This window comes from Bos indicus x Bos taurus, chromosome 7 (genome assembly GCF_003369695.1).
Source record: "Bos indicus x Bos taurus breed Angus x Brahman F1 hybrid chromosome 7, Bos_hybrid_MaternalHap_v2.0, whole genome shotgun sequence".
In the NCBI taxonomy this organism is placed as follows: Eukaryota; Metazoa; Chordata; class Mammalia; order Artiodactyla; family Bovidae; genus Bos; species Bos indicus x Bos taurus.
The window spans coordinates 100,350,818-100,422,906 of record NC_040082.1 but is presented as its reverse complement, the minus strand read 5'-3'; the positions used below and the strand labels follow the sequence as shown (position 1 = coordinate 100,422,906).

Here is a 72,089-nt window from a genome sequence, read left to right as displayed (position 1 = left end):
GCAACTGAATACATACACACAGGTTCCTTATAGGAAAAGAAATTATTTTCTTACAGTTCTGGAGACCAAAAACCCCAAATCAAGATATCAGCAGGGACAGAGGAGCCTGATGGGCTATGGTCCATAGGGTTGCAAAGAGGGTTGGATGTGACTGAATCAACTTAGCATGCATGCACCCCAACCTTTTTGGAACAATTGTGGAAGACAATTTTCCCTACACCTGGGATTTCAGGATGTTTCAAACACATTATTTTTGTTGAGTTTGTTGAGCAGGAGGTGGAACTCAGGTGGCAATGCAAGCAGTTGGGAGCAGCTATAAATACAGATGAAGCTTCACTTGCTGGCCTGCTACTCACCTCCTGCTGGGTGGCTCAGTTCCTAACAGGCCATGGGCTGGTACTGGTGCATGTCCTGGGCTTGCAGACCCCTCCTGTAGAAGAGAATCCATTCTTGCCTCTAACAGCTTCTGGTGGTTCCAAGAGCTCCTTGTCTTATGGCCACGTCACTCTAATTTCTGCCCTTATGTCTGGGACTTTCTCTTGTTTGTTTCATCTCCTCTCCTATATCTTTTTTTTTTTTTTGATAAAACTTTTTTTAATTTTATTTTTAATATAAATTTATTTATTTTAATTGTAGGTTGATTTCAATATTGTATTGGTTTTGCTATACATCAACATGAATTTGCCATGGGTGTACACGTGTTCCCCATCCTGAACCCCCCTCCCACCTCTCTCCCTGTACCATCCCTCTGGGTCATCCCAGTGCATGGATAAAACATTTTTAAAGTTTATTTTTATGTATTTAGCTGTGTCAGGTTTTAGTTGTGGCTTGTGGGGTCTTCCTTGTGGCACGGGGTCTCTCTAGCTGTGGCACACAGACTCAGTAGTTGTGGCTCAGGCCTTCATTGCTCCAAGGTTTGTGGAATCTTAGTTCTCCAGCCAGGGATCAAACCAAGTCCCCTGCATTGCAAGGTGGATTTTTAACTACTGGACCAGCATGAAGTCCCTCTCTTGTGTCTTTTAAGGACAACTGTCATTGGATTTAGGGCACACCCAAGCAATCCATAATTATCTCCTTTTAAAACCCTTAATTAAATTGGCAAAGATGCTTTTCCAACAAAGGTCACAGTACAAGTTCCAGGTAGGCATATCTTTTGTGGTGTTGCCAATCAAGTTACTATATGGTTCAGGAAATGTAACTCAGTCTAGTTAAGACAAAGATTTTACTGGTCCCAGGAAATAGAACCATGAGTCAGGCAAGAGGAAAAAACCATGAAAGGTGTGTTTATCAAGCTGATTACCACCATTATCAACTGGGACTTCTGCTGGGGAAATATGGGGACCAGTAAAATATGTGTGTTTCAGACTTATTTCACTCAATGGGCAAGTGATTTATACACCAGTTCCTGTTGGTCTTTGGTTAAGGAGTGATTCCTGGGACATTAATTCTCTAAACATGGGCAGAGCAGACTAGAGAAATTTCTTAGGTAATGGATGCAGATATGAAAGTTTGAAGCCAGACAGAATACACTAAAGTGGTCAGTGATGAAGGGCTATCTTCTATATTATACTTCTCCATTCCACCTTCCTGGGACACAGTTGCAATTGCTGGAAGGGCAGAAGCCATTTTGTGACCATGAGGGTAGAAGCCCACTGGTCAAACTAGAGATAGAGCAGAAAAGCAGAAGGATCCTGAGTACTTGATGGCTAGCTTTGAACTGTTCAGCTCCAGAATTCACGTATCAGGAATGAAATAAATATCATTAAGTTTGATGTGACTGAAAGTTATTCAGAAAAAAGACACTTCTTCCAGTTCACTTAATTCACACAACCTCAGAAAACATCTCTGTAAATGAATTTGCAGGGCAACATTTCCATAATAGGTATACATCCCATCACTTTGAGGATATATATTAAAAACATGACATTCAGTTTTTTTTTTAAGAAATTTAAATCATCTCTAAGTGTAACAGAAAAGATCAGGTTCAATTCATATGAAGTTAAAATTCATATGGTTACAAATTGAAAAAGGAACCAAAGATATAGTATGAAGGAAAATAGAGAGGGCTGTGAAGACCCAAGGAAGGTTTTTCTTTAAAAATTGAGTATTAGGAAAGATAAAAAAACATTAAATGAAGGAAGCCAGGATGTCTGGTCCTCAATATTATGTGCCCAGTTACTTATGAGAGTCCTCTGAAGGCCCTGTGAATGAGAGATGGTGCCCTGCTAATGAGCCGCACAAGGACCCCCTTCATGTCTCTGTTCCTCAGACTGTAGATGAAGGGGTTCAGCATGGGGGTGACCATGGTGTACATCATTGAGGCCACCAGACTTGTCCTAGAGGATGAAGTGACTGCAGAACTGAGGTAGACCCCTAGGCCTGAGCCATAGAACAAGGAAACCACTGAGAAGTGAGACCCACAGGTGGAAAAAGCTTTGCAGTTGCTCCTGACTGATGAACTTCTCAGGATGGTGGAGAAAATATGATAGTAAGAAAAGAGGATCCCAGAGAGAGGAAAAACACCTAGGATAATAGTCACAAAATACACCACTGTGTTATTGATGAGGGTGTCAGAACAAGTGAGCTTCAGGACTTCAGGAAGATCACAAAAAGAATGCGGGATCCTCATGCTTCTGCAGAAAGACAGCCTTAAGATAGTCAAGGTCTCAGGCAGGGAGCCTGTGACACTGAGGCTCCAGGACCCCAGAGCCAGCAGCCCACAGAGCTGGGGGTTCATGATGACCATGTAGTGCAGGGGGTGACAGATGGCCACGAAGCAGTCATAGGCCATCACGGCCAGGAGTAAATTGTCCAGGCATCCAAACACAACAACAACAAAAAATTCCTGGCTTAGGCGGCCTGCATAGGTGATAACTTGACTCTGTTACTGGATGTTCCACAGCATCTTTGAGATGGTGGTGGAGGTGAAACCGATGTCAGCAAAGGACAGGTTGGAGAGGAAGAAGTACATGGGGGTGTGGAGGTGGGAGTCTGAGATGACGGCTAGGATGATGGCCAGGTTCCCAGTGAATGTGACCAGGTACATGGACAGAAACAGCCTGAAGAGGAGAGGCTGCAGGTCTGGGTCCTCTGTGAATCCTAGGAGGAGAAAGTTTCTGACTCCTGTTTGGTTTCCTCTTTCCATGAGTATGCTGGGCTAGCCAACAAGGAAGAAAAAAGGAACACAAAATTTACCCCAAATAAATACTCCCCAGAGAGACAGAAATGTCCTTACTCCAAACCCAGGGAGATCATGAAGTCATTCATTTTGGCTAAGGATTGACTTCATTTGATGACAAATTGTGGTTACTGTTGATACCTACAAAAATTGTCTTTGAATTCAGCAGTTCTCAAATTGTGATTATCTCTGACCATCTCATCCCATATTATCAACTTTATTTACTATGTTATATCCCTGGAGAAGGAAATGGCAATCCACTACAGCATTCCTGCCTGGAAAACTCCATGGACAGAAGAACCTGGCAGGCTACAGTCCATGGAGTTGCAAGAGTTGGACACGACTTAGCAACTAAACCACCACCACCACCACCATGTTATATGCCAGATATCCAGAGTTCATTCATTTTGCATAATGAAAAATTTATACACTAAGAATTCCCTGTTTCCCTTGCCTTCTAGCCACTGACAATCAGCATTCTATTCCGTGCTTCTATGAGTCTGATGATTCTAGATGCCTCATGTGAGTGGAATCATATATCATTCAGTATTTGTTCTTTTCTGTATGGCTTATTTCATTTGTTATAATGTCCTCTAGATTCATCCAAAGTTTTCGAGCAGCAGGGTTTCTACATGGTATTTTAATGTGTTTTAGTTTTAATGTTATTAATAATGACATTTAGTCCTTGCCATTATATCTCTGACATTGCCTTTATATTAGGAAAGCTTTAGATTTTGTTTTTTGTATTTATAAGCTGTTATGGGCATTTTCTACATTTCCATATTAATTTCAAGATTTTCTTATTATTTATATACTTTCCCCAATAATATTATTGTACAACATCTGTTTGTCTTTAGGTCTAATTGCTATGAAACTCGACAACACTGTTCAAATTTATGTTGAGTTGGAATTCTTACTATTCTTCTTTTCTTTCAGGGAAATAATTCTAGAGTTCTTATTTAATATATTTATCATAATTTAGGATCACTGACTCAACGGATGTGAGTCTGAGTGAACTCCGGGAGTTGGTGATGGACAGGGAGGCCTGGCGTGCTGCGATTCATGGGGTCGCAAAGAGTCGGACATGACTGAGTGACTGAACTGAACTGAACTGATATGTATTTTTATTATCTGAACTTTCATTTTTATTCTAGATATCTTAGATGGCCTTTTAGAGTTATAAATAACTATTTCACAATTGATTAATAATTTAGAAAAAATAATGTTAAATTTTATCTCCATATTTCCTAGTGAATTTCAAATGTTAAGTGTGGAGCAAGGGACCATATAGACTATCAGAAGAAAATAAATAAAATACATAGATAATATAATTTATATACGAATATATGTAATTTTTAAAAGTAGATGTTCTCTCTGAATAAAAAGTCTTTGATAGAAATAAGTGGAGAAAAGATCAATAATTGGACCATAAATTGAAATATTATTAATGAGAAATGTGCCATGCAGAAAGTTGGAATGCAAAAGATAATGCATTTGACTAATAAAAATTAGTATCTTTAATCTATAAAGCCTTAATTATAAATCATAGAAACATTAATGTATTAGCTGGGAAAAAGGCATAAGATATTAAATATTTATAAAAAGTGTAAAAAGGGTAATAAAGGTTTGAGAATTTTTTTTACAGTATTAATCCATGAGTGTGAAAGTAAAATAAGATACACTTTTCATTGAGGTAATTAGGAAGCCATTGGGAAAAATAAAGATTCAGAATGCAAAATTTCGTCAACTGGAAAGAGAAATCGCACTTCATATACTTCTCTGAGATGATAATTGATCTGTTTTTCTGGACTGGAAAACTTAAAAATCTACATACAGCTCTTTTATGTGTCCTTGCACTTATCCAAGGAAAATGACCTACAAGAAATATCAAAATGTGGACAAGAATCACCTTGGAGTGATAAAATGAGTCTTGATTTTTACATTCATTTTCTTCTATTACATATTTCAAAAAACTACAAATGACCATACATGTAATCTATCCTCAAGAAATAAACACGTGAAGATTTGGAAGATGTTGTTAATGAAAGTTACACATGACAAACCTAAGTAGAGAATAAAATTAAGATAGAAGCAGAGTTAATGAATTAAAAAGCAACTTTGCAAGAACATATTAATTAAAACTTCATGCTAAAAATCTAAGAAATTAATTTATTTCTGGGAAGATATACGTGTCCAAATTTGATTCAGGATGCAGGATAATAGATCAATAATTAAGGAAGGAATTAAGCAAACAACAAGACTTACTTCCAAAAATGCCTTTGTGGTACCTAAAGGCAGGAACAATAGAAGAATTCCCTTTAAATATTAAAGAAGAAAGAAAGTTTACCATCACTATTATCAATTCCCAGGAAGTTCTAGCCAATGCAATGCAACGAGAAAAAGATACAAAAGATGTTAAGTATCAAAAAAGCAATTATTGTTTGAAGATGATAGATTGGCTGAAGATAAAAAAATTGCAATGGAAAACTTCTTTTCAAATGTATTTTTTATTGGAGGAGGACACCTCTTTGGACTGAAAATGATTTTAGTAAGGCAACTGATACCAAAAAAAGAAAGTAAAAACCAATAGTCACCTTAAACTAACATTCAGTGGCATTCAAATGTTTTGCAACTATTGCTTCTATCTAGTTTAAAAACGTTTTCACCACTATGGGAGCTATCTTTGTAACTTTGTAACTTTTCTTTAAAATTTCTCTAAAAGTATTCAAAAATAAAAATTAACATAAAAAATGGGTGCAAGAGGAAAACAAAGCCCAGAAGTTTTCATGTGTGCAGTTAAATCTCTCAGAAAATAGATCACAATCATTTCACATATTAACAAAAATGTAAGCCTCTTGGAACAGGGGCTAGAAACTTGCAAATACACAATAAATGAATACATTTACTAAATAAGTCAAATTACTTGAGGACCTCCACGTGTCAAGTATTTGTGCTAAGTTTTATATGCTTTAGTTCATTTTATCATGATCATTGCTGTTTTGATTTAACAAATGAATATATGTGAACAGTAATACAATAATAATGATTAACATGTATAGATGCTCACAGAGTGATGGGGTAATTAAAAACTTCTTGTGCATTATCTCCTTTAGTTTAATTTTCATATTAACCTTACAAAGTGGATACTATTATAATCCTCATTTCACAGATGGGGAAACTGAGACAGAGAAACAGTCAGTAAGCTTTTTGAATCACAAAGCTGTTTGAATGGGCTTGTAAGGTACAGTGGTAAACAGTCTGCCTGCCAATGCAGCAGATGCAAGAGACCTGAGTTCAATCCCTGGCAGTTGGGAAGTTCTCCTGGAGTAAGAAATGGCAACCTGCTCCAGTATTCTTGCCTGGAAAATTCCATGGACAGAGGAGCCTGGTGATTTACAGTCCATGCGGTCGCAAAGAGTTGGACCCAACTAAGCATGCATGAACGTAGGTACGTGCTAACTAGGAAGAACCCCAGAGAACACCTGTTGTTTGAGTGAGAGAATAAATCAGTAAGATATGATAGATAAAAGGAAACAGGAGAATCTGATGGAGAATAGAGGCACTTGACTCCTAAAAAACAACTAAGATGGTTGCATAAGAAACCTGGAGAGATGTTGGGGGCTGAAACAAGGTCAGTTTCTATCAGGAAGGTGAGAGATTCTCAAAAATGGGTCTCAGAGAGAAAGGAAGGAATCTGAGTGAAAGAGAGATTTTGAGAGATCTGAACTGTGCATAGTGTTTTAAGTAAATGGACTCTTACCAACTGTGTTATCCTCATTATGCCATCCAAGTTAATACTCTGAGAGTTCTGCCTGCCTCCATCCCTGTTTCCCAAAGCACACACTCTAATGTCCTCAGTGAGCTTCTAGTTCCCTGGATCCTTTCATTCCTGGGTTATGGATCCTCAATTCAGCTCCAGTGAAGTGCAAGGAGGTGGCATCAAGCATCCATTCTCTGAAAGGGCACCGCTGAACTTCCTCCTTTCTGGGACAGTTGGACTGTAGTGAGAGGAGTAAGGGGCATTTTTACTGTTTCTGTGGCTTCTGAGGTTGAATTCTCACAAGTGCTCATTAAATTAATTGTTCCACTGTTACTCTGTTCTCTGAGCAATTTGGTTCCCACTAGTGAGGAAGCCAAACTAGAAAGGAGCTTCTGCTAGTTTTGTTCCCTTGGGAACATCTTGGATGTAAGAGATGCTTACCTCTCCCCATGCACCTTAGTCACAATGCTCTTCTCTCCAGGATCTGATCTCCATTATCTTTTCCCACAAGCACTTCTTCAACAATTGAGATGGAATTTCCTTGTCTATCCAGGGCATGATAGCACATTTTTTCAAGACCATGTGAATGTCAAACATCTTAACTTTGAATTATAGTCAAGGATATGGGTCGCACCTGACTACCAACAAAACCAGGCCAATGACTTTGCCACAACTTCTGCTCTTATTGTTGAAGGTGCACTCTGGAGAAGGTTCCAGGAATACAACAAGAGAAATAGTGTGAGAATGGGGATTGGCTGGCTGTTCAGGCAGACTCCATGGGAATATGTGGCTTTTCAGGGTCAAGTTCATTGGATGGTCCTCAACACTTTAATCCAGAGAGAATGGGCTATCTTAAATAATTCACAAGAGAGTGACTTTGTTTTCTATATATCTCTCTTTTTTAAATTATTTTTAAATTGAAGGATAATTGCTTTACAGAATTTTGTTGTTTTCTCTCAAACATCGTCATGAATCAGCCATAGGTGTACATGTGTTTTATAAATGAAATCTAAAAAGTAAAACAAACTAATAATATAATCAAAAAGAAACAGACTCACAGACATAGAATTTTTTTTTTCTTTTTTTGACTGCATTGCTCAGCACGTAGAACTTCCCTGACCACGGATTGAACCCATGCCCTTTCCACTGAAAGTGAGGAGTCTTAACCACTGGATCACCAGGGAAATCTGGACTCAAAGACATAGGGAACAAACCAGTGGTCGATAGTGGGAAGAGGGAAGGGAGAGGGGCAAGACAGGGGCAAGGGATTAAGAGGTACAAACTACCATGCATAAGATAAGCCACAAAGATATACTCTAGAGCACAAGGGATATAGCCAATATTCTATGCTAACAGTAAATGAACTATAACCTTTAAAAATTGTGACTCACTATGTGACTACACCTGAAACTTAATATTTTTTTTGCAAAGTTTAAACTTTTTTATTTTGTTTTGGGATATAGTCAATTAACAATGTTGTGGTTGTTTCAGGTGAACAGCAAAGGAACTCAGCCTTTTACATATAAATATATCCATTCTTCCAAACCCCCATCCCATCCAGGCTGGCACATAACATTGAGCAGAGTTTCATGTGCTACACACTAAGTCTTTATTAGTTATCCATTTGGAATATGGCAGTGTGTACATGACTTTCCCAAACTCCCTTATTATCCCTTCCCCCTGACAACCATAAGTTCATTTTCTAAGTCTGTGAATCTCTTTCTGTTTTTTAAGAAAGTTCATTTGTATCAATTCTTTTTAGATTCCAAGACACAATATAATATTTCTCCTTCTCTGTCCAACTTACTTCACTCAGTATGACACTCTCTAGGTTCATCCATGTTGCTGCAAGCAGCACTATTTCACTCTTTTTAATGACTGAGTAATATTTCATTGTATGTATGTACCACTTCTTTATCCATTCCTCTGTTGATGGACATTTAGGTTGCTTCCATGTCTTAGCTATTATAAACAGTGCTGCAATGAACATTGGAGTGCATATATCCTTTCATATTGTTTTTCTCTGGATACATGCCCAGGAGTGGGATTGCAGGGTCATATGGTAGCACCATTTTTAGTTTTTTTTAAGGAAACTCCATACTGTTCTCCATAGTGACTGTACCAATTTATATTCCCACTGACAGAGTAAGAGGGTTCCCTTCTTTCCATATTCTCTCCAGTGTTTGTTGTATGTGGATTCTTTTTTTTAGTTTATTTATTTTTTAATTGAAGAATAATTGCTTTACATAATTTTGCTGTTTGCTGTCAAACCTCAACATGAATCAGCCATAGGTATACATATATTCCCTCCCATTTGAACCTCCCTCCTTCCCATCTCCCTCCCCATTCCACCACAATAGGTTGATACAGAGCCCCTATTTGAGATTCCTGAGACATACAGCAAACTCTTATTGGCTATCTATTTTACATATGGTAATGTAAGTGTCCATGTTACTCTCTTCTTACATGTCACCCTCTCCTCCCCATTCCCCATGTCCATAATTCTGTTCTCTATGTCTGTTTCTCCATTGCTGCCCTGTAAATAAATTCTTCAGTACCATTTTTCTAGATTCCATATATGTGCATTAGTATACAATATTTATCTTTCTCTTTATGACTTACTTCACTCTGTTTAATAGGCCCTAGGTTCATGCATCTCATTAGAACTAACTCAAATGTGTTCCTTTTTATGGCTGAGTAACATTCCACTGTGTATTTGTACCACAACTTCTTTATCCATTCATCTATCGATGGACATCTAGCTTGCCTCCATGTTCTAGCTATTGTAAATTGTGCTGCAATGAACGATGGGATACATGTGTCATTTTCAGTTTTTATTTACTCACGGCATATGCCTAGGAATGGTATTCCTGGGTCTTATGGTGATTTTATTCTTAGTCTTTTCAGGAATCTCAGTATCATCTTCCATAGTGGCTGTATCAGTTTACATTCCCACCAACAGTGCTAGAGTGCTCCCACACCCTCTCCAGCATTTATTGTTTGTAGACATTTTGATAATGGCCATTCTAACTGTAGTTTTGATTTGCATTTCTCTAATAATGAGCAATGTTGAGCATCTTTTCATGTGTTTGTCAGCCATCTATATGTCTTTTTTGAAGAAATGTCTGTTTAGGTATTTTCCCCACTTTTTGATTGGGTTGTTTGTTTTTCTGGCATTGAGTTATATGAGCTGCTTGCATATTTTGAAGATTAATACTTCATCAGTTGTTTCATTTGCTATTATTTTCTCTCATTCCAAGGGTTGGCTTTCCCCTTGCTTATAGTTTCCTTTGCTGTGCAAAAGCTTTTATGTTTGATTAGGTCCCAAGTGTTTACTTTTGTTTCTATTTCCATTGCTGTAGGAGGTGGGTCATAGAGGATCTTGCTTTGATATGTCATCAAGTGTTCTGCCTCTGTTTTCCTCTAAGAGTTTTATATTTTCTGGTCTTACATTTAGGTATTTAATCCATTTTGAGTTTATCTTTGTGTATGGTGTTAGGAAATATGGACTTAGGTCATCCCCCTTTAGGATGACTGTAGCCACAGCTACTGAGCCTGCACTCCCTAGAGCCCATGCTTCATAACAAGAGATGCCACTGCAATGAGAAGCCTGAACAATGCAATGAAGAACAGCGTCCACTTGCCACAACTATAGAACGTCCGAGTGTAATAGGGACGTTCAGTGCAGCCAAAGATAATAAATAAATTTTTAAAGAGTCTTAAAAATGATGTGACCAAGTGTCTTCTTTGTCCATGTATCATTCGAGTAATAGATTTTAGCTTTTCAACGTCATCAATCTTGTAATTGATCCAGTCTCACTTCTTTCTTATGGTGCAAAATAGAGTCAAATCTGGGATTCTGCTATTCCATTTGTACAGGGATTTATGGTCCATTATTATCATGTGTAAAAAATGTTTTGATAAAGAAGGAAAGGGCAACACATTCCAGTATTCTTGCCTGGAGAATTCCATGGACAGAGGATCCTGGTGAGCTATCATCCACAGCGTCACAAAGTCAGACAGGACTGAGCACACATGCATGCATAAGGTGGCAGGGGGAGAGGGGATGGTTTCGGGATGATTCAAGCACATGGCATTTATTGCGCACTTTATTTCTATTATTATTACCTCAGATCATCAGGTAATAGATCCTGGAGCTTGGGGACCCCTGCTTTAACTCATTCCCTTGGGGATTTTGCACATGGAAAATTTTCATATGATCTCTTTCTTTTTGGAAGACACATTGCCATGGTTCTCAAGTGTGGGTAATTTGGCCCCTTTTGGAGTATATGAAGACATTTTTAGTCCTTGTAACTTGGCTGATGATGCTACTGGCATCCATATCCAGGGATATGGCTAAACATCCTACAATGTACAAGACAGCCCCTATAGCAAGGAATGACCCAAACCAAACATCAATGGTGCCAAGGTTGAGAAATTCTGCTCCACATTATACATCCTCTTTCTTCCTGGGGGATACTGAGCTTTATGACGTAGACCTCACAGAGGACAGTGCATATGGACAGAAATTGGCTTAATAATGTGGGAATAAAAAGCTGGAGCATTACAAAAATTACTCTTGTATGTAACAACAGCTGACATTTATTTAGGACTTGTCACCTGCATTCCTTATGCAGAAGCTTTGCCATTTTATTCCATTTAATCCTCTTGTCACCCTTCTGAGGCCGACCTTGATATAGGTTCATCTCACAGACAGAGAAACTGAAGCCCGTGGGGGTTGAGTATTCTTTGGATAAAGAAGTTGTGGTACATATACACAGTAGAATAGTACTCAGCCATAAAAAGGAACACATTTGACTCAGGTCTAATAAGGTGGATAAACCTAGAGCCTATTATACAGAGTAAAAGAAGTCATAAAGGGAAAGACAAACATCATATATTAACGCATATGTGTGGAATCTGGAAAGATGGTACTGAGGAACCTATTTGCAGGGCAGCAATGGAGACACAGACATAGAGAAGAGACTTGTGGACTCATCAGGGGATGGAGAGGGTGAGACAACTAGAGTCAGTAGCATTAACATATACATTACCCAATGTAAAATTAGAATAGCCAGTGGAAATTTACTGTATGTTGCAGGGAGCTAAAATCTGGTGCTTTGTGACAACCTAGAGGTGTGGGATGCGGTGGGAGGTGGAAGGGAGGTGCAAGAGAGAGAGGAGATACCTATACTCTATAGCTGATTCATGTTGTATATAGCAGAAGCTAACACAATATTGTAAAGCAAGTGTCTTCCAATTAAAAAATAAATTAATTTTTAAAGGATAAAAATAAAATCTAAGAAAGACAAAAATAATGCAATGAAATATATTTATTTTATCACTGAGAAGAAAAATCACCAATGCTTTTGCTTAATGGTCCCTTCTCTCTTGTCTCTCAGTTTGGGGTCTCCTAATGCCATAATCTTCTCCTGTGTTGCAACCACTAGCCAGAAATGCTTCACATGAACACTAATTTTGCACCCAAAGAAGATATCATTTGTTTAACTACCTTGACCCCTGTCACCCAGGCTTAGTTTTCTCAGATGCCTTTGAATTACTTTGTACTTTATTGTTAAATGCCTTGATAGTAAAGTAATTATTTATTTAAATTATGACTCATTTTATTTAAATTATATTGATTTATAATCAATTGATACCATTGTTTATTTTATTTAAATTATTGTCTTAATATACTAATTAAAAATGCATGACCCTGTGCATAATATCCATAAGATATGTTAATGACACGGTATTTTCTACTCACTTGATTAGAATGTATAATGGACAATCATGAAATAAGATATTGAGTCATCAGCCAACTTTACCTCCCAGAAAAGATTTCAAAATTGCTAATTTTGAAATCTCACAAAACCTGTTTGAAATGTATAAAAATTATCTGAAGGCACATGAAAATAAGTGTTCCAGTGAATTTTCTAAAACTATTTTAATCATGATACCAAAAGCCAACAGCCTTCTACAATAGCAGCAGCATAAGAAAAACCAAAGACTTATCTCTAATTTTCATATTATTTTAAAAACTCCAAGAAAATAGCAATAAAATATATTCAGCAATTTATCATGCAAACCAAATACTATGACCAGGTAACATTTAACACTAGCAAGAAACCAACATTTCATGTTGGTAATGTATCTATTATAGTAGAGCAAATAAGTAGAAAAAGATCATCCAAGAAATAAGATGATCTTATTGAATGCTAAAGCTAGTTCATGAAGAGTTCTGAGGAAACTAAAACAGTTTCCTTGGTCATCACCTTATATCAACCTGCACATGAAAATATTTGAGAACTGGATTTCAAACCCGTTCCAGTATTCTCATCAATACACTCCACAAGGACCTGAGACTGAGCCTAATAGGTAAATAGGGTAAGACCTAAAACCAAGGAGAGAAAACGGTGGTTTTTAAATTCAAACCACTGGGAATGTTCCCTCAGCCAAGCTTTACAAACAATAAAACCTTAGTCATCTGAGCAAGCAAATTTAATATCCTCCAACTGTTTGTAAGCTAGTAAGTTTATATTGTAAACTTACAATATAAGTTTTCAGTCAAATTAGAACCTAAGTCCAAGTACGTTTGTCTTTAACTGAAGTAGAGTTAAAGGGTATTAGCTGTGGACAGATGTACAGTGATGCAGCATGTTTTTCTAGCAGAAGCATATTTAACTATGATGAATAAGATCCATACCTAGAATGCCGGCCAACATTTCCCCTGCAACAGTCCTTGATGAAGCATACATTTCAGTGTCTCCACCCTCTTAATATTCAAATAAAAAAAGATTATTATATCAAAATTGTATGCCAAAGAGCTTACCCTGCAATTATTTCATTTCCTATAATATTAAATATATGTGTAGAATCATTCAGTTCAGTTCAGTTGCTCAATTGTGTCTGACTCTTTGTGACCACATGGACCACATGTGACCACATGCAGCAGCCATGCTTTCCTATCCATCTCCAGCTCCCAGAGCTTGCTCAGACGCATGTCCATCAAGTCGATGATGCCATCCAACCATCTCATCCTCTGTCATTCCCTTCTCCTGCCTTCAATCTTTCCTAGCATAGGGTTCTTTTCAAGTGATTCAGCTCTTCACATCAGGTGGCCAAAGTAGTGGAGCTCCAGCTTCATCACCAGTCTTTCCAATGAATATTGACAACTGATTTCCTTTGGATTGACTGGTTTGATCTGGTAGAATCATTAGCACATTACTGCCTCCTTTTAAAACTGACCAGTCAAGTTCTTTGCTTTCATATAGGAAATTCAGCATGTTTTGGCTCTTGTTTTTCTTTTAAATTATAAGGCTATGGTTTTTCCTGTGGTCATGTATGGATGTGAGAGTTGGACTGTGAAGAAGGCTGAGCGCTGAAGAATTGATGCTTTTGAACTGTGGTGTTGGAGAAGACTCTTGAGAGTCCCTTGGACTGCAAGGAGATCCAACCAGTCCATTCTGAAGGAGATCAGCCCTGGGATTTCTTTGGAAGGAATGATGCTAAAGCTGAAACTCCAGTACTTTGGCCACCTCATGCGAAGAGTGACTCATTGGAAAAGACTCTGATGCTGGGAGGGATTGTGGGCAGGAGGGGAAGGGGACGACAGAGAATGAGATGGCTGGATGGCATCACTGACTCGATGGACATGAGTCTGAGTGAACTCCGGGAGTTGGTAATGGACAGGGAGGCCTGGCGTGCTGCGATTCATGGGGTCGCAGAGTCGGACACGACTGAGCGACTGATCTGATCTGATGTTTTCAGATTAAGATTTGGATTTTTACGATCAAGATTGCCATTTGCTCTTAAATATGTCATTATGTATACAATTATTTGTGCAGAATTTCTGAGAATTTAAAATTTTGTGTGGTAAAATCTGTGTCAGTCATCTTATGCTCTCTCCAACATTTTTTTAACTGAAGGAATTGAGCCATCACTCAAATATTCCTCACTTGCAAATCCTTGCCTTAAACAAAAATGAAAAGGAATGTTCTTCATACGTGGTTTGAAATAAATCATGCTTTCGCATATTTTGAACTACTTTCCACATCTCTTATTCCTCATGGTCCTTTCATTATAAATATATTCTAAAAGTTGCACACGATAGCAGGGTTAAAGCCTCAGGGCCTCATATTATGATTCTTTGATCATATTGTGAAATGGCACTTGCTCCTTCTGCTGATTGCCTGCTATTTCCATTTCTTTGATTTAAACTTCTCTATACAATTTCAGCAACTTGCTTCATTACCTTTTTAATTTTTTATTTTATTATCATTATTATTATTTTTTTTACTTTACAATATTGTATTGGTTTTGCCATACATCAACATGCATCTGCCATGGGTGTATACATGTTCCCCATCCTGAACCCCTTTCCCACCTTCCCCCCCATACCATCCCTCTGGGTCATCCCAGTGCACGAGCCCCAAGCTTCCTGTATCCTGCATCGAACCTGGACTGGCGATTCGTTATTATATGATATTATACGTGTTTTAAGGCCATTCTCCCTAATTATCCCCCTTTCCCTCTGCCACAGAGTCCAAAAGACTGTTCTATACACCTGTGTCTCTTTTGCTGTCTGGCATACAGGGTTGTTGTTACCATCTTTCTAAATTCCATATATATGTGTTAATATACTGTATTGGTGTTTTTCTTTCTGTCTTACTTCACTCTGTATAATAGGCTCCAGTTTCATCCACCTCATTGGAACTGATTCAAATGTGTGTGTGTGTGTGTGTGTGTGTGTGTGTTTTGCTGAGTAATACTCCATTGTGTATATGTACCACAGCTTTCTTATCCATTCATCTGCTGATGGACATCTAGGTTGCTTCCATATCCTGGCTATTGTAAACAGTGCTGCGATGAACATTGGGGTACACGTGTCTCTTCAATTCTGGTTTCCTCAGTGTGTATGCCCAGCAGTGGGATTGCTGGGTCATATGGCAGTTCTATTTCTAGTTTCTTAAGGAATCTCCACACTGTTCTCCATAGTGGCTGTACTAGTTTAGTAGGATACCACTAAAGGATGTCAGTGTAAGAGGATTCCCTTTTCTCCACACCCTCTCCAGCATTTATTGTTTGTAGACTTCTGGATCACAGCCATTCTGACTGGTGTGAAATGGTACCTCATTGTGGTTTTGATTTGCATTTCCCTGATAATGAGTGATGTTGAGAATCTTTTCATGTGTTTGTTAGCCATCTCTATGTCTTCTTTGGAGAAATGTCTATTTAGTTCTTTGGCCCATTTTTTGATTGGGTCATTTATTTTTCTGAAATTGAGCTGCAGGAGTTGCTTGCATATTTTTCAGGTTAGTTTCTTGTCAGTTGCTTCATTTGCTATTATTTTCTCCTATTATGAAGGCTGTCTTTTCACCTTGCTTATAGTTTCTTTTGTTGTACAGAAGCTTTTAATTTTAATCAGATCCCATTTGTTTATTTTTTCTTTTATTTCCAATATTGTGGGAGGTGGGTCATAGAGGATCCTGCTGTGATGTATGTCAGAGAGTGTTTTACCTATGATCTCCTCTAAGAGTTTTATAGTTTCTGGTCTTATGTTTAGATCTTTAATCCATTTTGAGTTTATTTTTGTGTATGGTGTTAGAAAGTGTTCTAATTTCATTCTTTTACAAGTCGTTGACCAGTTTTCCCAGCACCATTTGTTAAAGAGATTGTCTTTAATCCATTGTATATCCTTGCCTCTTTTGTCAAAGATAAGGTGTCCATAGGTGTGTGGGTTTATCTGTGGGTTTTCTAATATGTTTTATTGATCTATATTTCTGTCTTTGTGTCAGTACCATACTGTCTTGATGACTGTGGCTTTGTAGTAGAGCCTGAAGTCAGGCAGCATTGATTCCATCAGCTCCATTCCTGTTTCTCAAGATAGCTTTGACTATTCAAGGTTTTTTTAATTTCCATACACATTGTGAAATTATTTGTTCTGCTCTGTGAAAAATACTGTTGGTAGCTTGATAGGGATTGCATTGAATCTATATATTGCTTTGGGTCATAACCACTAAAGGATATTGAATGAGCAATATAAATATCATGTGTGTGTGTATGTATATCTCCAATGTCCAGCTCACTAAGGAGCTTAAATTCCTTCTGATCCTGTGATTCAGAGTCATAGATTTTTGAACAGGCATATCCTTTTAACCTGGCATGGTACCTACATGAAAACCTCAATGGAATCACTTTTTAATACAGTTATATGAAATAGACTTCAATAACTGAGTAACTATAAATGCCATTCAAATATCAGAACAAATGCCTAGAATGAGAAGCCCTATGTTATTATAATTTCACTTAGCTGTTCACTTGGATTATTTTATCAGTTTATTGCTGCATAACAAGTTGTTCTAAAAGTAAATGGTTTACCATAATGTCTTTACTCTCAAACAGGAATGCACTATGAGGATTTGATCTGAGTTCTGATGGTCTCTTCTTCATGTGTCTGCTGTCAGCTGCTTGGCTCTATTTTGTGTTTTAATGTTCCCTCCATGAGGTGTGTGCAGTTGTAGTGCTCTTCTGTTTTGAGCCACTTTATGTCAATTTCTTCTTTTTGTATACGTAGGTTAGTCTTTAGTTTACAAGAAAAACACTGAAATGATATTTCAGTGTCAAATGGTATCAAATGGTAATTTCTTCATATTAGTATCACTATTCTTATATCCATATATAACACTTTTCTTTCTTCCTCGTTTAAAGAGATATCTCCCAATTTTCTGTTCGACTTAGCTACATGGACTTTCCTTGTTGCCCTGAAACATGCAAACCAGAAGTTTTAAATTATAATTCCTTGAAGAGTAATTACATACAGTAAACCGCCATTTTTTAAAGTATACTATTTGCTGAATTTCAAAAATTAGCAGTACATACCACCTGGTTCATTTTTTTAATAGTTCAAAAATGCACAACATGTTTTAATTTCTTTGAATGGTTATTGTTAATAATGTAATTGCCCTGAATCTCAGGTTTACTTACTTCAGAAGAAAACTTGAGATAAAAACTTCAAACTTCACATGGATGCTTCAATGAATGAAATGTATAGAAACACTTTGCTGAGTCCTTCCTTTTTGAAAAGTCGTTTCTGTTAGAAAAGTCATTGCTTTTCCAACCTAAGTTCAAGGTTAGATGTATATGTATGTATATATGTGCCTGCATCTGTATGCACCTTTTTCTGAAATAAATACACTCACACGTGTATGCACATGCCTACAGTCTCATTTGTAATCCATCCCAAGTTGAAAGAAAAGTTGAGAGGAAGTTAGAGGGATGAAAGTGAACAGATGATTGAAATAACAGAAAATAGAATTTAGAAATTTTGACAGAGAGCTCTTAAGCAGAATGTGTGCCAGTAATATTAATAATGATTTACACTTCTCATTTTAAATCCTCAAAGACCTCACAGTTAGAACCGTATTTATGTTTAGGCAATGAGAAATTCTCTCTAGCAGCTAATGAGTCAGAATACCTCAAAAAGGACAAAATCGTCTCTTTCTGTTTAAGGTAGGATTTCACCACAAAATACCTTTAGATAAGGGAAGCTCACTGATTGAATTGAAAAGTTTAAATTCAGCTCCAAGAACAACATATGTATTAGATTACTATTGCTCCCACAAGAGACACAGGTTCCATCCCTGGTTTGGGAAGATCCCCTGGAGGAGGACATGGCAACTCACTGCAGTATTCTTGCCTCAAGAATCACCATGGACAGAGGAGCCTGGAGGGCTACAGCCAATGGGGTCGCAAAGAGTCAGACACCACTGAAGTGACTTAGCATGCATGCATGCTCTTGTAACAAATTACCATGCTAGTGGCTTAAAACATATATGTATCTTAAAATTCTTCAGAAGTCTGAAGTCTCACTGAGCTAAAATTATGATGTTAGCAGGACCGTGATCCTCCTGAATGCTCCAGAGGACAATGCATTCGCTTTGATATTTTACTTCTAGTGGCCACTGGCATTCCTTGATACATGGTCTTTCCTCCATCTTCAAACCCAGGTGCAGAACATTTAAAAATATCTATTTGACTCTAATTTTTCTTCCTTTCTTGTCTGCATTTAGAAGATCATTGTGATTACATTATTCCAAGCTGAATATTCATTCTAATCTGATATCAAGATCAATGATTATCCACTTTATCCCATTTGCTAATATAATCTGGGGCTTCTCTGGTAGCTCAGCTGGTAAAGAATCTGCCTCCAATGCAGGAGACCCCAGTTCAATCCCTGGGTTGGGAAGATCCCCTGGAGAAGGGATGGGCTACCCACTCGAGTATCTCCCTTGCTACCTAGATAGGATATTCAAAAGGTCTTGAGAATGGGGTGTGGTTATCTTTTGAGTATATTATTCTGCCTATTAAAGTTTTATTTTTTCCTCAGATATTTACCATAATGTCACTAAAAAGTTCTTTTTAAAAAACTATTTTAATTGGAGGTTAATTACCATACAATATTTTTGATGGTTTTTGCCATATATCAACATGAATCGGTCATAGGTATACATGTGTCCTCCCCATCCTGAACCCCCCTCTCACCTCCCTCCCTGCTCTATCCCACTGGGTTTTCCCAGAGCCCTGGCTTTGGGTGCCCTGCTTCATGAATCGATCTTGCAGTGGTCATCTGGTTTACATCTGGTAATGTACATATTTCAATGCTAGTCTCTCAAATCGTCCCACCCTTGACTTCTTCCACTAAAAAAATCAAACAGAATTTACCACTGCTTGCAAAAGTGAGTGAAATGTGTCATTCAAAATTACATACATGGAAGATTCTTGATGAAGACCTATAACAGTTTATGCCTGAATCTTACAGAATCATTTTCTTGCTACCCAGATAAAGACCTTCAGCATCAAGAACATGTAGGACATTGTCAAAAATTCAGAGTCCCTGGTACCTTGAATTAGTTCTGCTGAATTATAATTTGCATTTGAACTATAGTCCTTGGTAATTTAAGAATAGTCAATTAGGAGAGTGCTATACTAGAATAAGTTTTATTCCTTTTCATTGATGGTATTTGAAACAGTATAATTATTATATTGGATACGGTCCTATGAATTACATTTGTAGGATCCCTTTAGACACTGAAAAACATGACCAGCTGCAGTCATCTATGATTGAGAATCACTTCCACAGAACTTGTGAACTAAAAGTGTTTTGATAATCAAGACTCCCAATCAAGACTTTCTTTTTTTTTTTTCTTTTTTTTTAATTAATTTTATTTTATTTTTAAACTTTACATAATTGTATTAGTTTTGCCAAATATCAAAATGAGTCCACCACAGGTATACATGTGTTCCCCATCCTGAACCCTTCTCCCTCCTCCCTCCCCATACCATCCCTCTGGGTCGTCCCAGTGCACCAGCCCCAAGCATCCAGTGTCGTGCATTGAACCTGGACTGGCATCTCGTTTCATACATGATATTTTACATGTTTCAATGCCAAGACTTTCTTAGTTTATACTTTTGAACAGAACATTAAACCCCTCTGTGGCTCATGTTTATAATGGAGAATGAAGAGCATAAGAAGACTACATCACAGAATGAACTTGCATAAAAATTAAAGTGGACAATCCCTATAATGTGCTAAGCTGGGTTCTAGTGTATGTGCTGTGCTGTGCTTAATTGCTCAGTCATGTTTGACTCTTTGTGACCCCATGTATTGTAGTCTGTCAGGCTCCTCTGTCCACGGTGATTCTGCAGGCACGAATACTGGAGTGTGTTGTCATGCCCTCCTCCAGAGGATCTTCCCAACCCAGGGATCAAACCCAGGTCTCACACATTCAGGTAAATTCTTTACTGTCTGAGCCGTCAGGTGTATAAAAATATCTAAATTTGCAGAATTTAGTAACAGAATAATGTTCTTGCTACCCAGACAAGGACATGCAGCATTAAGAACAAGTAGGATCTTGTTCAGGTCAGTTCAGTTGCTCAGTCGCTTCTGACCCTCTGTGACCCCATGAATAGCAGCACGCCAGGCCTCGCTGTCCATCACCAACTCATGGATTTCAATCAAACTCATGTCCATGGAGTCGGTGATGCAGTTCAGCCATCTCATCCTCTGTCATCCTCTTCTCCTCCTGCTCCCAAGCCCTCCCAGCATCAGCGTCTTTTCCAACGAGTCAACTCTTCGCATGAGGTGGCCAAAGTACTGGAGTTTCAGCTTTAGCATCGTTCCTTCCAAAGAACACCCAGGACTGATCTCCTTTAGAATGGACTTGTTGGATCTCCTTGCAGTCCAAGGGACTCTCAGGAGTCTTCTCCAACACCACAGTTCAAAAGTGTCAATTCTTCAGTGCTCAGCTTTCTTCACAGTCGAACTCTCACATCCATACATGACCACTGGAAAAACCATAGCCTTGACTAGAAGGACCTTTGTTGGCAAAGTAATGTCTCTGCTTTTGAATATACTATCTAGGATCTTGTTAGAAAAGCAGAATCTTTGGTACCTTGAATCAGACCTGCTGAATCACAGTTTTCATTTGATCTATAGTTCTTGGTAATTTTTAAGAACAGTCAATTTAGAAAAATGCTGGACTAGAATAAATTTTATACCTTTTCACTGATGGTATTTGAGGCAGTACAATTATAAGTATTGGATAATGTCCTATGCAATACATGTGTGCTGCTGCTAAGTCACTTCAGTCGTGTCCGATTCTGTGCGATCCCATAGACGGCAGCCCATCAGGATACCCCGTCCCTGGGATTCTCCAGGCAAGAACACTGGAGTGGGTTTCCATTTCCTTCTCCAATGCATAAATGTGAAAAGTGAAAGGGAAGTCGCTCAGTCGTGTCCGACTCTTAGCAACCCCATGAACTGCAGCCCACCAGGCTCCTCCGTCCATGGGATTTGCCAGGCAAGAGTACTGGAATGGGTTGCCATTGCCTTCTCTGGCAATACCTGTGTAGAATCCTTTTATTTTTTTAAATATAAATTTATTTATTTTAATTGGAGGTTGATTACTTTACAATATTGTATTGGTTTTGCCATACATCAACGTGAATCTGACACAGATGTATAAAACAGTCTTTTGGACTCTGTGGGAGAGGGAGAGGGTGGGTTGATTTGGGAGAATCGCATTGAAACTTGTATAATATCATATATGAAACAAATCGCCAGTCCAGGTTCGATGCATAATTCTAGAACCCTTTTAGATCCTGAAAAATATAACCAGCTGCAAAGTCATCTCTGATTGCAAATCACTGCTACAGAATTTATGAACTAGAAGCATTCTGACAATCAAAACACCTAATCAAGACTCCATACCTTTCTTGGTCATACCTTTGAGCAGAACATTAAACCCCTCTGTCTTATTTCTATAATAGAGAATGAAGTCATAATATATAAGAAGACTATATCACAGCATGAATTTCTATAAAAATTAAAGCAGACAGTCCCCATAATGTGCTAAGTTAGGTTATAGTGTATAAAAATGTCTAAATTTGTCTCAGATTTAAAAACATTCATAATGAAGTACTTAAGGACAGCTCTTAACTTCTGATATAAGCATACAAATCCTGATTGAGTTGGCAAAAATGTCGGGGAGCCAAGGAGTGTAGTGCATAAGGTTTTCTATGAAAGGACAAAGTTGTCACAATCCTAAAGTATTTTTTAGAAATATCAGGAGTTATGTTTTCACCACTAGTGAAAACTTGAAAGATCTGAGGGACTAAATTAAGTGAGAATTCTTAACCTTAGACTTTGAGGAAACTTTAGCTCAGACTGGGATAAGATGCTGGTTTGGTTTAGACCTCTGGACACAGGACAATTAACAAGAAGGATTAATAAAAACATAATTCACCTACCTTGTAAACTGGTCTCTTAGGAACAAAGAATGAACTGGAAAATTTTCCTTTCTATCCAGACCCCTGTCCCCCAGGGAAATCAGGTACAGACTATGGATGTGACAGCAGAAAGATGCCTAATGAGAGGCCAGGTGAGCTGTAAAATCTCTCTGCTGTGGTGCCCTCAGCCTGAGAAACCTTGGATGCTACAGGACATGTTTCCTTTGAAAACCTGAGTTTGGCTGGGAAATCAGTCCTTTACTCCCTCCAGCTGTCTTGTGGGAACAGAGGTTTAGGCTGTATTATCAACCCTCCAGGAGGCATTTGAACTTCCACCCAAAGACCTTTCTTTCAATTCCCATCTAGGTAAGTCTGAGAGCCCAGAGACACTGTGGGAGAGAAATACAATGCAAACCTTGAACATTTATCTGAGGTCACCTGTGATTGAGTCCAGCCTAGCTCAGATACCAGAGATTAGTGTGATAGTTTGCTATCCTGATTATTGTGTGTGCATGCTCGTTCACTCAGTCATTTTCGACTCTTACCCCATGGACTGTAGCCTGCTAGGCTCCTCTGTCCATGGAATTTTTCAGGCAAGATACTGGAGTGGGTTGCCATTTCCTCCTTTAGGGGATCTTCCCAACCCAAAGATTGAACCTGAGTCTCTTGCATCTCCTGCACTGGCAGTGGATTCTTTATCACTAGCACCACTCAGGAAACTCTAATTCATAAATAAATGTATTTACTTAGGACTAAAAGAATAGCATGGGCTTTGCAGATGGCACTAGTGGTAAAGAACCTGCTTGGCAATGCAGGGTCTTCCCTGGTGGCTCAGAAAATAAAGCGTCTGCCTGCAATGCAGGAGACCCGGGTTCGATCCCTGGATTGGGAAGATCCCATGGAGAAGGAAATGGCAACCCACTCCAGTCTTATTGCCTGAAAAAATCCCATGGATAGAGGAGCCTGGCGGGCTACAGTCCATGGGGTCGCAAAGAGTCGGACATGACTGAGCGACTTCACACTCATACTGGCAATGCAGGAGACATAAGACACACGGATTCAATCCCTTGGTTAGGAATATCCCCTGGAGGAGGGTATGACAACCCACTTCAGGATTCTTGCCTGGAGAATTCCATGGACAGAGGAGCCTGGTGGGCTACCGTCCACAGGCTCTCAAAGAGATGGACACCACTGAGCGACTGAGCAGGCACGCAAAAGAGAAGTAAACACTGACCTCAGTAAGGTAAGGCTCAGTGTTGCCAATTAAATGATAAAAATGTATGTTCGAGTTGAAGAGAGAATGGGAGGCAAAAAGTGTTTCCAGTAAAATTTGAACATAAGCCTAATGACAATATGAAGTAACAAGAGTAGAGAAATGAGTTATTAGATGTGGACAGATGTACAGTGAAGTAAGGATTTTTTTTTTAAGATGGGTCATATTTGACTGTTTCCATATTAATGAGTAAGATCTGAACCAAGGGCTTCATGAAAATATATCCCTGCAAACATGTATGTGATGGCTGATTCATGTTGACGTAGGGCAGAACCCAATACAATATTGTAATCATCCTCCAATTAAAAATAAATAAATTAAAAAAGATTCTTGACAGCTGGTACCTTCTCTTTGTTGTAATGTTCAGTCATTCAGTCTTGTCTGACTCTTTTAACCTCATGGACTGTAGCCTGCCATCTCCTCTGTCCATGGGATTCTCCAGGCAAGAATAATGGAATGGGTTCCCATTTCCTCCTCCAGGGAATCATTCCCATCCAGGTATCAAATCCACATTTCCTGTGTCTCCTGCATTGCAGGCAGATTCTTTATCCACTGGGCAATCGGGAAAGACTTTTGCTAAAAAGTTTTATATGCATTCTCATACAGAAAGAGTTGGAAATGACTGAACACACACAAACACACACATACACATATATATTTATCTCTGTGTTACACATTTACTCTGTTGATCAAAAGTTGTCTGTGAGAACCATTTGTATGCTGCAGTTGGAGTGTTTTAATTACTGTCTTTGCTCACATTATTCAAAAAAATTGGAAGCTTTATTTTCTTTCCACAAAATGCTTGCTATTTAGTTATTTTATGTATATATAGATGTATTTGTGAGAATGTTTGGTAATCTATAAAATGTATGTGGTCAGTCAGTCATATGGTGTTCTCTTCATTGCTTTTTACATTTTTTATTGAAAGAATTGAGCTGTCACTGTAATATTCTTCACTTATCAATACTTGCTTTAAAAACACACCAGTGATTGTTTTCCTGCATATTTTTTAGTGCTAATTAATCACTTATTATGGGCTTCCTAAGTGACGCTAGTGGTAAAGAACCCACCTGCCAATGCAGGAGACATAAGAGAAATAGCTGGATCCCTAGGTCTGGAAGATGCCCTGGAGGAGGACATGGCAACCCACTACAGTATTCATGCCTGGAGAATCCCATGGATGGAGGAGCCTGGTGGGCTGTGGTCCACAGGGTTGCAAAGAGTTGGACATGACTGTATCAACTTAACACACACACACACACAACCACCTGTTAACATAGTTCTAACTTTTACTGTCTTCTTCTTTATTGTTCCTTTTAATCTTTTGTGGTTAATGTATTTCTAAAAGTTGCATTATCTTTAGACATCATGTAGAAATCATTTTTTAAACATTTGATTAAATGTTACCTTTGTCTTTCATGAACATATTTGAATCCATGTATCTTTAGTTAAGAAAAAAAAATTGAACTTGAATACTGCTTCCTCCTTGCATTTAAAATATCTTCTCTTATTTTATTTCCAATTCTTTGGCAATTTAACATTGAATTAGTGGCCAATGTTGGTATCATTAAATTATTTCTGTTTAGGTCTTTATGAAACTTAGTTATTCACTCAATCTTGTTACATTCAGTTATTTTAAAACCACAACCACTTAATCTAACTTTATTCTCAGTAACATTGTCCCATATATGCTTGGTTTCTTTTAAACTTTTCTTTCTTTTTTTTTATTTTATTTTATTTTTAAACTTTACAAGTTGTATTAGTTTTGCCAAATATCAAAATGAATCCACCACAGGTGTACATGTGTTCCCCATCCTGAACCCTCCTCCCTCCTCCCTCCCCATACCATCCCTCTGGGTCGTCCCAGTGCACCAGCCCCAAGCATCCAGTATCGTGCATCGAACCTGGACTGGTATCTCGTTTCATATATGATATTATACATGTTTCAATGCCATTCTCCCAAATCTCCCCACCCTCTCCCTCTCCCACAGAGTCCATAAGACTGATCTATACATCAGTGTCTCTTTTGCTGTCTCGTACACAGGGTTATTGTTACCATCTTTCTAAATTCCATATATATGCTTTAGTATACTGTATTGGTGTTTTTCTTTCTGGCTTACTTCACTCTGTATAATAGGTTCCAGTTTCATCGATCTCATTAGAACTGATTCAAATGTATTCTTTTGAATGGCTGAGTAATACTCCATTGTGTATATGTACCACAGCTTTCTTATCCATTCATCTGCTGATGGACATCTAGGTTGCTTCCATTTCCTGGCTATTATAGATAGTGCTGCGATGAACATTGGGGTGCACGTGTCTCTTTCCCTTCTGGTTTCCTCAGTGTGTATGCCCAGCAGTGGGATTGCTGGATCATAAGGCAGTTCTATTTCCAGTTTTTTAAGGAATCTCACACTGTTCTCCATAGTGGCTGTACTAGTTTGCATTCCCACCAACAGTGTAAGAGAGTTCTCTTTTCTCCACACCCTCTCCAGCATTTATTGCTTGTAGACTTATGGATCACAGCCATTCTGACTGGCTTGAAATGGTACCTCATAGTGGTTTTGATTTGCATTTCTCTGATAATGAGTGATGTTGAGCATCTTTACATGTGTTTGTTAGCCATCTGCATGTCTTCTTTGGAGAAATGTCTATTTAGTTCTTTGGCCCATTTTTTGATTGGGTCGTTTATTTTTCTGGAGTTGAGCTGTAGGGGGTGCTTGTATATTTTTGAGATTAGTTGTTTGTCAGTTGCTTCATTTGCTATTATTTTCTCCCATTCTGAAGGCTGCCTTTTCCCCTTGCTAATAGTTTTCTTTGTTGAGCAGAAGCTTTTAAGTTTAATTAGGTCCCATTTGTTTATTTTTGATTTTATTTCCAATATTCTGGGAAGTGGGTCATAGAGGATATTGCTGTGATGTATGTCGGAGAGTGTTTTGCCTATGTTCTCCACTAGGAGTTTTATAGTTTCTGGTCTTAGGTTTAGATCTTTAAACCATTTTGGGTTTATTTTTTTGTATGGTGTTAGAAAGTGTTCTAGTTTCATTCTTTTACAAGTGGTTGACCAGTTTTCCCAGCACCACTTGTTAAAGAGATTGTCTTGATTTATTTTTTTTAATTTTATTTTATTTTTAAACTTTACATAATTGTGTTAGTTTTGCCAAATGTCAAAATGAATCCGCCACTGGTATACATGTGTCCCCCATCCTGAACCCTCCTCCCTCCTCCCTCCTTTAATCCATTGTACATTCTTGCATCCATTGTCAAAGATAAGGTGTCCATATGTGCGTGGATTTATCTCTGGGCTTTCTATTTTATTCCATTGATCAATATTTCTGTCTTTGTGCCAGTACCATACTGTCTTGATAACTGTGGCTTTGTAATAGAGCCTCAAGTCAGGTAGGTTGATTCCTCCAGTTCCATTCTTCTTTCTCAAGATAGCTTTGGCTATTCGAGGTTTTTTGTATTTCCATACAAATTGTGAAATTATTTGTTCTAGCTCTCTGAAGAATACCGTTGGTAGCTTGATAGGGATTGCATTGAATCTATAAATTGCTTTGGGTAGTATACTCATTTTCACTATATTGATTCTTCCAATCCATGAACATGGTATATTTTTCCATCTATTAGTGTCCTCTTTGATTTCTTTCACCAGTGTTTTATAGTTTTCTATGTATAGGTCTTTAGTTTCTTTAGGTAGCTATATTCCTAAGTATTTTACTCTTTCCGTTGTAATGGGGAATGGAATTGTTTCCTTAATTTCTCTTTCAGTTTTCTCATTATTAATGTATAGGAATGCAAGGGATTTCTGTGTGTTGATTTTATATCCTGAAACTTTACTATAATCATTGATTTGTTCCAATAATTTTCTGGTGGAGTCTTTAGGGTTTTATCTGTAGAGGATCATGTCATCTGCAAACAGTGAGTGCTTTACTTCTTCTTTTCCAATTTGGATTCCTTTTATTTCTTTTTCTGCTCTGATTGCTGTGGCCAAAACTTCCAAAACTATGTTGAATATTAATGGTGAAAGTGGGCACCCTTGTCTTGTTCCTGACTTTAGAGGAAATGCTTTCAATTTTTCACCATTGAGGATAATGTTTGCTATGGGTTTGTCATATATAGCTTTTACTATGTTGAGGTATGTTCCTTCTATTCCTGTTTTCTGGAAAGTTCTTATCATAAATGGATGTTGAATTTTGTCAAAGGCTTTCTCTGCATCTATTGAGATAATCATATGGTTTTTATTCTTAAATTTGTTAATGTGGTGTATTACATTGATTGATTTGAGGATATTGAAGAATCCTTGCATCCCTGGGATAAAGCCCACTTGGTCATGGTGTATGATCTTTTTAATGTGTTGTTGGATTCTGGTTGCTAGAATTTTCTTAAGGATTTTTGCATCTATGTTCATCAGTGATATTGGCCTGTAGTTTTCTTTTTTTGTGGGATCTTTGTCAGGTTTTGGTATTAGGTGATGGTGGCCTCATAGAATGAGTTTGGAAGTTTACCTTCCTCTGCAATTTTCTGGAAGAGTTTGAGCAGGATAGGTGTTAGCTCTTCTCTAAATTTTTGGTAGAATTCAGCTGTGAAGCCGTCTGGACCGGGGCTTTTGTTTGCTGGAAGATTTTTGATTACAGTTTCAATTTCCGTGCTTGTGATGGGTCTGTTAAGATTTTCTATTTCTTCCTGGTCCAGTTTGGAAAGTTGTACTTCTCTAAGAATTTGTCCATTTCTTCCACGTTGTCCTTTTTATTGGCATACAATTGTTGATAGTAGTCTCTTATGATCCTTTGTATTTCTGTGTTGTCTGTTGTGATCTCTCTATTTTCATTTCTAATTTTATTAATTTGACTTTTCTCCCTTTATTTCTTGATGAATGTGGCTAATGGCTTGTGAATTTTATTTATCCTTTCAAAGAACCAGCTTTTGGCTTTGTTGATTCATGCTATGGTCTCTTTTGTTTCTTTTGCATTTATTTCTGCCCTAATTTTTAAGATTTCTTTCCTTCTGCTAACCCTGGGGTTCTTCATTTCTTCCTTTTCTAGTTGCTTTAGGTGTAGGGTTAGGTTATTTATTTGACTTTTTTCTTGTTTCTTGAGGTGTGCCTGTATTGCTATGAACTTTCCCCTTAGGACTGCTTTTAAAGTGTCCCACAGGTTTTGAGTTGTGTTTTCATTTTCATTAGTTTGTATGCAAATTTTGATTTCTTTTTTGATTTCTTCTGTGATTTGCTGGTTATTCAGCAGCATGTTGTTCAGCCTCCATATGTTGGAATTTTTAATAGATTTTCTCCTGTAATTGAGATCTAATCTTACTGCATTGTGGTCAGAAAAGATACTCGGAATAATTTCAATTTTTTTGAGTTTACCAAGGCTAGATTTATGGCCCAGGATGTGATCTATCCTGGAGAAGGTTCCATGTGCACTTGAGAAAAAGGTGAAATTCATTGTTTTGGGATGAAATGTCCTATAGATATCAATTAGGTCTAACTGGTCTATTGTATCATTTAACGTTTGTGTTTCCTTGTTAATTTTCTGTTTAGTTGATCTATCCATAGGTGTGAGTGGGGTATTAAAGTCTCCCACTATTATTGTGTTATTGTTAATTTCTCCTTTCATACTTGTTAGCATTTGTCTTACATATTGCGGCGCTCCCATGTTGGGCACATATATATTTATAATTTTTATATCTTCTTCTTGGATTGATCTTTTGATCATTATGTAGTGACCATCTTTGTCTCTTTTCTTTTCTTTCTTTCTTTTTTTTTTTTTTTTTTTTGCTCTAATTAAAATTTTTATTGAAATCTCTCAAACGTTACCAAGAAATAGTTTTTGCAAAAGGGAGGGAAGGGAAAAAACAAACAACAACAACAAAAAACAGCTAACAAGCAAATTCAACATGGGAGCTCCCTTTGCTGGTCTGCAGTAGGTTGATATGTTACAAACACATTCCCAGAGACAAATCTAATTTGCTGGAGAAGTGGACAAAAGACAGGTGTGTTGGGCTTTGCCTCAGGAGAGAAACACTGGGCATGCAGTGAAGCGGGGTAGGTGAAAGCAGGAGGAGGCAGCACAGGCGCTAAGTCCGCTGGGTACAGAGGGTACGGGGCCCACACTTCAGGGCTACTGGGGTAAAGTGCAGGCACTGTGAGCTCATATGGCTCTCTGGCAATGAACTGAGGTACAGTGTTGAGCAGAGGAGTACTAGGGTTTGGAGTCCCTACTAGTTTGTTCTTGGCCATCTTCGTGTTTGCCTTAGCAAACTCTAGTCATAGTGTTTGCAGAATTTCAGGATCGAAGCGGATGCCATTCAAAGCATTCTTGGCAGCTTCTGCTTCTGAGCGACTGTCAAAACTGACAAAACCTACGGGCTGCTTAGATGTGAGCTTTATAAGAGAACCTTCGTAGCCCTTAAATGGTCTGAAAAGCAGATATAGCTCCCGAGGTTTGATGTCCAGAGGGAGACCGCTGACAGAGAGTCCGGACCTGGTATATCATAGGCACTCAATAAATATTTGTAGGCTAAGGGAACATTTCTCACTGCCAGCCGACCTGGAGGCCAAGACAGATGATCTTCAGAGGGTAAAAGCCGCTGAAAGAAGGGAGACTCAGCATACTGGGAGGTCAGCGTACCATGCCTGTTGGCTCCCCACACGCCGAACTCATCTTTGTCTCTTTTCACAGCCTTTGTTTTAAAGTCTATTTTATCTGATATAAGTATTGCTACTCCTGATTTTTTTTGGTCCCTATTTGCATGGAAAATCTTTTTCCAGCCCTTCACTTTCAGTCTGTATGTGTCTCCTGTTTTGAGGTGGGTCTCTTGTAGACAACATATGTAGGGGTCTTGTTCTTGTATCCATTCAGCCAGTCTTTGTCTTTTGGTTGGGGAATTCAACCCATTTACGTTTAAGGTAATTACTGATAAGTATGATCCCATTGCCATTTACTTTATTGTTTTGGGTTCGAGTTTTTACCCCATTTTTGTGTTTCCTGTCTAGAGAATATCCTTTAGTATTTGTTGGAGAGCTGGTTTGGTGGTGCTGAATTCTCTCAGCTTTTGCTTGTCTGAGAAGCTTTTGATTTCTCCTTCATATTTGAGTGAGATCCTAGCTGGATACAATAATCTGGGCTGTAGGTTATTTTCTTTCATCACTTTAAGTATGTCTTGCCATTCCCCCCTGGCTTGAAGAGTTTCTATTGAAAGATCAGCTGCTATCCTTATGGGAATTCCCTTGTGTGTTATTTGTTGTTTTTCCCTTGCTGCTTTTAATATTTGTTCTTTGTGTTTGATCTTTGTTAATTTGATTAATATGTGTCTTGGGGTGTTTTGCCTTGGGTTTATCCTGTTTGGGACTCTCTGGTTTTCTTGGACTTGGGTGATTATTTCCTTCCCCATTTTACGGAAGTTTTCAACTATTACCTCTTCAAGTATTTTCTCATGGTCTTTCTTTTTGTCTTCTTCTTCTGGGACCCCTATGATTCGAATGTTGTAGCGTTTAATATTGTCCTGGAGGTCTCTAAGATTGGCCTCATTTCTTTTAATTCATTTTTCTTTTATCCTCTATGATTCATTTATTTCTACCATTCTATCTTCTAATTCACGAATCCTATCTTCTGCCTCTATTATTCTACTATTTGTTGCCTCCAGAGAGTTTTTAATTTCATTTATTGCATTATTCATTTTATATTGACTCTCTTTTATTTCTTCTAGGTCCTTGTTAAACCTTTCTTGCATCTTCTCAATCTTTGTCTCCAAGCTATTTATCTGTGATTCCATTTTGATTTCAAGACTTTGGATCAATTTCACTATCATTATTTGGAATTCTTTATCAGGTAGATTCCCTATCTCTTCCTCTTTTGTTTGGTTTGGTGGGCATTTATCCTGTTCCTTTATCTGCTGGGTATTCCTCTGTCTCTTCATCTTGTTTAAATTGCTGAGTTTGGGGTGTCCCTTCTGTATACTGGCAGTTTGTGGAGTTCTCTTTATTGTGGCCTTTCCTCGCTCTGTGTGGGTTTGTACAGGTGGCTTGTCAAGGTTTCTTGGTTAGGGAAGCTTGTGTCAGTGTTCTGGTGGGTGGAGCTATATTTTTTCTCTTTGGAGTGCAATGAAATGTCCAGTAATAAGTTATGGGATGTCTATGGTTTTGGGGTGACTTTGGGTTGCCTGTATCTTGGAACTCAGGGCTGTGGTCCTTGCTGCTGGAGAATTTGCTTGGTATATCTTGCCCTGAAACTTGTTTCACCCAGAGAGGTTTACAGCGTTATATGGAGAAGAGAAGAGTGAGGAGGGAGTTAGAGGTGACCCAAATGAGATGGGGTGGAATCAATAGAGGACAGAGTGGGCTATTCAGTAATCTCTTCCTTATGTGCACACCACAACTGGGCCGCTCAGAGTTGTTCACAGAGTTATACGGAGAAGAGAAGGAGGAAGGTGGCAGAGGTGGCCAGGAGGATAAATGGGGGGAATGAAAAGGAGGGAGACAGATCCAGCCAGTAATCAGTTCCCTAAGTGTTCTCCACCATCTGGAACACACAGAAATTCACAGAGTTGGGTAGAGTAGAGAGGGGTTAGGGAGGAGACACAGGCGACCTAGTGGAGAAAAAGGAGAGTCCAAAGGGAGAGAGAGCAGTTAAGCCTGTAATCTCGCTCCCTAGTGAAAAATGGGTACTGAAGATTGGGTTCTTAAAGGTACAAAATTGGTAACAAATACATAAAAGCAAAAATTAAAGATCTAGAGTAGAGTTTTGAATTTCAAAAATATGATGTTAAAGAAAAGGAGAAGGAAAAGAAAGAGAGAAAAAAACAAACAAACAAGGTCGCAAAAATTATAAAGAAAATATAGGTACAAAATTGATAACTAATACCAAAAAGCAAAAGTTAAAAATCTAGAGTAGAGTTTGGAATTTCAAAAATACAATGTTCATTTTGATATTTGGCAAAACTAATACAATTATGTAAAGTTTAAAAATAAAATAAAATTAAAAAAAATACAATGTTAAAAAAAGAAGATGAAAAAGAAAGAGAGAGAAAAACAAACAAACAAACAAAAAAGAACAAACAAAGTCGCATAAATTATAAAAAAAATACAGTTACAAAATTGATAACAAATACCAAAAAGAATAAATTAAAAATCTAGAGTAGAGTTTGGAATTTCAAATATACAATGTTATTTAAAAGAAGAAGAGAAAGAAACAGAGAAAAAGAAAAAGAAAGAAGGGTCACAGAAATTATATAAAAAAACAAAAACAAAACCCAAAAAAAAACTATAGGTACCAAATTGATAATAAATACTAAAAAGCTAAAATTAAAAATCTAGAGTAGAGTTTGGAATTTCAAAAATTCAATGTTAAAGAAAAGAAGGAAAAAAAAGGTCAAAATTAATATATATATATATATGAAGTTTGCTTTAAAAAAATAGGATCTTCTTTTTTTGCAAAGTAATCGGTTATAAAAGTGGAAATTAAAGGAATAATAGAGAACTTAATTTTTTTAATTAAAAAAAAAAAGAAAGAAAGAATGATCGTACAAATAGTAAAAATATATCTAGGACTTTCTCTGGTTTTGTTGTGAGTATTGTGGGTTCAGTTCATTTTCGGCTAGTTCCTTGGTTCGACTTATATTTCTCAAGATCTATAGACCCCTTCCTATGTAGATGGTAGTAACCACAGGATTTTAATCTATTGCCTGTAGCTTCCAAGGCGGTTCTCTCTGTTATAGCTTCTTCTGTTTGCTGGTCTCTTCAGTGTCTGGTTTCTGCCCTGACACAAAGGGGATGGTGGAGGACACTTTTTTTTTTTTTTTTTTTTAGGCTCACTTGTTCAGTCGTGCTGAGGGGAGGTAGGGAGGGATGCTGCAAACAAATAACACTGGCGTGTGCTCGCAGTGCCTTAGCCACACTGGGTCTGCCCGCCATTCATGGCGCGTGTAGCCTCTCTGCCCACACTGCTCAGGCTCTAGGTTGCTCCGCTGGTAACCATCCGTGGCCGGACCTGGGCTGCCTATACTTTCCAGGTCCAAGCCACTCAGGTTCAGGCACTTGGGTAGTTCTCAGAGGTGCAGACTCTCGGTTCGGCCTGCGTTTTGTGCCCTTCCCAGATCTGAGCAGCTCAGGTGACGAGGTGTTTTGCACGTGCGATTGCTGCAACTTATCGCATCCCCGCTGCTCAGTTATCTAGTGCTCTGGCACACCTTCTCAGGCAGATGTTGACTGTCCAGACCCCCAAGAAGTTTTAGTTAGCAAAGAAGCCTGTTTACAGTTTTATAGATAATGTCTCTCTGGGGCTGCGATTGTCCCCTTCCGGCTCCGGCTGCCTATCACCGGAGGGGGATGGTCTGCCACCGGCTATCTCTGTTCAGTCCTTTGTTCCATGCGCGGGCCTGGCAGTGTCATAGGTTAGGGCTGGCTTTTCACGTGGTAGATATCCAACAGTCTGGTTTGCTAGACCAAATTATTTTACTCAGATAGCGCTCGGGGTATTCAGGCCAGATTCTTGTGATGCAGCCCACGCTGCGCCTCCCTGCCCAGCTCCCGCTTGCTAATGGTGGATGCAGGCGTCTGAGCTGCTTCTCCGCTGGGAGAGTGACCGTAGGGCTCACAATGTGTGGGTTTTAATTATTTATTTTTCCTCCCTGTTATGTTGCCCTCTGTGCTTCCAAGGCTTGGCACAGATTCGGCAGTGAGAAGGTTTCCTGGTGTTTGGAAACTTCTCTCTTTTTAAGACTCCCTTCCCTGGACGGAACTCCGTCCCTCCCTCTTTTGTCCCTTTTTTTGTCTTTTATATTTTTTCCTACCTCCTTTCGAAGACTTGGGTTGCTTTTCTGGGTGCCTGATGTCCTCTGCCGGCATTCAGAAGTTGTTTTGTGGAATTTACTCGGCGTTTAAATGTTCTTTTGATGAATTTGTGGGGGAGAAAGTGTTGTCCCTGTCCTACTCCTCTGCCATCTTAGCTCCTCCCTCCTAAACTTTTCTTTCTATATTAGGTACAAACACCTATTCATACACTTTTCTACAAATGTATGAATAGAATCCTATGCACATCACAGATACTCTTGATTCAGTGCAGTCTTTTTTTTTTTTTTCCTACCTTTTCCTTTACTGATCAATAATGCCCCAGGGATTTTCTTCCAGTCAACTCGTATTCAATGTGATATAGGTTCATTATTTCAATAGCTGTTTAGTATTTCATCAGGGGCTGTGCTACTCACACTGCAGACTGTCTTTCCTAATCTTTCTCTTCAAGTTGCTATTATATCCTTCCTACAAAAATATTTGAGATTGTTAAATTTAAACTGTGTTTCTAAACAAGAGAAACTCTGTTTCCCTGGGAACACTGAATGCTTGTAGAAATATCTGTCTGTTACTCTGGGAACAGTGGGTGGAGGTCAGGGGTGCTCTAGTCATCCTGCAAGTCACAGGACAGACCCCACCACAGAGAACAACCTGTCTCAGAATGTCAACAGGTGCTGAGACTGAGAAGCCTGTAAACTGTTGTTTACAGAGTAAACAACCTCTGTACTTTTAATATCTGTGCCACTGTCCGGATGGTTTACCCAACAGAGTACCATTTTAAATTTCTGTCTGCAAATACAGAGAGTGCACCTGTGCTCCCTGTTTCAAAGCACCACTGTAAACTGTGTGACAACTCTGTATTTCCCCAGATGGATGGTTCTGAAAAAGTGTTCTTTTCTTTTTTTTAATATGAATTTATTTATTTTAATTGGAGGTTAATTACTTTACAATATTGTATTGGTTTTGCCATACATCAACATGAATCCACCACAGGTGTACATGTGTTCCCCATCCCGAACCCCCCTCCCTCCTCCCTCTCTGTACCATCCATCTGGGTCGACCTAGTGCACCAGCCCCAAGCATCCAGTATCATGCATTGAACCTGGACTGGCGATTCATTTCATATATGATATACATGTTTCAATGTCATTCTCCCAAATCATCCCTCCCTCTCCCTCTCCCACAGAGTCCAGTTACTGAGCATGATAAAAGATAATACCTTGAATTGTCATTTTGATGTGTCGATTTTATTATTACATGCCCATATAATATAAACCTCTTATTCTACCACTATCAGCTTTTGAAATGATTTTTAAGATTTGTCCTTTCTCAGTTGACCTTTTGGGGACTGTTTTGCCATAAAAATGCTTTTTCATTTTACTTAGTTAAATATATGTATCTTATGCTGGATTTCTTGCTTTAAGGCAGTTCGGCACACTTGTGGATTTTAGTGTGCAGTTTTCTAGGTATTCACCAAAAAGGATTGGTTTTTATATTGGATCGATGATCCCTCTGATTTATTCGATAATCTAATCTTCCCAAATTGAAGTACAATTTTATATGTATTTAATGAAATCTATAATTGAGAAGTAAATCCTGATTCATTCAATATATAATAACTGAGAATCTAATATGTGTCATAATTTTCAGGAACATTATATAATATATTCATGTTTACACATTTCCCAATTTAATTATTATTCCATTGGATATCAGTAAATCATTACTATTTTAATATTGTTTGAGTTAGCATGTGAAACTCTATTCAATTTTTTAAAAACACAATTGCTTTGGGACTAATTTATTCAATTATTTTTCCTGCAATTCTCTTTATTTTGTAATCTCACACATATTTAAATACATTTCTGTTTGCCTGCATGCATGCTAAGTGGCTTCAGTTGTATCTGACTCTTTGCGACCGTATGGACTGTAGCCCACTAGGCTCCTGTGTCCATGGGATCTCCAGGCAAAAATACTGGAGTGGCTTGCATTCCCTCCTCCAGGTGATCTTCCTGACCCAGGAATTGAACCTGCCTTTCTTATGCCTCCTGCATTGTTAGGCAGGTTCTTTACTACTAGCGCCACCTGGAAAGGCCCTTATTCTATATAAGTGCACATATATTCACATATCTTTCTGAAAGTACAATAGTAATTAGCCTCCAATTAAAATAAATAAATTTATATTAAAAAAGAAAAACTATAGGTCAGCAATAATACAATGAACATCTATTATAATATAATATAACATCTTCAGGCACGAATCCTGTGAAAAAATCTATTCAGGACAAAAGAATGGATTGACATGGTGTCTATAGACTTTACAGAGTATAGTTTAAAAAGCCTTGTGCATGTTGAACAAAGACCAGAATTGCATTGGGGTATGCTCATCAGATTTATTTTAAAAATATGATAGTGCTAAGTGAAAATATGATAGTGCTTAAAAAATTATGCCCCATAAGAAAACTGGGAAAGAGCTTGCCTCATTCCCTATAGAACAGTAAAAAAGTTGGTCAAAGAAATGGAAAAGATTTGGGGGAAATGTCTTCTATTGCTTTATGTAAAACATGTTTAGCTTTTGTTGTTTTACTTTGGATACTCATTTTTGTTGGTGGCTCAGACGGTAGAAGGAGTCTGCACAGAGTCAGACATGACTGAAGTGACTTAGCAGTAGCAGCAGACAGTAAAGTGTCTGCCTGCAATGAAGGAGACCTGGGTTCGATCCCTGGGTCAAGAAGATCCCCTGGAGAAGGAAATGATGGCAACCCACTCCAGTACTCTTGCCTGGAAAATTCCATGGATGGAGGAGCCTGGTGGGCTACAGTCCACGGGGTCGCCAAGAGTCAGACACGTCTGAGCTACTTCACTTCACTTCACTTCACTTTATTACTTTGCCCATTTTTTTGGGGGGGTAGTCAAATATTTCATGTTTCATTCATTATAAAAGTATAACTATTATGTCAAGGTAAACATGTATTTTTCTTTTTGAAAATTATTTTTCCTGGGTGTCAAGTAGAGATGACTGGAATTGGAATGTTGCCAAACAAATTCATCACATAGTCTCAGGGACTATTAGAGCTTATTATATCTTTTACCCCTAATGTTTATTTCATATCCCTCTCTTCTCTCTCCCTCTGCCTCTCTTTCACACACACATACTTTTTATGTTTCTTTAAATACAAAGCTGAAAGTGATCATAAAAAAGAACCCCAAGTTTATTGGTCCATGGGCAGTCTGTGAACTGGAATTTCTGGGTACCATTTATGCATTCTGTAGGAGAAAGATGATCTGACATGATCAGCTTGAGTCATAATGGTATATGGTGTGAGCAGGGTTGTTCTGGGTGAGAAATGGGTAGTAGGAATACCCCCAGGAGGAAGTGGTGTGAGCAATTGTGTGTGTGTGTGTGTGTGTGTGTGTGTCCGTGACTGTGTGCTTGTGCCTTGAGAGCAGTTCTTAAAGCATAGGTGCCTGGATTCATCCATTAAGGTGCCTTATCACAGAGCCCCGACCTCAGTCAGGAGAAGGTACTAAGGATGGGAGATGCCTTAATTCACAGGATGCTTTTGCAACTAAATTCATAAAGTGCAAGGAACAAGTATTTTCCTTAGGTCCTTTGTAGTGGCCATTGCCTCGCCAGGCACATATTTCTCTTGATATCATGCTAGATCTTTCTCTCCCTTTCTTGAGCTATCTGTTCAATTATCACCTTGATTGCTGGCCTTACCTGAACACTCAATACATGAAAATACCTCCTACTGCTGCTGCTGGTAAGTCACTTCAGTCGTGTCCGACTCTGTGCGACCTCGTAGATGGCAGCCCACCAGGCTCCCCCGTCCCTGGGATTCTCCAGGCAAGAACACTGGAGTGGGTTGCCATTTCCTTCTCCAATGCATGAAAGTGAAAAGTGAAAGTGAAGTCACTCAGTCGTGTCCGACCCTCAGCGATGTCATGGACTGCAGCCTTCCAGCTCTTCTGTCCATGGGATTTTCCAGGCGAGAGTACTGGAGTGGGGTGCCATTGCCTTCTCCATACCTCCTACTACTCTCTTTTATGTCTAGTTTTGTTTTCTTCACAGCAACTGTTATCACTTGCCATATTATATTATATTTTATTTGCACATCATCTTTCACCATCACTAGATTGTGAAAACATCCATTTTTCAGCACCATATACATACAGTCTGGGGGGTGGGGGGATTGTCTCAAAAGTGCCAGATCCAGCTTAGCAACTAAACAATATGTGTTTTGAAAACGGTGGACACTCAATATATATTCTTCAAATGTATGAAAATATTTCTCATTACAACTGTAGAATGCATGATTTCTTTGGGAGTATACTTAGAATGGGTCAAAAATTCCCCAGTATAGATGAAATAGAACTTTTCTAAACACAAGACATTAAAATTAATTTATTGAGAGCAAAATAGAAATTGTACTATGTGAGTTATGCCAATTTCTGTGAAAATTACTCATGCTATTTTCCTGTTTTCCTGGTAGTCACCTCCATCACATGGAACCAGGTAACAGTACACAATTTTCTGAATTTTTTCTTCTGGGATTCTCAGAGGATCCAGAATTGCAGCCCCTCATCTTTGGACTTTTCCTCTCCGTGTACCTAATTGCTGTGTTTGGAAACCTGCTCATTATCCTGGTCATCATCTCTGATTCCCACCTTCACACCCCCATGTACTTCTTCCTCTCCAACTTGTCCTTTGTAGACATCTGCTTCACCTCCACCACCATCCCAAAGATGCTGCAGAATATTGAGAACCAGAGCAAAGTCATAACCTATGAAGGCTGTATCATTCAGGCGTATTTTTACATATTGTCTGCAGGATTAGATGACTTCCTCCTGACAGTGATGGCCTACGACCGCTTTGTGGCCATCTGCCAGCCCCTACACCACAAAGACATCATGAACCCTCGGCTCTGTGGACTACTGTTATTGGTGTCCTGGATAATGAGTGCTATGAATTCCTTGTTACATACTTTAATGGTTTTGCAACTGACCTTCTGTAGAGAGGTGGAAATTCCCCACTTTTTTTGTGAACTCAATCAGATGGTCCAACTTGCCTGTTCTGATACCTTTCTTAATAACATGGTGATGTATTTGGCATCAGTGCTACTAGCTGGTGGGCCGTTTGCTGGTATCCTTTACTCTTACTCTAAGATAGTCTCTTCCATACGAAGAATCTCATCAACTCAGGGAAAGTTTAAAGCATTTTCCACTTGTGCATCTCATCTCTCAGTTGTCTTTTTATTTTATTGTACGAGCCTAGGAGTGTACCTTAGCTCTGCTGCTACACACAGCTCACACTCAAGTGCAATAGCCTCCGTGATGTACACTGTGGTCATACCCATGCTGAACCCCTTCATCTACAGTCTGAGGAACAAAGACATAAAGAGGGCTCTGAAGAGAGTCTGTGAAATAGTAGGTATAAAAAGGCCAATTGTCCTGGGGCAGATGAAGTGCCCTTGACTGCATTGCTCAAAGCCTGAGAATCAGTAATTGTGACACTTTCCTCAGTGTGGAATAAAATTTACTCCTTTTACTTATTTCCTTGGATATCCATTTTTATAAAAATTCAACTTTTCTATACAATCTCAGTTACTCACTTTATTATACTTTCTTTTCATTCTATCATTTAGGTATTTTTTTTAAAGTTGTGCTTTTTTCTACTTCAAAATTTTCCAAACTTTGAATATGAAATATTTGGGCATTTATATTTTTTATGGAGTGACATGAAGAATAATACTTTCTTAAATGACAAATTTCATCCTGAGTAATTTTTGCCTTGCTTTATGGAAAAAAAATTGTCATGAGATATATTACTAATGTAAAACAGTGTACATGTAAAATCCAAGGCAATTTATATAATTTTATAAAAGGGTTGACTGAATCAGAGGGTGTGGAGCTATGGATAGGGAGGATTGATTGCAATGTTACAGTCAGATTTTCAATTGCACAAGGTACAATTGATCCAAAATCTGCATTATTCAAGGGTCAAATTTTTCTATATGTATAGTATGTATATATACCTCATGATCAAAGATGACTCACTAGAGAGCTTGACTGCCTATCCAGTCATGTGGTTCAGTTCACAATTTGTGCAAACATGTTTGCCAATATCCTGCTTAACTGGGAGGAAACTGCAATGGAATAAACTTTTTAATATAATTATCTGTAATACAATTAAAAAACAGAGTAGTGAATGCTATCTTTAAAGATGAGAATAAATGCATAGAATGAGATTATTGGAGTCTATACCATTTTTTATTTTATTCAGTGATTTGTTGCTGCATAACCACTCATCCTAACAGTAACTGTTCTAATATGATGTCTTTATTATCAAATCATATTTAATATTAAGGAATTGTTCTGATCTCTACTGGATTTCTCATGAGTCTATGTTTCTCAGTAATTCTATGTGTTGGAACTCTAAAGCTCATCCTTGGGGTTGTATGGAGCCATGTAGCAATTTTTTCTTCACTAATATAGGATAGTCTACTCCATTTATTTGTGTATTTTAATCTTAAGCTTATGCATGTGTCCTCAGTGGTGTCTGATGTTTGTGACCCCATGGACTGTAGCTCACCAGGCTCCTCTGTCCATGGGATTCTCCAGGCAAGAATACTGGAGTGGGTTGCCATTTCTCCTTCTGGGTACTTTCTTGATCCTGGGATCGAACCTACATCTCCTGCATCTCCTGCACTTGCAGGTGGATTCTTAACCACTGAGCCCCCTGGGAAGCCCCAATTTTAACCTTATAGATTGTGGGGAAAAGTTTATCATCGGTGACATCAGTATTATGGTGGCAGAAGACACTCCCTTTGTTTCTCCTCCCAGCCTACAACTTGTATATAACATCATTCATCAATAAAGTTTTTTTTTTCTCTACCCAACACGTTGGGACACCAGAGATACACACAGTTGTGCACCTGAAGGTGAGCAAATTTTTCACATGGAGGAAGTGGAGCCAGGGTAACAACAGAGGCAGTGATCTGATCCCAGTCCATGGCTGAGGCAGCTGAGCCCACAGCCCCAGAGCACCTTGGAGTCCCACTCGAAGTGGCGCGTGAAGCTTTGGCCTCCTGGATGCAGCAGCACCTGCAGCCCCAGGGAACCAGGTATCAGTGGGGGGGGGGGGGCCCTCAAGCAAAGCCACCCTGCATGTGGCAAGAGCACCTACCACTATGGGAACCCCCAGCAAAGATGCCAGCCACATCAGGGACACTGGCAACATCAGGTCACCAGTGATGCTGGAGGCACAAACACTGATGGCCAGGACAATGATAATGCCTTTGGAAGAGGGCATGAAATGCAAAAAATGTAGTTCCTCAAATATAGCCAGGAGCAGCTTATGTGAAACAAACCAAAAACTTGTGCCACAAAGTCACTGAATTGAAAAATGCAGAAGGACCTCTGTTAGCAATCTGTTGAATTGTTAGAATCAAAGTATACAAGGCTTTAAGCACATAAGAACATTGTTTGCTCCTTCAAATTCACAGAGAGAGGAGCAACCCACTGAGCATCATGAAAAACCACAGTAACATGGAATCACAAAAAGAAAACAACAGTTCTCCATGAACTAATTTAAAGTCATGAAAGATTATGATCAACCAAGTGCAGAATTCAAAATAGTGTCATGAAGAAGCTCAACAAGCTACAAGAAAACTCACAAAGACACTTCAGTTAGCTGAGGAATAAAAATAATGAACATAAGGAACAGTTTCCAAAATGATGAAAACCTTAAACATAAGTAAACAGAAGTGCTGGTGCTGAAGAACTCAGTAAATGAGATGAAGGATGAGTTGCAAAGCACTGGAAGTGGAGACCATATGGAGTAGAGAGATAGTGAGTTCAAAGATAGAATGATTCAGGTAGATGTGAGGACAGAACTAAGTTTTTTTTTTTTTTTTTTTTAATGAAGATATTCTCTGAGAGACTTCTGACTCTACTAGAACAGGTAAGAAGGATACTGGGTGTCTCAAAAGCAGAAGAGAGGGAGAAAGGATCAGAGAGACTATGTATAGAAATAATAGCTGAGAATTTTCCAAGTCTGGGAAAGAAACCGAATGCATACATCCACAGAGGTATTATAATAAGACACATAGATGTTTCAATGCAAAAGACCTTCTCCAACACACACGTACTAAAACTGTCAAAAGTTAATGGAAGAAAAGACTTCCCTGGTGGTGCAGTAAGCAAGAAGCTGTCTTCCAAGGCAGGAACAGGCACTGGGTTCGGTGCCTGGTCTGGAAAGATTCCACACGTCACAAAGTCACTAAGCCAGAGCACCACAACTCCTGAGCCTGTACTGTAGAGCCTGTGCTCTGCACCAAGAGAGGTCACCGCAGTGAAGAGTAGCTCCCCCTACTTCCGCAACCAGAGAAAGCCCCCGCAAAGCAAGGAAGACTCAGTGCAGTCTATTCAACACAGTTTTGGAAGTTTTGGCCACAGCAATCAGAGCAGAAAAAGAAATAAAAGGAATCCAAATTGGAAAAGAAGAAGTAAAACTCTCACTATTTGCAGATGACATGATCCTCTACATAGAAAACCCTAAAGATTCCACCAGAAAATTACTAGAAATAATCAATGACTATAGTAAAGTTGCAGGATATAAAATCAACACACAGAAATCCCTTGCATTCCTATACACTAATAATGAGAAAACAGAAAGAGAAATTAAGGAAACAATTCCATTCACCATTGCAACGGAAAGAATAAAATACTTAGGAATATATCTACCTAAAGAAACTAAAGACCTATATATAGAAAACTATAAAACACTGGTGAAAGAAATCAAAGAGGACACTAATAGACGGAGAAATATACCATGTTCATGGATTGGAAGAATCAATATAGTGAAAATGAGTATACTACCCAAAGCAATTTATAGATTCAACGCAATCCCTATCAAGCTACCAACAGTATTCTTCACAGAGCTAGAACAAATAATTTCACAATTTGTATGGAAATACAAAAAACCTCGAATAGCCAAAGCGATCTTGAGAAAGAAGAATGGAACTGGAGGAATCAACCTACCTGACTTCAGGCTCTACTACAAAGCCACAGTTATCAAGACAGTATGGTACTGGCACAAAAACAGAAATATAGATCAATGGAATAAAATAGAAAGCCCAGAGATAAATCCACGCACATATGGACACCTTATCTTTGACAAAGGAGGCAAGAATATCCAATGGATTAAAGACAATCTCTTTAACAAGTAGTGCTGGGAAATCTGGTCAACCACGTGTAAAAGAATGAAACTAGACCACTTTCTAACACCATACACAAAAATAAACTCAAAATGGATTAAAGATGTAAACGTAAGACCAGAAACTATAAAACTCCTAGAGGAGAACCTAGGCAAAACACTCTCTGACATACATCACAGCAGGATCCTCTATGACCCACCTCCCAGAATATTGGAAATAAAATCAAAAATAAACAAATGGGACCTAATTAACCTTAAAAGCTTCTGCACATCAAAGGAAACTATTAGCAAGGTGAAAAGACAGCCTTCAGAATGGGAGAAAATAATAGCAAATGAAGCAACTGACAAACAACTAATCTCAAAAATATACAAGCAACTCCTACAGCTCAACTCCAGAAAAATAAACGACCCAATCAAAAAATGGGCCAAAGAACTAAATAGACATTTCTCCAAAGAAGACATACAGATGGCTAACAAACACATGAAAAGATGCTCAACATCACTCATTATCAGAGAAATGCAAATCAAAACCACTATGAGGTACCATTTCACACCAGTCAGAATGGCTGCGATCCAAAAGTCTACAAATAATAAATGCTGGAGAGGGTGTGGAGAAAAGGGAACCCTCTTACACTGTTGGTGGGAATGCAAACTAGTACAGCCACTATGGAGAACAGTGGGGAGATTCCTTAAAAAACTGGAAATAGAACTGCCTTATGATCCAGCAATCCCACTGCTGGGCATACACACTGAGGAAACCAGAAGGGAAAGAGACACGTGTACCCCAATGTTCATCGCAGCACTGTTTATAATAGCCAGGACATGGAAGCAACCTAGATGTCCATCAGCAGATGAATGGATAAGAAAGCTGTGGTACATATACACAATGGAGTATTACTCAGCCATTCAAAAGAATACATTTGAATCAGTTCTAATGAGGTGGATGAAACTGGAGCCTATTATACAGAGTGAAGTAAGCCAGAAGGAAAAACATAAATACAGTATACTAAAGCATATATATGGAATTTAGAAAGATGGTAACAATAACCCGGTGTACGAGACAGCAAAAGAGACACTGATGTATAGAACAGTCTTATGGACTCTGTGGGAGAGGGAGAGGGTGGGAAGATTTGGGAGAATGACATTGAAACATGTAAAATATCATGTAAGAAACGAGTTGCCAGTCCAGGTTCGATGCACGATACTGGATGCTTGGGGCTAGTGCACTGGGATGACCCAGAGGGATGGTATGGGGAGGGAGGAGGGAGGAGGGTTCGGGATGGGGAGCACATGTATACCTGTGGTGGATTCATTTCGATATTTGGCAAAACTAATACAATTATGTAAAGTTTGGAAATAAAATAAAATTAAAAAAAAAAAGAGAACCCAGAAAGAAAAAAAAGAAAAAAAAAAAGAAATACAGCAAATAAATAAAGAAAATGTTTTAAAAGTCAGTGAAAGAATGCTGTTTTTATATACTAATATCTATCTATCTATCTATCTCTATATATATATTGCAATCAACAAGGACCTAGGGAATTAAATACAGGGAAATAAACTCAATATCTTGTAATAATCTATACTGGAAAAAGAATCTAAAAAATAACATATGTATATATCATTTTGCTGTATACCTGGGACTAATATGACATTGTAAATCAATTACATTTCAATAAAAGTTATTAAAAAGAAAGAATATTAAAGGTATCCAGAAAAAAGTGAGCATGCTGCAAAGATACCCACATTGGGTTATCAACAAATTTCTTAGCACAGACTCCACAGTCCAAGAGAGAATGGAATATCATTCCCAAACTATTGTGATATAAAAACTGCTAGCCAAGAATCCTCCATCCAGCAAAAGTATCCTTCAGATATGAATAAGAAATAAAGGTTCTCCCAGATAAAGAAAAGCTGAGGGAGTTCAGCACCCAGAACTGTTATATAGGCAAAGTTGAAGTGTTCTCTTTTACTTTAAATGAGAAGGCAAAAGTACCCCAAAAATCAAGTTGATAGGCAGAAACAGAAAACTTAAACTATATATCAGACTAAGTCAACTCAATTAAAATAAATAAATAAAGAATCATATTAAAAGTGGGTAGAGGACCCTCAATAGACATTTTTTCCCAAGGAAGATATACAACTGGCCAACAGACACATGAAAAGAGGCTTAACATCATTAATATTCAAAGAAACAGAGACCAAAATCGCAGTGAGCTACACCTTACACAATAAGAATGGCTATTATCAAAGAGAAAAAATCAATAAGTTGATGAGGGCCACATGAGACCAGGAAATGATACACGAATATCAAAATTTCTTCTTCTGCAATTAACAGAGAAACCAGAACTGCAGCACTTTATATTTGCACATTTTCTCTCCATGTACCAGATCACTGTGCTTAGAAACCTGTTTATTATCCTGGTCACCATCTCTGATTCCCATCTCCACATACCCATGTAATCCTTCTTTTCCAATCTGTTCTTTTAAGATATGTTTCACATTCACCACCATCCCAAAGAAGGCAAAGACATAACCTATAAGTATACTTTTACCTACTCTTTGTAGATTTGGGCAGCATTGTACTGACCACAAAGACCTACGTCAAACTCTGCACTATCATGTCACCATGAACATCTCCCTGCCCCACACAATTTGTGAATTGCTGGTTCTGGTGTTTGGTTCATGAATGCCCTACATTCTCTGTTACAAAGATTAACAGTGTTGCAACTGTCCTGTTCAGTTCAGTTCAGTTGCTCAGTCGTGTCCGACTCTTTGTGACCCCATGAATCACAGCACACTAGGCCACCCTGTCCATCACCAACTCCTGGAGTTCACTCAGACTCACGTCCATTGAGTCAGTGATGCCATCCAGCCATCTCATCCTCTGTCATCCCCTTCTCCTTCTGCCCCCAGTCTCTCCCAGCATCAGAGTCCTTTCCAATGAGTCAACTCTTCGAATGAGGTGGTCAAAGTACTGGAGTTTCAGCTTTAGCATCATTCCTTCCAAAGAAATCCTAGGGCTGATCTCCTTCAGAATGGACTGGTTGGATCTCCTTGCAGTCCAAGGGACTCTCAGGAGTCTTCTACAACACCACAGTTCAAAAGCATGAATTCTTCAGTGCTCAGCTTTTTTCACAGTCCAACTCTCACATCCATACATGACCACTGGAAAAACCATAGCCTTGACTAGAAGGAACTTTATTGGCAAAAGTAATGTCTTTGCTTTTCAATATGCTATCTAGGTTGGTCATAACTTTTCTTCCAAGGAGTAAGCATCTTTTAATTTCATGGCTGCAGTCAACATCTGCAGTGATTTCGGAGCTCCCCAAAATAAAGTCTGATACTGTTTCCCCATCTATTTCCCATGAAGTGATGGGACCAGATGCCATGATCTTCGTTTTCTGAATGTTGAGCTTTAAGCCAACTTTTTCACTCTCCTCTTTCACTTTCATCAAGAGGCTTTTTAGTTCCTCTTCACTTTCTGCCATAAGGGCTAGATATGTATGTTTCTCTTTATGACTTACTTAACTCTGTTTAGTAGGCTCTAGGTTGATGCATCTCATTAGAACTGACTCAAATGCATTTCTTTTTATGGCTGAGTAACATTCCACTGTTGGAGGAGGCAATGACACCCCACTCCAGTACTCTTGCCTGAAAATCCCATGGACGAAGGAGCCAGGTGGGCTGCAGTCCATGGTTTTGCTAAGAGTTGGACACAACTGAGCGACTTCACTTTCACTTTTCACTTTCATGCATTGGAGAAGGAAATGGCAACCCACTCCAGTGTTCTTGCCTGGAGAATCCCAGGGACAGAGGCGTCTAGTGGGCTGCCGTCTATGGGGTCACACAGAGTCAGACATGACCGAAGCGACTTAGCAGCAGCAGTAGCAGCAACATTCCACTGTGCATATGTACCGCAACTTCTTTATCCATTCGTCTGTCAATGGACATCTAGCTTGCCTCCATGTTCTAGCTGTTCTAAATAGTGCTGCCTTGAACGATGGACATATGTTCTTTTCAGGTTCAATTTCCTCAGGGTATATGCCTAAGAACGGTATTCCTGGGTCTTATGGTGGTTTTATTCCTAGTCTTTTCAGGAATCTCAATATCATTTTCCATAGTGGCTGTATCAATTTACATTCCCACCAACAGTGCAAGAGTGTTCCCACACCCTCTCTTCAGCATTTATTGTTTGTAGACTTTTTGATGATGGCCATTCTGACTGGTGTGAAGTGATACCTCATTGTAGTTTTGATTAGTGTTTCTCTAACAATGAGCAATGTTGAGCATCTTTCCATGTGTTTGTTAGCCATCTATATGTCTTCTTTGGAGAAATGTCTGTTTAAGTCTTTTCCCCACTTTTTGATTGGGTTGTTTGTTTTTCTGGCATTGAGTTGTATGGGCTTCTTGTATATTTTGGAGATTAATACTTCATCAGTTGTTTCATTTGCTATTATTTTCTCTCATTCCAAGGCCTGACTTTCCCCCTTGCTTATAGTTTCCTTTGCTGTGCAAAAGCTTTTATGTTTAATTAGATTCCAAGTGTTTACATTTGTTTCTATTTCCATTACTCTAGGAGGTGGGTCCTAGATGATCTTGCTTTGATTTGTCATCAAGTGTTCTGCCTCTCGGAGAAGGCAATGGCACCCCACTTCAGTACTCTTGCCTGGAAAATCCCATGGACGGAGGAGCCAGGTGGGCTGCAGTCCATGGTTTCGCTAAGAGTTGGATACAACTGAGCGACTTCACTTTCACTTTTCACTTTCATGCATTGGAGAAGGAAATGGCAACCCACTCCAGTGTTCTTGGCTAGAGAAATCCAGGAATGGGGGAGCCTGGTGGGCTGCCATCTATGGGGTAGCACAGAGTTGGAAATGACTGAAGTGACTTAGCAGCAGCAGCAGCAGCAGCAGTTCTGCCTGTTTTCCTCTAAGAGTTTTATACTTCTTGGTCTTACATTTAGGTCTTTAATTCATTTTGAGTTTGCCTTTGTGTATGATTTTAGGAAGCATGGACTTAGGGCATCCCCTTTTAGGATGACTGTAGCCACAGCTACTGAGCCTGCACTCCCTAGAGCCCATGCTTCATAACAAGAGATGCCACTGCAATGAGAAGCCTGAGCAATGCAATGAAGAACAGCCCCCACTTGCCACAACTATAGAACACCTGAGTGTAATAGGGACATTCAGTGCAGCCAAAGATAATAAATAAACTTTTAAAGAGTCTTAAAAATGATGTGGCCAAGTGCCTTCTTTGTCCATGTATCATTTGAGTAATAGACTTTAGCTTTTCAATGTCATCAATCTTGTCATTGATCCAGTCTCCCTTCTTTCTTATGGCTGTTATGCAAAACAGAGTCAAATCTGGGATTCTGCTATTCTATTTGTACAGGGATTTATGGTCCATTCTCATCATGTGTAAAAAATGTTTTGCTGAAGAAGGAAAGGGCAACACATTCCAGTATTCTTGCCTGGAGAATTCCATGGACAGAGGAGCCTGGTAAGCTAACATCCACAGCATCACAAAGTCAGACAAGACTGAGCACATATGCATGCACAAGGTGGCGGGGGGAGAGGGATGGTTTGGGGATGACTCAAGCACACTGCATTTATTGTGCACTTTATTTCTATTATTATTATATTAGTTCCTCCTTAGATCATCAGGCATTAGATCCTGGAGCTTGGGACCCCTGCTTTAGCTCACTCCACTGGGGATTTTGCATATGGAAAATTTTCATATGTTCTATTTCTTTTTGGAAGACACATTCCCATGGTTCTCCAGTGGGGGTGATTTGGCCCCTTTTGGAGTATATGAAGACATTTTTAGTCCTTGTAACTTGGCTGGTGATGCTACTGGCATCCATATCCAGGGATATGGCTAAACATCCTACAATGTACAAGACAGCCCCTATAGCAAGGAATGACCCAAACCAAACATCAGTGGTGCCAAGGTTGAGAAATTCTGCTCCACATTATACATCCTCTTTCTTCCTGGGGGATACTGAGCTTTATGACTTAGACCTCACAGAGGACAGTGCATATGGACAGAAATTGGCTTAATAATGTGGGAATAAAAAGCTGGAGCATTACAAAAATTACTCTTGTATGTAACAACAGCTGACATTTATTTAGGACTTGTCACCTGCATTCCTTATGCAGAAGCTTTGCCATTTTATTCCATTTAATCCTCTTGTCACCCTTCTGAGGCCGGCCTTGATATAGGTTCATCTCACAGACAGAGAAACTGAAGCCCATGGGGGTTGAGTATTTTGGATAAAGAAGTTGTGGTACATATACACGGTAGAATAGTACTCAGCCATAAAAAGGAACACATTTGACTCAGGTCTAATAAGGTGGATAAACCTAGAGCCTATTATACAGAGTAAAAGAAGTCATAAAGGGAAAGACAAATATCATATATTAATGCATATGTATGGAATCTGGAAAGATGGTACTGAGGAACCTATTTGCAGGGCAGCAATGGAGACACAGACATAGAGAAGAGACTGTGGATTCATCAGGGGATGGAGAGGGTGAGACAACTAGAGTCAATAGCATTAACATATACATTACCCGATGTAAAATTAGAATAGCCAGTGGAAATTTACTGTATGATGCAGGGAGCTAAAATCTGGTGCTTTGTGACAACCTAGAGGTGTGGGATGGGGTGGGAGGTGGAAGGGAGGTGCAAGAGAGAGGGGAGATACCTATACCTATAGCTGATTCATGTTGTATATAGCAGAAGCTAACACAATATTGTAAAGCAAGGGTCTTCCAATTAAAAAGAAATAAATTAACTTTTTTAAAGGAGAAAAAATAAAATCTAAGAAAGACAAAAATAATGCAATGAAATATATTAATTTTATCACTGAGAAAAAAAAATCACCACTGCTTTTGCTTAATGGTCTCTTCTCTCTTGTCTCTCAGTTTGGGGTCTCCTAATGCCATAATCTTCTCCTGTGTTGCAACCGCTAGCCAGAAATGCTTCACATGAACACTAATTTAACACCCAAAGAATCTAATTTGTTTAACTACTTTTGACCCCTGGTCACCCAGGCTTAGTTTTCTCAGATGCCTTTGAATTACTTTGTACTTTATTGTTAAATGCCTTGATAGTAAAGTAATTATTTATTTAAATTATGACTCATTTTATTTAAATTATATTGATTTATAATCAATTGATACCATTGTTTATTTTATTTAAATTATTGTCTTAATATACTAATTAAAAATGCATGACCCTGTGCATAATGTCCATAAACTATGTTAATGGCATGGTATTCTCTACTCACTTGATTAGAATGTATAATGGACAATCATGAAATAAGATATTGAGTCATCAGCCAACTTTACCTCCCAGAAAAGATTTCAAAATTGCTAATTTTGAAATCTCACAAAACCTGTTTGAAATGTATAAAAATTATCTGAAGGCACATGAAAATAAGTGTTCCAGTGAATTTTCTAAAACTATTTTAATCATGATACCAAAAGCCAACAGCCTTCTACAATAGCAGCAGCATAAGAAAAACCAAAGACTTATCTCTAATTTTCATATTATTTTAAAAACTCCAAGAAAATAGCAATAAATATATATTCAGCAATTTATCATGCAAACCAAATACTATGACCAGGTAACATTTAACACTAGCAAGAAACCAACATTTCATGTTGGTAATGTATCTATTATAGTAGAGCAAATAAGTAGAAAAAGATCATCCAAGAAATAAGATGATCTTATTGAATGCTAAAGCTAGTTCATGAAGAGTTCTGAGGAAACTAAAACAGTTTCATTGGTCATCACCTTATATCAACCTGCACATGAAAATATTTGAGAACTGGATTTCAAACCCATTCCAGTATTCTCATCAATACACTCCGCAAGGACCTGAGACTGAGCCTAATAGTTAAATAGGGTAAGACCTAAAACCAAGGGGAGAAAACGGTGGTTTTTAAATTCAAACCACTGGGAATGTTCCCTCAGCCAAGCTTTACAAACAGTAAAACCTTAGTCATCTGAGCAAGCAACTTTAATCTCCTCCAACTGTTTGTAACCTGATAAGTTTATATTGTAAACTTACAATATAAGTTTTCAGTCAAAGTAGAACCTAAGTCCAAGTACATTTGCCCTCAACTGAAGTAGAGTTAAAAGGTGTTAGCTGTGGAGGGATGTACAGTGACATAGCATGTTTTTCTAGCAGAAGCATATTTAAATATGGTGAATAAGATCCATACCTAGAATGCTGGCCAACATTTCCCCTGCAACAGCCCTTGATGAGGCATACATTTCAGTGTCTCCACCCTTTTAATATTCAAATAAAAAAAGATTATTATATCAAAATTGTATGCCAAAGCGCTTACCCTGCAATTATTTCATTTCCTATAATATTAAATATATGTGTAGAATCATTCAGTTCAGTTCAGTTGCTCAATCGTGTCTGATTCTTTGTGACCACATGGACTGCAGCACGCGAGGCTTCCCTGTCCATCACCAGCTCCCAGAGCTTGCTCAGACTCATGTCCATCAAGTCGGTGATGCCATCCAACCATCTCATCCTCTGTCGTTCCCTTCTCCTGCCTTCAATCTTTCCCAGCATAGGGGTCTTTTCAAGTGAGTCAGCTCTTCACATCAGGTGGCCAAAGTAGTGGAGCTCCAGCTTTAGCATCAGTCTTTCCAATGAATATTCACAACTGATTTCCTTTGGATTGCCTGGTTTGATCTGGTAGAATCATTAGCCTATTACTGCCTCCTTTTAAAACTGACCAGTCAAGTTCTTCGCTTTCATATAGGAAATTCAGCATGTTTTTGCTCCTGTTTTTCTTTTAAATTATTATATGCTTTCAAACTAAGATTTGGATGTTTATGATCAAGATTGCTGTTTGCCCTTTAATATGTCATTATGTATACAATTATTTGTGCAGAATTTCTGAGAATTTAAAATTTTGTGTGGTAAAATCTGTGTCAGTCATCTTATGCTCTCTCCAATATTTTTTTAACTGAAGGAATTGAGCCATCACTCAAATATTCCTCACTTGCAAATCCTTGCCTTAAACAAAAATGAAAAGGAATGTTCTTCATACGTGGTGCAAATAGATCACACTTTTGCATATTTTGGACTACTTTTCACATCTCTTGTTACTCATGGTCCTTTCATTCTAAATCTATTCTAAAAGTTGAACATGATAGCAGGGTTAAAGCCTCAGGGCCACATATTATGATCCTTTGATCATATTGTGAAATGGCACTTGCTCCTTCTGCTGAATGCCTGCTATTTCCATTTCTTTGATTTAAACTTCTCTATACAATTTCAGCAACTTGCTTCATTAACTGTTTTTTTTTAATTTTACAATATTGTATTGGTTTTGCCATACATCAACATGCATCTGCCATGGGTGTACTCGTGTTCCCCATCCTGAACCCGCCTCCCACCTCCCGCCCCATTCCATCACTCTGGGTCCTGTCAGTGCACCAGCCCCAAGCTTCCTATATCCTGCATTGAACCTGGACTGGCGATTCTTTTCTTATATGATATTATACATGTTTTAATGCCATTCTCTCAAATCATCCCCCACCCTCCCTCTCCCACAGAATCCAAAAGACTGTTCTAACATCTGTGTCTCTTTTGCTGTCTTGCATACAAGGTTATCGTTACCATCTTCCTAAATTCCATATATATGCGTTAGTATACTGTTTTTCTTTCTGGCTTACTTCAGTCTGTATAATAGGTTCCAGTTTCATCCACCTCATTAGAACTGATTCAAATATATTCTTTTGAATGGCTGAGTAATACTCCATTGTGTACATGTACCACAGCTTTCTTATCCATTCATCTGCTGATGGAACTCTAGGTTGCTTCCATGTCCTGGCTATTATAAACTGTGCTGTGATGAATATTGGGATACACATGGCTCTTTCAATTCTGGTTTCCTTGGTGTGTATGCCCAGCAGTGGGATTGCTGGGTCGTATGGCAGTTCTATTTCCAGTTTTTTTTTAAGGAATCTCCACACTGTTCTCCATAGTGGCTGTACTAGTTTGCATTCCCACCAACAGTATAAGAGGGTTCCCTTTTCTCCACATCCTCTCCAGCATTTATAGCTTATACACTTTTGGATCACAGACATTCTGACTGGCGTGAAATGGTACCTCATTGTGGTTTTAATTTGCATTTCTCTGATAATGAGTGATGTTGAGCATCTCTTGATGTGTTTGTTAGCCATCTTTATGTCTTCTTTGGGGAATGTCTATTTAGTTCTTTGGTCCATTTTTTGATTGGGTCATTTATTTTTCTGCAATTGAGCTGCAGGAATTGCTTGTGTATCTTTGAGATTAGCTGTTTATCAATTGCTTCATTTGCTATTTCTCCCATTCTGAAGGCTGTCTTTTCACCTTGCTTATGGTTTCTTTTGTTGTGCAAAAGCTTTTAATTTTAATTAGGTCCCATTTGTTTATTTTTGTTTTTATTTTCAATATTCTGGGAGGTGGGTCATAGGGGATCCTGCTGTGATGTATGTCAGAGAGTGTTTTGCTCAAGTTCTCTTCTAAAAGTTTTATAGTTTCTGGTCTTACGTTTAGATCTTTAATCCATTTTGAGTTTATTTTCATGTATGGTGTTAGAAAGTGTTCTAGTTTCATTCTTTTACAAATGGTTGACCAGTTTTCCCAGCACCACTTGTTAAAGAGATTGTCTTTTCTCCATTATATATTCTTGCCTCCTTTGTCAAAGATAAGGTGTCTATAGGTGTGTGGGTTTATCTCTGGGCTTTCTATTTTGTTCCATTGATCTATATTTCTGTCTTTGTGCCAGTACCATACTGTCTTGATGACTGTGGCTTTGTAGTAGAGCCTGAAGTCAGGCACGTTGATTCCTCCAGTTCCATTCTTCTTTCTCAAGATTGCTTTAGCTTTTCGAGGCTTTTTGTATTTCCATACAAATTGTGAAGTTATTTGTTCTAGCTCTGTGAAAAATACTGTTGGTAGCTTGATAGGGATTGCATTGAACCTGTAGATTGCTTTGGGTCATAACCACTAAAGGATATTGAATGAGCAATATAAGTATCATATGTGTGTGTGTATGTATATCTCCAAAGTCCAGCTCACTAAGGAACTTAAATTCCTTCTGATCTGTGATTCAGAGTCACAGATTTTTGAACAAACAGGCATATCCTTTTAACCTGGCATGGTTACCTACATGAGAACCTCAATGTAATTTATTTTTAATACAGTTATATGAAATATACTTCAATAACTGAGTAACTATAAATGCTATTCAAATATCAGAACAAATGCCTAGAATGAGAAGACCTACGTTATTATAATTTTACTGAGCTATTCACTTGGATTATTTTATCAGTTTGTTGCTGCATAACAAGTTGTCCTAAAAGCAAATGGTTTAACATAATGTCTTTACTCTCAAACAGGAATGCACTATGGGGATTTGATCTGAGTTCTGATAGTCTCTTCTTCATGTGTCTGCTGTCAGCTGCTTGGCTGTATTTTGTGTTTTAATGTTCCCTCCATGAGGTGTGTGCAGTTGTAGTGCTCTTCTGTTTTGAGCCACTTTATGTCAATTTCTTATTTTTATATACATAGGTTAGTCTTTAGTTTACAAGAAAAACACTGAAAGATATTTCAGTGTTAAAGGTATCAAATGGCAATTTCTTCATATTTTTATCACTATTCTTATATCCATATATAACACTTTTCTTTCTTCCTCGTTTAAAGAGATATCTCCCAATTTTCTGTTTGACTCAACTACATAGACTTTCCTTGTTGCCCTGAACCATGCAAACCAGAAGTTTTAAATTATAATTCCTTGAAGAGTAATTACATTCAATAAACTGCCTTTTTTAAAGTATACTATTTGTAGAATTTCAAAAATTAGCTGTATGTACCACCGGGTTCATTTTTTAATAGTTCAAAAATGCACAACATGTTTTAATTTCTTTGAAAGGATATTGTTAATAACATAATTGACCTGAGTCTCAGGTTTACTTACTTCAGAAGAAAAGTTGAGATGACAAATTCAAACTTCACATGGATGCTGTGAAGAATGAATGAAATGTATAGAAACACTTTGCTGAGTCCTTTCTTTTTGAAAAGTCGTTTATGTTAGAAAAGTCATTGGCTTTTCAACCTAAGTTCAAGATTAGATGTATATGTATGTATATATGTGCCTGCATCTGTATGCACCTTTGTCTGAAATAAATACACTCACACTTGTATGCACATGCCTACAGTCTCATTTGTAATCCATCCCAAGTTGAAAGAAAACTTGAGAGGAAGTTAGAGGGATGGAAGTGAACAGATGATTGAAATAACAGAAAATATAATTTAGAAATTTTGACAGAAAGCTTTGAAGCAGAATGTGTGCCCATAATATTAATAATGATTTACATTTCTCATCTTAAATCCTCAAAGACCTCACAGTTAGAACCGTATTTATGTTTAGGCAATGAGAAATTCTCTCCAGCAGGTAATGAGTCAGAATACCTCAAAAATGACTCAATCATCTCCTTCTGTTTAAGGTAGGATTTCACCACAAAATACCTTTAGATAAGGGAAGCTCACTGATTGAATTGAAAGGTTTAAATTCAGCTCCAAGAACAACATCTGTATTAGACTACTATTGCTCCCACAAGAGACACAGGTTCCATCCCTGGTTTGGGAAGATCCCCTGGAGGAGGACATGGCAACTCACTGCAGTATTCTTGCCTCAAGAATCACCATGGACAGAGGAGCCTGGAGGGCTACAGTCCATGGGGTCACAAAGAATCAGACACCACTGAAGTGACTTAGCATGCATGCATGCTCTTGTAACAAATTACCACACTAGAGGCTTAAGACATAAGCCTGTCATAAAGTTCTATAACAAATTACCATGTTAGTGCCTTAAAACATATATGTATCTTAAAATTCTTCAGAGGTGTGAAGTCTCACTGAGCTAAAATTATGATGTCTGCAGGACCATGATCCTCCTGAATGCTCCAGAGGACAATGCATTCACTTTGCTGTTTTACCTCTAGTGGCCACCAGCATTCCTTGGTACATAGTCTTTCCTCCTTCTTCAAACCCAGGTGCAGAGCATTTGAAAATATCTATCTGACTCTAATTTTTCTTCCTTTCTCGTCCGCATTTAGAAGATCATTGTGATTACATGATTCCAAGCTGAATATTAATGCTAATCTGATATCAAGATCAATGATTATCCACTCTATCCCATTTGCTAATATAATCTGGGGCTTCTCTGGTAGCTCAGATGGTAAAGAATTTGCCTGCAATGCAGGAGACACCGGTTCAATTCCTGGGTTGGGCAGATCCCCTGGAGAAGGGATGGGCTACCTACTCGAGTATCTCCCTTGCTACCTAGATAGGATATTCAAAAGATCTTGAGAATGGGGTGTAGTTATCGTTTGAGTATCTTATTCTGCCTATTAAAGTGTTTTTTCTCAGATATATATATCACGATGTCACTAAAAAGTTCTTTTTAAAAAACTATTTTAATTGGAGGCTAATTACCATACAATATTTTTGATGGTTTTTGCCATATATCAACATGAATTGGCCATAGGTATACATGTGTCCTCTCCATTCTGAACCCCCCTCCCACCTCCCTCCCTGCTCTATCCTTCTGGGTTGTCCCAGAGCCCTGGCTTTGGGTGCCCTGCTTCATGGATCATTCTTGCACTGGTCATCTGTTTTACATCTGGTGATGTACATATTTCAATGCTAGTCTCTCAAGTCGTCCCACCCTTGACCTCTTCATATTTCAATGCTAGTCTCTCAAATCGTCCCACCCTTGACTTCTTCCACTAAAATAAATCAAACAGAATTTACCACTGCTTGCAAAAGTGAGTGAAATGTGTCCTTCAGAATTACATACATGGAAGAGTCTTAATGAAGACCTAAAACAGTTTATGCCTGAATCTAACAGAATCATTTTCTCGTTACCCAGACAAAGAACTGCAGCATCAAGAACATGTAGGACATTGTCAGAAATACGGAGTCCCTGGTACCTTGAATCAGACCTTCTGAATCATAATTTGCATTTGAACTATAGTCCTTGATAATTTTTAAGAATAGTCAATTTCAGTTCAGTTCAGTCGCTCAGTCGTGTCTGACTCTTTGCGACCCCATGAATTGCAGCACTCCAGGCCTCCCTGTCCATCACCAACTCCCGGAGTTCACTCAGACTCACGTCTATCGAGTCAATGATGCCATCCAGCCATCTCATCCTCTGTCGTCCCCTTCTCCTCCTGCCCCCAATCCCTCCCACATCAAAGTCCTTTCCAATGAGTCAACTCTTCACATGAGGTGGCCAAAGTACTGGAGTTTCAGCTTTAGCATTATTCCTTCCAAAGAAATCCCAGGGCTGATCTCCTTCAGAATGGACTGGTTGGATCTCCTTGCAGTCCAAGGGACTCTCAAGAAGAGTTTTCTCCAACACCACAGTTCAAAAGCATCAATTCTTTTTTTTTTAATTTAAATTTATTTATTTTAATTGGAGGCTAATTACTTTACAATATTGTATTGGTTTTTGCTATACATCAACATGAATCCTCCACGGGTGTACACGTGCTCCCAATCCTGAATCCCCTCCCACCTCCCTCCCCGTACCATCCCTTTGGGTCATCCCAGTGCAGCAGCCTCAAGCATCCTGTATCCTGCATCGAACCTGGACTGGTGATTCGTTTCTCATATGATATTATACCTGTTTCAATGCCATTCTCCCAATCATCGTCCCCTCTTCCTCTCCCTCAGAGTCCAAAAGTCTGTTCTATACATCTGTGTCTCTTTTGCTGTCTCGCATACAGGGTTATCGTTACCATCTTTCTAAAATCCATAAATATGTGTTCAGTTTCATGCATTGGAGAAGGAAATGGCAACCCACTCCAGTGTTCTTGTCTGGAGAATCCCAGGGATGGCATAGCCTGGCGGGCTGCCATCTATGGGGTCGCACAGAGTCGGACATGACTGAAGTGACTTAGCAGCAGCAACTCTATTGGTGTTTTTGTTTCTGGCTTAATTCACTCTGTACAATTGGCTCCAGTTTCATCCACCTCATTAGAACTGATTCAAATGTATTCTTTTGAATGGCTGAGTAATACTCCATTGTGTATATGTACAACAGCTCTTCGGTGCTCAGCTTTCTTCACAGTCCATCTGTCACATCCATATATGACCACTGGAAAAACCATAGCCTTGACTAGACAGACCTTTGTTGGCAAAGTAATGTCTCTGCTTATCAATATGTTATCTAGTTTGGTCATAACTTTTCTTCCAAGGAGTAAGCATCTTTTAATTTCATGGCTGCAGTTACCATCTGCAGTGATTTTGGAGCCCCCAAAAATAAAGTCTGACACTGTTTCCCCAACTATTTCCCATGAAGTGATGGGACCAGATGCCATGATCTTCGTTTTCTGAATGTTGAGCTTTAAGCCAACTTTTCCACTCTCCTCTTTCACTTTCATCAAGAGGCTTTTTAGTTCCTCTACACTTTCTGCCATAAGGGTGGTGTCATCTGCATATCTGAGTTTATTGATATTTCTCCTGGCAATCTTGATTCCAGCTTGTGCTTCTTCCAGCTCAATGTTTCTCATGATGTACTCTGAATGTAAGTTAAATAAGCAGGGTGACAATATACAGCCTTGACATACTCCTTTTCCTATTTGTAACCAGTCTGTTGTTCCATGTCCAGTTCTAACTGTTGCTTCCTGACCTGGAGAGTGCTATACTAGAATAAGTTTTATTCCTTTTCACTGATGGTATTTGAGGTAGTATAATTATTGTATTAGATACTGTCCTATGAATTACATTTGTAGGATCCCTTTAGACACTTAAAACCATGACCAGCTGCAAAGTCATCTCTGATTGAGAATCACTGCCACAGAACTTGTGAACTAAAAGTGTTTTGTTAATCTAGACTCCCAGTCAAGAGTTTCTTAGTTTATACTTTTGAGCAGAACTTTAAACACCTCTGTGGCTCATGTCTATATTGGAGAATGAAGAACATAAGAAGACTACATCACAGAATTAACTTGTATAAAAATTAAAGTGGACTGTCCCTATAATGTGCTAAGCTAGGTTATAGTGTATGTGCTGTCCTGTGCTTAGTTGCTCAGTCATGTCTGACTCTTTGTGACCCCATGGACTGTAGTCTGTCAGGCCTCTCTGTCCATGGTGATTCTCCAGGCAAGAATACTGGAGTGGGTTGCCCCGCCTCCTCCAGAGGATCCTCCCAACCCAGGGATCGATCTCAGGTCTCATAGATTCAGGCAGATTCTTTACTGTCTGAACCACTAGGTGTATAAAAATATCTAAATTTGCAGAATTTAATAACAGAATCATGTTCTTGCTACATAGACAAGGACCTGCAGCATTAAGAACATGTAGGATATTGTTAGAAAAGCAGAATCTTTGGTACCTTGAATCAGACCTGCTAAATCACAGTTTTCATTTGATCTATAGTTCTTTATAATTGTTTTTTCTTATTATTATTTTTTTATTTACAATATTGTATTGGTTTTGCCATACATCAACATGCATCCACCACGGGTGTACACGTGTTCCCCATCCTAAACCCCTCTCCCACCTCCCTCCCCTACGATTCCTCTGGGTCATCCCAGTGAACAAGCCCCAAGGTTCCTGTATCCTGCATAGATCCTGGACTGGCGATTCGTTTCTTATATGATATTATACATGTTTTAATGCCATTCTCCCAAATCATCTCCCCCCTCCTCCTCTCCCACATAGTCCAAAAGACTGTTCTATATCTGTGTCTCTTTTGCTGTCTCACATACAGGGTTGTCGTTACCATCTTTCTAAATTCCATATATATGCGATAGTATACTGTGAAATTGGTAATTTTTAAGAACAGTCAATTTAGAAAATGCTGGACTAGAATAAATTTTATACCTTTTCACTTATGGTATTTGAGGCAGTACAGTTATAAGTATTTGATACTGTCCTATGTAATACATGTATAGAATTATTTTAGATTACACAAAAATATAACCAGCTGCAAAGTCATCTCTAATTTCAAATCACCACCACAAAATTTATGAACTGAAAGCATTCTGACAATCAAAACGCCTAATCAAGACTCCATACCTTTCTTGGTCATACCTTTGATCAGTACATTAAATCCCTCTGTCTTATTTCCATAATAGAGAATGAAGTCATACTACATAAGAAGACTATATCACAGCATGAACTTCTATAAAAATTAAAGCAGACAGTCCCCATAATGTGCTAAGTTAGGTTATAGTGTATAAAAATATCTAAATTTGTCTCAGATTTAAAAACATTCATAATGAAGTACCGAAGGACAGCTCTTAACTTCTGATATAAGCATACAAATCCTGATTGGGTTGGCAAAAAAGTTAGGGAGCCAAGGAATGTAGTGCCCAAGGTTTTCTATGAAAGGACAAAGTTGTCACAATCCTAAAGTATTTTTTAGAAATATCAGGAGTTATGTGTTAACCAGTATTGAAAAATTGAAAGATCTGAGGGACTAAATTAAGTGAGAATTCTTAACCTTAGACTTCGAGGAAACTTTAGCTCAGACTGGGATAAGATGCTGGGATGGTTTAGACCTCTGGATACAGGACAATTAACAAGAAGAGTAATAAAAACAGAATTCACCTGCCTTGTAAACTGGTCTCTTAGGAACAAAGAATGAACTGGAAAATTTTCCTTTCTGTCCAGACCCCTGTCCCCCAGGGAAATCAGGTACAGAGTATGGGTGTTACAGCAGAAAGATGCCTAATGAGAAGCCGGATGAGCTATAAAATCTCTCTGCTGTGGTGCCCTCAGCCTGAGAAACCTTGGATGCTACAGGACATGTTTCCTTTGAAAACCTGAGTTTGGCTGGGAAATCAGTCCCTTACGTCCTGCAGCTGTCTTGTGTGGATAGAGCTTCAGTCTCTATTATCAACCCTCTAGGAGGCATTTGAACTTCCACACAAAGACCTTTCTTTCATTTCCCATCTAGGTGAGTCTGAGAGGCCAAAGACACTGTGGGAGAGAAATACAGTGCAAACCTTGAACATTTATCTGAGGTCACCTGTGATTCAGTCCAGCCTAGCTCAGATACCAGAGATTAGTGTGGTAGATTGCTATCCTGATTATTGTGTGTGCGTGCTCGTTCACTCAGTTGTGTTAGACTCTTTGCAACCCCATGGGCTGTAGCCTGCTAGGCTCCTCTGTCCATGGAATTTTTCAGGCAAGAATACTGGAGTGGGTTGCCATTTCCCCCTTCAGGGGATCTTCCCAACCCAGAGACTGAATCTGAGTCTCTTGCATCTCCTGCATTGGCAGTTGATCATTTATCACTAGCAGCACTTATGAAACCCTAATTCATAAAATACTGAATTTACTTAGCACTAAAAGAGGAGCAAGGGCTTCACAGATGGCACTAGTGGTAAAGAACATGCTTGGCAATGCAGGAGACATAAGACACACGGATTCGATCCCTGGGTTAGGAAGATCCCCTGGAGGATGGCCTGGCAACCCACTTCAGGATTCTTGCCTGGAGAATCCCGTGGACGGAGGAACCTGGTGGGCTACAGTCCACAGGCTCGCAAAGAGTCGGACACTACTGAGTGACTGACCAGGCCTGCAAAAGAGAAGCAAAGATTGACCTCACTAAGGTAAGACTCAGTGTTGTCAATTAAATGATAAAAATGGAAGTCCAAGTAGAAGAGAGAATGGGAGGCATAAAGTGTTTCCAGTAAATTTGAACATAAGCCTAATGACAATATGAAGTAACAAGAGTAGAGAAATAAGTTATTAGATGTGGACAGATGTACCGTGAAGTAAGGGTTTTTTATAAGATAGGTCATATTTGACTGTTTCCATATTAATGAGTAAGATCTGAACGAAGGGCTTCATGAAAATATATCCCTGCAAACATATGTATGCAATGGCTGATTCATGTTGGTGTAGGGCAGAAACCAATACAATATTGTAAAGTAATCATCCTCCAATTAAAAACAAATCAATTAAAAAAAGATTCCTGACAGAAACCTTCTCTTTTTTGTAATGTTTAGTCACTCAGTCTTGTCTGCCTCCTTGTAACCCCATGGACTGTAGCCTGCAGTCTCCTCTGTCCATGGGATTCTCCAGGCAAGAATACTGGAATGGGTTCCCATTTCCTCCTCCATGGAATCATTCCCATCCAGGGATCAAATCCACATTTCCTGTGTCTCCTGCATTGCAGGCAGATTCTTTACTCACTGGGCAATCAGGAAAGACCTTTGCTGAAAAGTTTTATATGCATTCTTATGTAGAAAGAGTTGGAAATGACTGAGCACACACAAACACATATATACACATATATATTTATCTCTGTGTTACACATTTACTCTTTGATCAAAATTTGTCTCTGAGAACCCTTTGTAACACTCCAACCCTTTGTTGGAGTGTTTTTATTCCTGTCTTTGCTCACATTATTCAAAATAATTTGGAGGCTTTATTTTCTTTCCACAAAATGCTTGCTATTTAGTTATTTTATGTATATATAGATGTATTTGTGAGAATGTTTGGTAATTTATGAAATTTATGTGGTCAGTCATATGCTGTTCTCTCCATTGCTTTTTATATTTTTTATTGAAAGAATTGAGCTGTCACTGTAATATTCTTCACTTAACAATACTTGCTTTAAAAACACGCCAGTGATTGTTTTCCTGCATATTTTTTAGTGCTAATTAATCACTTATTATGGGCTTCCTAAGTGACGCTAGTGGTAAAGAACCCACCTGCCAATGCAGGAGACATAAGAGAAATAGCTGGATCCCTGGGTCTGAAAGATGCCCTAGAGGAGAACAGGGCAACCCACTCCAGTATTCATGCCTGGAGAATCCCATGAACAAAGGAGCCTGGTGGGCTCCGGTGCATAGGGTTGCAAAGAGTTGGACATGTCTGTAACAACTAACACACACACACACACACACACACACACACACACACACAACCACCTATTAAACATATTTCTAACTTTTACTCTCTTCTTCCTTATTGTTCCTTTTAATCTTTTGTGGTTAAATGTATTTCTAAAACTTGTATTACTTTTAGACATCATGTAGAAATCATTTTTTAACCATTTGATTAAATGTCACCTTTGTCTTTCATGAACATATTTGAATCCATGTATCTTTAGTTAAGAAAAAAAAATTGAACTTGAATACTGATTCCTCTTTGCATTTAAAATATATTATTTCCAATTCTTTGGCAATTTAACATTGAATTAGCGGCCAATGTTGGTATCATTAAATTATTACTGTTCAGGTCTTTATGAAACTTAGTTATAGATATTCATTCAATCTTGTTACATTCAGTTATTTTAAAACCACTACCACTTAACCTAGCTTTATTCTCAGTAACATTGTCCCACATATGCTTGGTTTCTTTTAAACTTTTCTTTCTATATTAGGTACAAACACCTATTCATAAACTTTTCTACAAATATATGAATAGAATCCTATACACATCACAGATACTCTTGATTCAGTGCAGTCTTTTTTTTCCCTACCTTTCCTTTACTGGTCAATAACACCCCAGGGATTTTCTTTCAATCAACTAATATCCAATGCAATATAGGTTCATTATTTCAATAGCTGTTTAGTATTTCATAAGGGGCTGTGCTACTCACACTGCAGACTGTCTTTCCTAGTCTTTCTGTTCAAGTTGTTATTATATCATTCCTACAAAAATATTTGAGATTGTTAAATGTAAACTGTGTTTCTAAGCAAGAGCAACTCAATTTCCCTGGGAACACTGAACAAAGCTTGTAGAAATATCTGTCTGTTACTCTGGGAACAGTGGGTGGAGGTCAGGGATGCTCTAGGCATCCTGCAAGACGCAGGAGAGACCCCACCACAGAGAACAACCTATCTGAGAATGTCAACAGTGTTGAGACTGAGAAGCCTCCAGATAAAGGACTTCTGTATTTTTAATATCTGTGCCATTGTTTGGATGGTTTTCCCAACAGTTTAACATCTTAAATTTCTGTCTGCAAATACAGATAGTGCACCTGTGCTCCCTGTTTCAAAGCACCACTGTAAACTGTGTGACAACTCTGTAAGTATTTCCCCAGATGGATGGTTGTGGAAAAGTGTTCTTTCCTTAACTGTTATTGAGATTGATAAAAAATTAATACCTTGAATTGTCATTTTGATGTGTCGATTTTATTATTATATGCTCACACAATATAAACCACTTATTCTACCACTATCAGCTTTTGAAATGATTTTTAAGAATTGTTGTTTCTCAGTTGACCTTTTGGGGACTGTTTTTCCATAAAAATGCTTTTTCATTTTACTTAGTTAAATACAGCATCTTATGCTGGATTTCTTGCTTTAAGGCAGTTTGGCACACTTGTGGATTTTACTGTGTAGTTTTCTAGGTATTCACCTAGAATCCATGGGATTCTCCAGGCAAGAATACTGGAGTGGCTAGCATTCCCTCCTCCAGGGGATCTTCCTGACCCAGGAATTGAACCTGTCTCTCTTATGCCTCCTGCATTGGCAGGCAGGTTCTTTACCACTAGAGCCACCTGGAAAGCCCCTGTTTCTATATAGGTGCACATATATTCACATATCTCTCTGAAAGTACAATAGTGACCATAGCAGTTGAAGTCTCTGATTATTAGAATTTTGCATTGTCATGGTGAAGTAATAGTACAATGAACATCTATTATAATATAACATCTTCAGGCATGAATCCTATGAAAAAATTTATTCAGGAGAAAAGGATGGATTGACATGGTGTCTGTAGAATTTACAGAGTATAGTTTGAAAAGCCTTTTGCATGTTGAACAAAGACCAGAATAGCATTGGGGTATGCTCATCAGATTTATTTTAAATATATGATAGTGCTTAAACTCCAAGAATAACAAATACATGATGCCCCATAAGGAAACTGGGAAAGAGCTTCCCTCATTCCCTATAGAACAGTAAAAAATTGGTCAAAGACATGGAAAAGATTTGGGGGAAATGTCTTCTATTGCTTTATATAAAACATGTTTAGCTTTTGTTGGTTTTCTTTGGATATTCATTTTTGTTGGTTTATTTACTTTGCCCATTTTTCTTTTGGGGTAGTCAAATACTTCAGGTTTCTTTCATTATAAAAGTATAACTGTTTCTGTCAAGGAAAACATGTATTTTTTTTTGAAAATTATTTTTCCTGGGCATCAAGTATAGATAACTGGAATTGGATTGTTGTGAAACAAAGGAAGCTTTAATTCATCACATAGTCTCAGGGATCATTCAGTTCAATTCAGTTCAGTCACTCAGTCGTATCCAACTCTTTGCAACCCCATGAACTGCAGCATGCCATGCCTCCCTGTCCATCACCAACTCCTGGAGTTCACTCAAACTCACATCCATCGAGTCGGTGATGTCATCCAGCCATCTCATCCTCTGTCGTCCCCTTCTCCTCCTGCCCTTAATCCCTCCCAACATCAGAGTCTTTTCCAATGAGTCAACTCTTCACATGAGGTGGCCAAAGTACTGGACCATTAGAGCTTATTAAATCTTTTATCCTCTAATGTCTATTTCATTTCCCTCTCTTCTCTCTCTTCCCTTCCTCTCTTTCACACATACACACATACTTTTTATATTTCTTTAAATATAAACCTGAAAGTGATCATAAAAATGAACCCCAAGTTTATTGGGTTCTGGGCAGGCCACGAACTGGAATTTCTGGATACCATTTATACATTCTGTAGGAGAAAGATGATCTGACATGATCAGCTTGAGTTATAATGGTATATGGTGTGAGCAGGGTGGTTCTGGGTGAGAAATGTATTGTAGGAACATAGCCCAGGAAGACATGGTGTGAGCATGTGTGTGTGTGTGTGTCTTTGTGAGTGTGTGCTTGTGCCTTGAGAGCAGTTCTTAAAGCAGAGGCGCTTGGACTCATCTATTAAGGTGCCTTATTACGGAGCCCAGATCTCGGTCAGCAGAAGGTACTAAGGATGGGAGATGTTTTACTTCACAGGATGCTTTTGCAACTAAATTCATAAAGTGCAAGGAACAAACATTTTCCTTAGGTCCTTTGTAGTGGCCATTGCCTCGCCAAGCACATATTTCTCTTGATATCATACTAGATCCTTTTCTCCCTTTCTTGAGATATCTGTTCACTTATCACCTTGATTGCTGGCCTTACCTGAACACTCAATACATGAAAATACCTCCTACTGCTGCTGCTGCTAAGTCACTTCAGTCGTGTCCAACTCTGAGACCCCATAGACGGCAGCCCACCAGGATCCCCCATCCCTGGGATTTTCCAGGCAAGAACACTGGAGTGGGTTGCCATTTCCTTCTCCAATGCATGAAAGTGAAAAAAGTGAAGTCACTCAGTCGTGTCTGACCCTCAGTGACCCCATGGACTGAAGCCTTCCAGGCTCCTCCATCCATGGGATTTTCCAGGCAAGAGTACTGAAGTGGGGTGCCATTGCCGTCTCCATACTTCCTACGAATCTCTTTTATATCTAGTTTTGTTTTCTTCATAGCAACTCTTATTATTTGACATATTCAATTATATCTGCACATCATCTTTTACCATATCTGGATTGTGAAAATTTCCGGTTTTCAGCACCATATATATGTTACCTGTATTTGTTTTGAGGGACATGCCAGGTGGCTCAGTGGTAGGAAATCTATCTGGTAATGCAGGAGAGGTGGTTCAATCCCTGGGTTGAGAAGATAACCTGGAGAAGGAAATGGCAACTCATTCCAGTATTCTTGCCTGCAATATGCCATGGATAGAGGAGCCTGGCAGGATACATACAGTCTGGGGATCTAAAAAGTGCCAGATCCAGATTAACGACTAAACAATATGTGTTTTGAACATGGTTGACACACAATATATATTCTTCAAATGTATGAAAATATTTATCATTCAGTTCAGTCACTCAGTCGTGTCCGACTCTTTGCGACCCCATGAATTGCATCATGGCAGGCCTCCCTGTCCATTACCAAATCCCGGAGTTCACTCAAACTCATGTCCATTGAGTCGGTGATGCAATCCAGTCATCTCATCCTCTGTCATCCCCTTCTCCTCCTGCCCCCAATCCCTCCCAACATCAGAGTCTTTTCCAATGAGTCCACTCTTCACAAGAGGTGGCCAAAGTACTGGAGTTTTAGCCTTAGTAGCATTCCTAACAAAGAACACCCAGGACTGATCTCCTTTAGAATGGACTGGTTGGATCTCCTTGCAGTTCAGGGACTTTAAAGAGTCTTCTCCAACGCCACAGTTTAAAAGCATCAATTCTTCAGCACTCAGCTTTCTTCATAGTTCAACTCTCACAACCATATATGAACACTGGAAAAACCATAGCCTTGACTACATGGACCTTTGTTGGCAAAGTAATGTCTCTGCTTTTCAATATGCTATCTAGGTTGGTCATAACTTTCCTTCCAAGGAGTAAGCATCTTTTAATTTCATGGCTGCAGTCACCATCTGCAGTGATTTTGGAGCCCCCAAAATTAAAGTCTGACACTGTTTCCAATGTTTCCCCATCTATTTCCCATGAAGTGATGGGACCAGATGCCATGATCTTCGTTTTCTGAATGTTGAGCTTTAAGCCAACTTTTTCACTCTCCTCTTTCACTTTCATCAAGAGGCTTTTGAGTTCCTCTTCACTTTCTGCCATAAGGGTGGTGTCATCTGCATATCTGAGGTTATTGATATTTCTCCCAGCAATCTTGATTCCAGCTTGTGCTTCTTCCAGCCCAGCGTTTCTCATGATTTACTCTGCATATAACTTAAATAAGCAGGGTGACGATATACGGTCTTGATGTACTCCTTTTCCTATCTGGAACCAGTCTGTTGTTCCATGTCCAGTTCTAATTTTTGCTTCCTGACCTGCATACAGGTTTCTCAAGAGGCAGGTCAGGTGGTCTGGTATTCCTATCTCTTTCAGAATTTTCCACAATTTATTGTGATCCACACAGTCAAAGGCTTTGGCATAGTCAATAAAGCAAAAATAAATATTTTTTCTGGAACTCTTTTGCTTTTTCTATGATCCAGCAGATTGTGATGGCTGGATAGCATCACCAACTTGATGTACAAGAGTTTGAGTGAACTCCAGGAGTTGGTGATGGGCAGGAGGGCTGGCATGCTGCAGTTCATGGGGTCTCAAAGAGTCGGACATGACTCAGCGACTGAACTGAACTGAACTGAGCAGATGTTGGCAATTTGATCTCTGGTTCCTCTGCCTTTTCTAAAACCAGCTTGGACATCTGGAAGTTCTTGGTTCACGTACTGCTGAAGCCTGGCTCAGAGAATTTTGAGCATTACTTTACTAGCGTGTGAGATTAGTGCAATTGTGCAGTAGTTTGAGCATTCTTTGGCATTGCCTTTCTTTGGGATTGGAATGAAAACGGACCTTTTTAAGTCCTGAGGCCACTGCTGAGTTTTCCAAATTTGCTGGCATATTGAGTGCAGCACTTTCACAGCATCATCTTTCAGGATTTGAAATAGCTCCACTGGAATTCCATCACCTCCACTAGCTTTGTTCATAGTGATGCTTTCTAAGGCCCACTTGACTTCACATTCCAGGACGTCTGGCTCTAAGTGAGTGATCACACCATCGTGATTATCTTGGTCATAAAGATCTTTTTTGTACAGTTCTTCTGTGTATTATTTTCACCTCTTCTTAATATCTTCTGTTTCTGTTAGGTCCATACCATTTTTGTCCTTTTTTTGAGCCCATCTTTGCATGAAATGTTCCCTTGGTATCTCTAATTTTCTTGAAGAGATCTCTAGTCTTTCCCATTCTGTTGTTTTCCTCTATTTCTTTGTGTTGATCGCTGAGGAAGGCTTTCTTATTTCTCCTTGCTAGTCTTTGGAATTCTGCATTCAGACGCTTATATCTTTCCTTTTCTCCTTTGCCTTTTGCTTCTCTTCTTTTCACAGCTAATTGTAAGGCTTACTCAGACAGCCATTTTGCTTTTTTCATTTCTTTTCCATGGGGATGGTCTTGATCTCTGTTTCCTGTACAATGTCATGAACCTCCATCCATATTTCACCAGGCACTATATCAGATCTAGTCCCTTGTATCTATTTCTCACTTCCACTGTATAATCAAAAGGGATTTGATCTAGGTCACACCTGAATGGTCTAGTGGTTTTCCCTACTTTCTTCAATTTAAGTCTGATTTTGGCAATAAGGAGTTCATGATCTGAGCCACAGTCAGCTCCCAGTCTTGTTTTTGCTGACTGTATAGAGCTTCTCCATCTTTGGCTACAAAGAATATAATCAGTCTGATTTCGGTGTTGACCATCTGGTGATATCCTTGCTTAGAGTCTTCTCTTGTGTTGTTGGAAGAAGATGTTTGCTATGACCAGTGCATTCTGTTGGCACAACTCGATTAGCCTTTGCCCTGCTTCATTCCATATTCCAAGGTCAAATTTGCATGTTACTCCAGGTGTTTCTTGTCTTCCTACTTTTCCTTCCAGTCCCCTATATTGAAAAGGACATCTTTTTTGGGTGTTCATTCTAAAAGTTATTGTAGGTCTTCATAGAACCGTTCAACTTCAGCTTCTTCAGTGTTACTGGTTGGGGCATAGACTTGGATTACTGTGATATTTAGTGGTTTGCCTTGGAAACGAACAGAGATCATTCTGTCATTTTTTAGATTGCATCAAAGTACTGCATTTCGGACTCTTTTGTTGACCGTGATGGCTACTCCATTTCTTCTAAGGAATTCTTACCTGCAGTAGTGGGTATAACGGTCATCGTAGTTAAATTCACCCATTCTGGTCCATTTTAGTTTGCTGATTCCTAGAGTGTCAATGTTCACTCTTGCTATTGCCTGTTTGACCACTTCCAATTTGCCTTGATTCATGGACCTAACATTCCAGGTTACTATTCAATATTGTTCTTTACAGAATCAGATGTTGCTTCTATCACCAGTCTCGTCCACAACTGGGTATTGTTTTTGCTTGGCTCCATCCCTTCATTCTTTCTGGAGTTATTTCTCCACTGATCTCCAGTAGCATATTGGGCACCTACCAACCTAGGGAGTTCCTCTTTCAGTATCCTATCATTTTGCCTTTTCATACTGTTCATGGGGTTTGCCATTCCCTTCTCCAGTGGACCACATTCTGTCAGACCGCTCCACCATGACTTGTCCGTCTTGGGTGGCCCCACATGGCATCGTTTACTTTCATTGAGTTAGACAAGGCTGTGGTCCATGTGATTAGATTGACTAGTTTTCTGTGATTATGGTTTCAGTGTGTCTGCCCTCTGATGCCCCCTCACAACACCTACCATCTTACTTGGGTTTCTCTTACCTTGGACTTGGGGTATCTCTTCACAGCTGCTCCAGCAAAGTGCAGCTGCTGCTCCTTAGCTTGGACGAGGGGTACCTCCTCACCACCACCCCCCTGACCTTGAATGTAGAGTAGCTCCTCTCTGCCCTCCTGGGCCTGCACAGCCACCACTTTTTTAATTTACTGGCGGGGCGGGGTATGTGTGCAGGGGCGGCAAGAATACTGGAGTGGGTTGCCATTCCCTCCTCCAGGAGATCTCCCTGAGCCAGGGATTGAACCCAGGTCTCCTGCACTGTAGGCAGATGCTTTACCATCTGAACCACTAGGGAAGTTACATTTCTCATGACAACAGTAGAATGCATGATTTCTTTGGGAATATGCTGAGAATGGGTCAAAAATGCCCAGGTAGAGATGAAATAGAACTTTTCTAAACACAAGATATTAAAATTAATTTATTGAGAGCAAAATAGAAATTGCATTATGTGAGTTATGCTAATTTGTGTGAACATTACTCATGTTATTTTCATTTTTCCTGGTAGTCACCTCCACCACATGGAACCAGGTAACAATACACAATCTTCGGAACTTTTTCTTCTGGGATTCTCAGAGGATCCAGAATTGCAGCCCCTCATCTTTGGACTTTTCCTCTGCATGTACCTGATCACTGTGTTTGGAAATCTGCTCATTATCCTGGTCATCATCTCTGACTTCCACCTTCACACTCCCATGTACTTCTTCCTCTCCAACTTGTCCTTTGTAGACATCTGCTTCACCTCTACAACCATCCCAAAGATGCTGAAGAATATC

At 38.8% G+C, this 72,089-nt stretch overlaps 2 protein-coding genes and 2 pseudogenes across 2 annotated transcripts in view; 2 read left to right on the top strand and 2 right to left on the bottom strand.

The window, feature by feature from the left end:
• Positions 1-2,179: 2,179 nt before the first annotated feature.
• LOC113896412 lies at positions 2,180-3,145 on the bottom strand (annotated as a pseudogene).
• Positions 3,146-29,780: 26,635 nt separating this feature from the next.
• Positions 29,781-38,922, bottom strand: LOC113896411 (annotated as a pseudogene).
• A 376-nt stretch (positions 38,923-39,298) lies between these two features.
• LOC113896410 (olfactory receptor 7A17-like) lies at positions 39,299-45,835 on the top strand. The gene is made up of 2 exons (XM_027548606.1): positions 39,299-40,207; positions 45,689-45,835. Exons 1-2 carry the CDS (start codon positions 39,299-39,301, stop codon positions 45,833-45,835), a joined length of 1,056 nt encoding a protein of 351 aa, XP_027404407.1.
• A 25,999-nt stretch (positions 45,836-71,834) lies between these two features.
• Positions 71,835-72,089, top strand: part of LOC113896409 (olfactory receptor 7A17-like) — a 969-nt gene continuing 714 nt past the window's right edge. Inside the window, exon 1 of the mRNA XM_027548605.1 lies at positions 71,835-72,089. This exon is cut by the window's right edge and continues 714 nt beyond it. Within this exon, the coding sequence (XP_027404406.1) occupies positions 71,835-72,089 (255 nt within the window).

What these genes read in the sequence shown, in the direction of transcription:
- LOC113896410 (XM_027548606.1), top strand. Translation starts at nt 39,299, where the DNA reads ATGGAACCAGGTAACAGTACACAATTTTCTGAATTTTTTCTTCTGGGA. An exon ending in TAAAGAGGGCTCTGAAGAGA is followed by an intron (nt 40,208 to 45,688) that starts GTCTGTGAAATA and finishes TTTCAATAAAAG; the next exon opens with TTATTAAAAAGAAAGAATAT.